Below are 72,089 nucleotides of genomic sequence, written 5' to 3' on the forward strand. Positions count from 1 at the left end.
ATGGATAACGGGTGCTGCCAAAATTCAAATTTCATGATCGGTTACATAAGAGCCTATCACGAAAATCTTTCGACCATATGGAAGCTATTTGATTATTTAGATGGGGGCAACACTATAATATTTGATGATAGTCCATACCAAGTGATGTGGAATATGCAAGGAACTTATATGATTTTTCCGAAGTTTTGGAACCAACCTACTCAATTGCTTCCAAGTTTTTTAAAAGATGAAATTGTTCCATGGTTATGTGGATGGTTGTATGCTAAAGATAAGAGAGACTATACCATAAGAAATTTTGTAATGTTCCATCCTGATCCTGAGACTCACTATGTAATGCAATGTTATATGTCTCAAAGGACTCAAAATCTCAAGAGAAGGAGGCCACCTTAAGTGATTTAGTTAAGTATTCTAAATAGCATCTACCAAGTATTTGACATTGTGTATTTTTCAAATTTTAAACTTGATGGAAAGTTTTGGGATAGCTTGAAAAATCTTTAAACTATATTTTTAATGAAGTGCATCCTATTGTGAGGAGACTTCTCTCATTCAAGTTCTTTGGTTTCATTGTTTGATGCTTCTATGGTATTGTTAACTTTTTCTTCTTAGTTATTGTCTTTATTAAGTGATGCAAACAATCAGAATGTTCTTGACATTTGGTAGTGTTACAAAACGGTGTCTTTTGAACACCCTCAATCTTGGAGATATCATACTCTTTTTAGTTAGTACTTTGTTGTACATGCAATGAAGACCATCATTTTTATGAAACTGTCAAGTTGTTGGTGGTAATCTTTGTGTCTATACTTTATACTATTTTGACATAATCAATGTATACAATTCGTATTATTCACATCAAATGGTGTTTTTAAACACCTCCATTTTTGAGACACCATCTCTAAAACCTTTGAGTGAAGTTTTAAAGCATGTACTTAATGCAATAAATCTTCATCTTAACATAGATTCTTTGGCACAAACTTATATTAAGAGTTTTTATATTGTAGTTTTATGTTAAGAAACAAATTCAAAGTTAGAATTATGATAGTTTATCTAAGTAAGTGCTTTAACTTTGTATAGTTAAATAAAATATCAAATGGAATTATAGGTGCCATAGATGACATCTTATGGTCTTAGGGCCATAGGATACTCTATATTATTGTTTAGATTTTTTAATTGTATGTGAACATAGAGCATAGAGGGTTTTTCTCACTACCATAGAGGATATCCTATGGCTTTGGGGCCACATGGTCTCAATATTGAGCGTAGAGGATTTCTTACTAGCATAGAGGGTACCTTGTGGCCCTAGGTCCATAGGGTGCAAACACAGAGTATAGAGGATTTCTTACTAGCACAGAGGGCACCCTATGGTCTAAGGCCATATGGTGACAACATATAGAATAAAGGGTTTCTAACTAGCATATGAGGCACACCTTGTGCGTCTAGGGACATAGAGTGCCAACATAGAGGATAGAGGGGTTTCTTATTGGCATAAACAACATCTTGTGGCCCTAAGACAACCTACAGCCTTAGCGACATAGCACCGGTGGCACATAAATAAAGTCCCATATGGCTTTCAAGTACTGGATCTCTTTATACGTTGAGACCAACTAATAATCCTAACCCTATGGCCTTGAGTTCATAAAGAGACATATTTTGGATTATCTTAAAGTGATAGATATATCTACAAAGAGCACTATATGGCCTTAAGGTCATAGGTGCAATAGATGGCATCTCATGGTCTTATAGCCATAGGATACTCTATATTAATGTTTTGACTTTTTAAGTGTGAAATTTTAGTTTGAATGTTGTTTAAATTATCGTGTATTTAAAACTTGATAGCATGCTACAAAACCATGACCAAGTATTTTGTTATACATGGATTAAGGTCACCAAATTATGACTAGTATTTGTCTTTACATATTATCTTTTTTAATTGCTGTAATCAATCTATATGTTGCTTTAAAATCATATCAATTGGTTTTTTTGACACCTCATTTTTTGAGAAGCTACCTCTAGAAGCATTTGTTGAATTTTGAAAAGCATTGATGTCATACAAATTCTCTTTCAAAGAACTATATTGGAGGTTTATTCTTAAATTTTATAGTAGAGAAATTAAAATAGACTCATACAATCATGATAATTTATCTAAATTAAAGGCAACTAGAGCTTAGAAATCATAAAATAACACAATCCTAGCATACACGTTTAGAATTTGGGAAACGAGATTTTCCCAAATTATCTAAAATAGTGTTTTTTTGAAAAAAACGTGTGAAGAGGTAGTGAATCCAACAAGGTCCAAGTTATAGCAGAGAACATTAGCCATAGCATAACATCCCATATCCCTACTCACTCTCTCAGTAAAGATGCACAGCCAAAATGCACAGCTATTTCATGCTCATTCAACTTAGGCAGTATTGCAAGGCTAAGCGGGTCTAAAACCTGAGAAGCTACAGTAATTCCAATAAGCTCTATTGTAAAAGTGGACAATGTTATGCAATTGCAACAGATGTAGAGTACTCCTCACAATCAAATTACCAAAAAGTGATGCAAGGCTAACTGAGGGCAACAGAGAACCCTCACCTTTTAGATAGAAGGTTACAGTATCATGTAAGAGGATTCTAGCTGGGATTCATCCTCTCAAGAAACATTGGTTTGTATCATCCACAGGGGAGGCCAGTCGGCACATCAAAGGGTGGGCATCTAAGCCTCTAGCAAGACCTATGTCACTCAGGTACACACAACATGAGCGGAAAAGAATAGTATTACCACAACAGAGAGAGTAGCTCGTCAGTGAATCAAGAGAGAGGATACATTTTTTAGTTCAGACAAACAGTAAAAGGGGGAAAAGAGCGTGCAAAATCGCAAAAAATTCCAGGTAGAGCAGGGAAAGGACCCAGCATCGGGAAGATAAGAGCATTAAAAACTCATCCAAACTCCCACTTAACTCAACCAAGGGAAAGGGTCCCGCTTGGCTTAACTATTCATGAGCCCTGTTAAATTTCTAGGAGGGTAAGTAGCTTCAATAAGCATATCATAAAGAACGGTAGTAGCAACTACAAGGCAAACCACCACAAGGTTATGATAGTCGCACAATATTATATCTATCAACTACATCATGCATCATAGAGCTAGATTCTCCCAACTAGCAAGGTAAAATACCCATGGTAGATATACAAAAGACAATATATCCATTAGCTCTATCAAGCATATTGAAAACCAATTACAAAAGCTACAAGATAGTGGGCAAAAGCAATAACTGATCAACACTGCAATAATGGTCAAAGAAAAGAAGCAATCAAAGCTAAGCTAAAGTGACCAAATGTGTCGTCCGTCCACCAACCATAGTTGATAATTCTTCGTCCATCGATCGGGAACTCCCATTTTCAGCATCGGAGGCCCCCCATCCATGCAAAACCAACCACCACCTCAATTCCACCCTATGGACCCTTTTCGGGTCTGTTAGAAGCTCACCAACAAAGCTCCAACCCAAGCAACCGGATGCCAAAGGACCCACCTCAATGATGGGAATGGGATCGTGCTAGCTAGGGTGGATAAAAGAGAAACATCGTGCACACAAGTGAGTGTGTGTTGGCTAGATTATCACTCAAGCGAATTAGGTTCCAAGATCAATTAACTTGGACTCATAAACATGATCTTGAGTTGTTGCTAATCCATCACAAGCTCACCATAAACAAGAGAGATGTAATGCAAAATAGACTTGTGTTTATTCATTAATGAAATGAGCTTTAAGTAGCTCTACATCCTTGTACCACTGCATGTGGGAAAAATCCACCTTTCCTCTCCTTGACTCATACTCTAGGACAAAGCTCATACCTTACACTCAACTCCATTGAATCTATTTTTGGTTCCGCCCCATTTAAGGCCTACTTCCCAACAGAACTCACCGACCAACCTTGTCCTTGCTCCCTTCCTTTGGTGGCCAAGGTTGAGTTCCCACACTACTACTTGGCCTCATAGCTCTTATGTATTGGTGCCACTAGGCACTAAGCCCTTGTTCTTATAGCAGAGCAACAACAAAGGTCAATCAAGGATAAAACTCACTGAAATTTTAGAGCCTCACAATTAAAATTCAAAGAGTGAAAAGTTTTCCTCCACCAAAGCTCTGATTTTCTTTGTGGACATGGTGGCATACCTCAAATTGTAAATTCTTTTTGTTTTTTACCTCACAATTGTTAGTGATAGAGTTAAACTATCTCGGAATTAAATGTACAATAAATCTCAAACATTGTCTATGGCTTGAGGAGCCAAAAAATACAAAAGGGTGCAGGCCTTTGCCTTTTCATAGCCAATTACATAGCTTCGATTCAAGATTTATTTTGACAGGTAACACTGTCAAAATAACTAATGCTGGGATGTGTTTACTTCTGCCCATTAGAGTCCTTTTTTTTCCAATAAAGATATTCCAATTGCTACTTTCCTATACGATTTCTTCAAATTTGGTTGTCGCAGGGTTTCTTTCGGAAACTCCAAGGTTTCTTGATTTCCAAGTTTTTTTGAGATAGGAAAAGCGGGCTAACTATATGCAAACCAGAATGGCCTGGCTTTAAAAACCTTTCATCCTAGGAATAGAACATTCTTGAAAAAGTTGATCTTCAAAGTCTTTGGCACCCTTATGGCTCAACAATCTTTCAAGAGATGGAGGGGGTCTTCAATTCCCACTTTACATCCTGAACACGTTTCCATCCCTTTTCTAGTGGCTTTTACCTTGATCCCAGTTTGTATGGCCCCCATAGCACCCTTCAAAGGAAGAACTTCAGTATGCTAGGCCATGGAGGATCCCAAATGTTACTTGCAACTACCACCCACTTTCAACCAAGTCACAACAACCTCCGTTATTTATTGATCGAAGAGAACCAATCTACTTTGTAAATAAGCTTGATGTATGTTCCCCTTGTTTGCGGTAGAGTAAAATTCTTGGTTTTGGGTCAATGATAGACTTTCCAATCAAATTTTTCCTCAAAATAAGTGCTAGTAACTTACTTAGACCTTGACCACTGTGTTCACCAGAAGATTTTCATTTCCATTGAGGTTGTATTGGGTAGCCATCTGGTCTGCTTTTTTCTAGCTCAAACTACTTTTGTCCCCCCAGAATTGAGTTAGATGTGTTAATCCTGGTCGAAGAGTAAAGTTAGGAAGAGAAGGTACAAGCGCGCGCGAGAGAGAGAGAGAGAGAGAGAGAGAGAGAGAGAGAGAGAGAGAGAGAGAGAGAGAGAGAGAGAGAGAGAGAGAGAGAGAGAGAGAGAGAGAGAGAGTTGAACCAACCAACCGCGGTAATAAATAGATAATTTGCAATGGGGGCATGGGTGTATTTGTATACTACCCAATAGAAAGCTCCCTACCTAGAATCACTGTCAAAATAAGTAAATGGCTATATCACATTTATGCTTTAACCAATAGCATAAAGCAATGATAGCCACTCGACTCAAAGACGTTAAGATACTCTATGAGCCAAAACCACCGATTAAGCCACCCAAGCTCACCCTCCCATTTATGCAAACCAACATCGACAACCTCGTGATCTCATGGAGGCAATATGCGTGTACATAAAGGTACCAAAGGATTTTGAAATAATTCATACTACTCTTTGATGTATTTCTTCATCCAGTGTTTCATGGTCCATGGTCGTCATTTGAAGGAGAAAATTGGACAAGATGAACAAATCATTCCTTTGGAGGAAATCCCAAGTTTGGAGGATACCACATGTTACATTCCATTGGGTTGTTGATCAATGTGTCAAACAGTCTCAAAAGGCTTAATTAGGTGGAAGCATCAACCTATGTCAAGTGCTACTTGGGCATCGTTACAATCATTGAAGGGTCATTCCCCCACTTTATAACCGAGGATATTGTGAAGGACAGAAATTAAAAGTAAGGCGGGACGTGTTACATCCTTAAACATCAAAATGGGTGCATGGACTATGTTCGGGGCAAAGTATGAACATGACCACCTCTTAAGTGAGTCCTGTAAAATGGACGACACGGGTCTCATTTGTCGCATATCTTGTGTGATCACCACACTTGGACTCTAGACCCTCGCCAGCTCTATCCCTATACTTGCATTGGTGTGGGCTTGGTGGTATGGGACACAAGCCCTTGTAGTAGACGCTAGCTCGTTGGTTGCAAGCTATCATGCTCATGGATGAGCATGTATTGGCTTTATGGCTAGCAAGTGACCATGATGTCTGCTCACTATACTTGTGTACGAGTAAGTTTGGCTTGTGCTGCATGGTGTGTGCAGGATGGCTCTTGACAAGGGACTAACTATCAGCATGTTAGAAACCTACCAAACTAGCTCAAGTGGAGCTCTCCACTTATGGGGTAGAATCAAACCCCTGCAATCTCATAAGCCATTGAGATCCTAGGAGATACATCCATGTGTTGCAAGACATAAGGGAAGACTTCTTCCAGGGTTCAAAGTACAAACTTTAGTGGTAGCAAATAGGACCTTGATTTGATGTTGTGAACAATGACAATTGGGGATAAGGATGACCAAAGGGGGGGGTGTCAAGCCCTAATATGGCTCCTTTCTACTTAAGGTTCTATCGAAACGCTTGTAACATTTGAGAAAAAGGAAACAACACTTGGATTTGTACAAAGATCACTAGTTTTTAAACCACTCTGGTAGTAGAATTTATTTATTTTCTTAAAGACAATCTGAAAATGTACTAAGAGTATTTTAAACTTGAACTTTAAAAAAATTATTTAAACATGCATACATAGATCTAGTAATACATACATAGATAGGAATTGCATAAAATTAAAACAACATAGAATCCAAAGCAAGGAACAGAGGAAACTTTTCATGCACGATGAATCTTGAAAAACCATTTTACACTAAGAAAGCTAGGTACTTTTCATTTAAGAGCTTCATTTGATGATTTTTCAACAATTAAGCAATGTCACATACTAAAGAAACAATACTAATAGCATAGCAAGGTAGCCTATACTGCATATTTAGAGGCAAAGCCTTTTGAGATATAAGACCATGTACTAAATTGATTTGCTACACAATGACGAAGTCAATCCACAACTTTCCAATTATTAAGCTACAAAGCTGACTATGCAAGTCCTCATGCAATTTTTTTTGTAAGGTTAGCCCATTGCATCAAGCATAGATGCAATGTACATGGAAACCATTTGAAGATATTTATGGCGAGAAACCCAATTATCTATATAAATGAAAATGATGCTAGCTTCAGTGTCAATTTTAGACATAGGACTAAAGGAACTTCTATGCCTTGATTGGGAAGCTACTTCCTTTTGGTGGTGCTGAGGTCCATCTTTGTGTGTCTTATATGAAATCTTTTACCATTGAGCTTACCAATTAGTGGTATCTGTGTGCACAAATAATTAATTGTTTCATCACAAAAGCAAGCCCTACCACTTAAAACCTGGTTCTACCATTTCTAGGGAATGAAGAGCCAATCTTCAATCGAATTGCCACAAAAAAAATAATGTCTTTGGAGATGTATGCAAGGTGGACAAAGAGTATGACGGGTGTTTGGAAAATTTTTAAGGGTATTTTGAATATTTGTTAGCATATAATAAGGGCATTTTGGGAATTTCTGAAATTTGAGAAATGGCTGGGAGTTATCACAATTTCTAAGGGCTTGTAGTAATTTTCCCTCATTTTGGGGTTTACTCGAGAAAAAGAATTCCCAACCTCATTACGATAGTCAAAAGAACAAAAATATGCATGAACAAGCCACACTTGATCCTCCCTCTGTCATTCAAAGAGTATGTTGGGGAGTTTGGTAAATTTAGGGGCATTATGATAATTTTTATGGCCATATAATAGGGATAGTTAGGGAATCCCAAATTTGAGAGGTAATTTGGATCCATTTTGGCAACTTTCCCTTGTTTTAAGGTTTAGTCAAGACAAAAAGCTCCCAACCTCACTACACTAGTCAGTAGAACAGAAAATCTACATAACCAACCAACTTTATCCTCCGAACTGTCATTCAAGAGCCCATTGCAGCATTCCAAAGATATATATGGTACAATGCCAATCAAACAATTTTGACACTTTACCACCATTAATCTCAAAAATTCAGCACTGTTCTCAAATCTCCAATCCTTACCATTACTACCAATAAGGTAAAGGAGCCAACTTAAGGACAACTAAATCATAGGAACCAACAGGGGGAAATCCAAATTGAAATGACTTGATCTCTCACTACGAATTATGATTTTGAATGAAAATGATGACAAAATAAAGCTCATGACATAGGCTATCCCCATCATGAAACCCACTTCAAGTTGGCCTTGTTTTGAACCCCCATCTTGATATTGGCTCCTTTACCCTACTCTAGCTTCACCTAGGCTTGTGCACAAACATTTGATTCTTTGGCAGGACAGTACTCTTTGGCACCATTAGCCTGTTTTCTGCCAATTTGGTTTCCTTTCCACAAAAACCGATTCAAAGTGTACATACAACCTTGCTACAAGCGTTTTTCTGGGTGCACTTTACCTATAAACAGCCATTGGAATGAATGCCCCCATTAGGAGCTTAAGTAAATTTCTGGAATGGAGTTTTTTGTGCAAGAATACAGAAGCTTTCAGAGAAGGTGCTCCACCCATTGCTCCAAAATCCCAGCTGAGCCATACCAAGGCCTATCTGGAAGCCTTGCTCCAACAGGAGAATGATACACACCATCCAGGGTGATGTTTTTGGCTCCATCCAGATGCGCTGACATTTGCGGTACCACTCCATCTCCCCAAACATCTGCTTGCCCACACACCTGATCAGTACAAGAACTTGATTAGAAGAAGAGGAGAGAATTTTTGTTCTCATAGGAACATTCCCAAGAGACCTCATCAAGAGAAAGAAGGAACCATTCTAATATCGTCCCCAGCACAAAAAGCCTTATGAGACAAAATAAGTGGAGATCGGTACGCAAAAACTACAAGCACAATCTTGAGACAGTTTGTGACAATCTACAAATGCTATTCAAAGACCAAGAAGGTCAAGAACAAGAGGGTTTCTTTTTTAAACTTAGGATTGGTGGTATTAGGCATTTGACAAATATAGTCGGACAATAATATATTAGAAATTGGTGGCTTGCACAGCGATGGACACTTTGGTGTATATTGTGCCTTCAGATTTAAATATGGTTCTGGCCTGGTTAGGCTTCAACACTCGTGGTAAGTAGTTGGTGTCCCTGGTAAGCACCGCATAGTACTCCCCTTTGCACAGATTAAACAGCAAGAATTTTTCTTGCTTTCATAGGTCTATTAGCAGGCCCACGGCCTCTAGTAGAAACGTTTAGAGCCTGGATTAGAACTAACTGGCTACCTCTAGGGATTGAGGTTCTCAGAATACAATGTTTACTCAAAAATCACTTTTTGTTCGTCTTTAAAGACCCAGGCATGGCCTTCCATGCTCTGAGCATTGGCTCCTGGCTGACAGACAACTCTACCCTTTCACTGTTCAAATGGCACAAGCAATTTTCAGCTGAGCCCTGCTCAGCTATCCAGTCTGGGAGGAATTCCCTGACTTGCCCCTTAAATACAGAGGCCATCCAAAAATGATTGGCTTCTAACTGTGAGAAGTGCCTGGGGGAAGACCCCTAAGGGAGTACAACCCCTCCTTGGCACTTGCACCCCCAGGTTCTCATCAAGATGGGACATATCCATACCGCTCCCTACAGCTATGGATATTTTCTCTGATGATAGAGAGCAGTTTGAACAACCCCTGTTATACAAGTATCTGCCTTCAATGTGCTTCCATTGTATCTTCCACCAGCAGGATAATAGTGATCCAAGGGGGTCGACCTACACTTCAGCCTACTACAAAGCTTACCACCCAGGAGTGGTGCAATGAGAGAGGTGTGTTGGGAGCTCATCTAAGGCCTGACACTCCGATTCATTTGGCGGGCCCGTTGCTTCCACATCTTCGAGGCTCGCCTTGTCCCACCGGAAGAGACTGTTCGTGACTTTTGGCTGGAGTTGATCCATACTCTCAGGGGTCAGTTCGAGAGACTTCAGGGCAGCTCCGACCGCATGCGAGAGACTCTGGCACCCAGGGCCCTTCTTCACCATGGTCCAGGATGTGCCCAGATGGCACCATCGGCCACCTGTGTGGCTCTTTCTTCCTCCCATTTTGTGATTTAGTGTCATTGTACATATTTTGTTTACTCACTCGGAGAGTCTCCCCATGCTTTTGATGTAGCCCTCTCTAGTAGAGGTGGTTCGTAGCCTATGGGCAGTTTTATTAACTAATGGAAGGATCTTTTTCTTGGAAAAAAAAAACCTATTTGAGAAATTGTTTGGAGATACTGTTTGGAATTTGTTTGAAATGGATGGTATCTATTTTAAACCTGTCTTGGTGCCAATTTGAAAATTGCTTGACTTTGGTTTTAATACTCATTTCAATAATTTGTGATTTACTCCCGAGTGGAGTGATGTTTAATAATGTTTGAAACCTTAAAACTGTCACGTGACACATCCCAACCCTATGTGTCCGTGGACAAGCTACACCACAGCAAGGTTCAGTCAATCCGAACAGTTCAGAATAGCAGTGATCTGGCACTTTTGTGAGTCTATTCGTAGACCGTGCATGCTCAGTCACTTAGCATAGATGCATATCCTCCGGTTGCACACAACATGATCATCGGAATTCCCATCAGAATCCATTAGCATCAGTTAGGGGAATTTTCCAGTGCATTTAGCCTATTTTCCTATTTATTGGTTATTTTCACTTATTATTTTTAAGTGACTTTCCAGCAAAAGTAGGTAGGGCAATTTTGCTAAGTTTCTATATAAGCAAACCCAAGTTAGCACTAAATGGCAGAAGAGGCAGCAGGAGCACCTTGCTCAACATGCAACTTCTCAGCAAGACCAACCCCCGTGACTACTCTGGCGTTTTCTCCACAGAAGACCTAGCGTTTTTGCATCAGATCAGCCTTGGCGATTTGTGCACAGCAGATCAGCCCCGGCGTCATCACGACACATCAGATCAGCCTAGCGTTTTTGCATTTGTAGAACCCCGGCGTCAGAAGGACCAATTTCAGCCCCTGGCGTTTTTGAATTTAAGCAGCAAATTAAGACCGGCATTATTCACCTAAAGTGTAGCAGATTCAGCCCGTAAAGACCATCAGTTTTCAGCCCTAAGAAACCTCATTTTTCAGCCAAGAAAACGCAGCCAAAACAGTCATTTTCAGCCACCGAAACAGTCCCGAAATTCAGCGATTAGAAGATCTCAGATTTCAGCCATCGTCGTCGTCGCCGTCGTCGTCGTCGTCGTCGTCATCGTCATCGTCATCGTCGTCGTCGTCGTCACCATCGTCGTCATCGGCATAGACCAAGTTGCATAGTCCATTGCATACGCATTGTACACCTTTGTGCAATCAAAGAATAGACCACTCTCGCCGACGAGAGTGGGGCCTTTGGAGGAGGGTTTCACAACCTCTCGGGTGTCGTATCTCTTCTCTCTCCTTCTCTCAGTCTCATTCATTTGCACGCACAATATCCACTCACTTTGTTCGTGACCACAACACTCTACAAGACGGACAGCTCTCTCTTTCCCTAAGAACTAAAGGGAACCTTGAGCAATAAAGATCACTAATCTTGAGAAAATACAACATTCATTCCGCTGCACCTAACATTGGTATCAGAGCTTTGGAAGTGTTCTGCATTACTCAAGGAAAGAACCACAAGAATTTTTTTGCTTGTTGCGATCGCACGAACCCAAGTTTACTTGGGCGTGGCGATTCTTAATCGTGTTTTGTTGAAGAGTGACAGGAATCCCAAGAAAGAAGGGCTTGTCCAGCCTCCCCTTGTGTCTCTTTTCACTCATTGAGAGCGGACCGTGCACTTAATGGCCGGCCAATCGACGTGAGGTGGGAAAAAGCAACCTTGGTGTGAGCGCAAGGCCGCCAAGGGGTGCACCCGCAGAAAAGAGTAGAACTCGGGTGAAGAGAAGATCCTTCTCCAACGCGATTTGCAAGCGAAAGAAAACCTCAAGAACCCCAAGAACCCAAGACCCTCAAGACTCAAGAACCTCAAGAACCCTAGATTCTCACGAATCAGGGACCTCAAGAACCTCAAGACCCTCAAGACTCAAGAACCTCAAGAACCCTAGATTCTCACGAATCAGGGACCTCAAGAACCTCAAGACCCTCAAGACTCAAGAACCTCAAGAACCCTAGATTCTCACGAATCAAGGACCTCAAGAACCTCAAGAACCAAGTTCCTCGCGAGCTTAAGACCCCAAGATCATAGTGCATGGTCGTCACCCGAAGCGGCATGGATACTTTGCCTTCAGGTGATGAGCATGAGAGAGGCAACGAAGGATTCTCCCCACCAAGAGGTTTTTCTAACCCTCCCCCTTCGCCATCTACGCCAGACCTTATGGAGGCAATGATGAAGCAAATGATGGCCATGATGGATCGACGGGATGACAAGCGCCTTGCTCAGGAGCGTGAGCGCATTGCTCTTGCCGCAAAACAACAAGAAAATCGCCTTGCTTTCGAACGTGAGCGCGATGAACGAGAGGCTCAAAGGGAGATTCGTTATCAAGAGTTTATTTCCCACATCCTAGCCTCGAAGACCGAACCACCCAAAGATCGTGGAAGTTCGTCCAGTGGCGCAAGCCACGACGCGGATTCCAACCATCCAGTTACGGAAAAGTTGACTTTTAGTAAGTATGACGGTAAGATGGATGCTACAGTGATTCATTCTTGGTTGCATCAATTTAATGCTTATTTTGCGACAACTAAGAAGACAGGGAATAGCAAAGTATTGACGACAGCTATGTACCTTGCCGGTGATGCCATCAATTGGTACCACGCATGGCAAGAGGCACAGCTAGCCGCGCACCTAGAGGCAGCCGACGATTTCACGCCCCTCTCTTTTAGTTGGGCTGATTTCCAAGACAAGCTCAAGGCGCGGTTTATGCCACCTCAGTACCTCGCAGGATTGAAAGACGATTGGCGCGCTCTCAAGCAAAATGGTATGCCGGTTATGTCTTTTTCTAATCGTGTTTTGCAGCTAGGTACCCAATTACGCATGTCGGATGATGAACGCAAAGAGGCTTTTCTCTTTGGATTGGACGAGTATATCAAATACGATGTCGAGGTATTCGATCCAATCGATCTCAACAAGGCGGTAGCGATTGCTCTCGCACAGGAGATGAAGCACAACAAGGGAAAGCCTAAGGAGAACAAGACTTCCACAAGTACCTTGCAGACTCCTCAGAACGGTAAGAACGGTAAGAATGATAACTCTTCTAACCACTCTACCAACAGTATCTCATCAAAGAATTCTTCCAATGAATCTAAGGGTAAGGCTAACACAATTGTTAAACCTAAGCTTACTCCAGATGAAAAGGTAGCACAAGGAATTGTAGGAGGTTACATCACTTCGGAAGAACAAAGCACGTATGCTAAGGAAGGTCGTTGTTTTCATTGTTACATTAAGGGTCACATAAAAAGAACATGTCCTAAGCTTGAATCGAATGAATCTAAAGAACCCACAACACCCACTACCTCTGTCAATGCACTGAATGATAACACGATTGTGCCCAAAGTTTCTCAGGACCCTCCCATTGATGATTCTCTCATTAAATGTTATGGTCGTACGTTGGGGCACCGTTTTGTCATATTGTTTGACCCAGGTAGTATGCATGATGTGATCAGCCCCTCTCTTGTTGAGAGAGCCCGCCTTGAAGTTAGTCCGAGATCTCCTATCGAGGTCTCTGCCTTTCGCCCTGGTATGGACGCTCTCATCACGAAGGAGTGCCTTGATGTGTTGTTTGCAATTCAACAGACTGCCTTCACTAGAAGACTTGTTGTTTCTCCTCTCTCAGGATGTGATATGATTTTAGGCATGAAATGGTTTCGTGAAATCAACCCTCTCGTTGATTGGAAGGCTAGCACTTTAACTCTCAATGCCAAAAGTGATTCTTCTACTGTCTTTCCTGGAGTGGATACTTCTCCTTCTCCATCTCTCATTGCTAATATGCAGGACAAGATTGACAAGATTCAGGAGAAGGAGACTCTCTCAGTCTCTTTTTATCCAAAGCATGACCCACAGGATTTACATGATTGTGTGAAGCATGATGATGATTTGATTGACCATGAGTTGCATGGTGATTTGGATGACAAAGATAAGCATGATGATGTTTTGAATGACAATGATAAGCATGATGATTTGGATTCCAATGATTTGCATCATGATTTGGATGATAAAGACAAGCATGATGATTTGCATGATCAAGATGTGATTTCTCACAAGCATAATGAGTTGCATGAAGATGATGTGATTGTTCACAAGGATGATGTGTTAGTGGATGCTTTTTCTAGCAAAGCTAACCTCGTTGTAGATTCGATAGATCCTGAAGAAGCGATCTTGGCTCTCGAGCCTTGGTCCAAAGAACCCTCACAGAAAGTATTATGTGTTCGCATGATTGGTACGCACGCATTGTTCGAATGTTTCATTCGTGAAGGTTTCCTGTATTTTAGTCAGCATCGTTATGTGATCCCTTTTGCTAGGCATGACATATTGTATGTTGAGCACGTTTCTATCATGGATGAGCACGAATGTATGAAGTCCCATTCCATGTCTCTTCCTTGGTATGACACAGTTTCCGAACGAGCACATGATAGTATGCGCACCAAGCATGGGCATTTCCATTGTGATTTGCCACAGTTGATTGATTTTGATCAAACAGAAAAGATTCGAGCGCATTGTTTGGATGTGTTTGATGAACGGGTTGTAACTCCGTTTCTATGTTCATCTACATTGCATACACAGTCTTTAGAGAAGACAAGATTTTTTTCCTTCACTCTACATGGAATGGGTATGTTCATGGTTTTGTGCTGGAGATGGTTTCAAGAATTTTTAGCCATGGAGATTCTTGAAGACAAAGGAAGCAGGACTCTAGACGAAGTTGAAGCAAGAAAGGAGATTCTGAAGACTTTGTCGCTTTCAGCGCGGCCCAAAGAAGCAAGCGTTGCAGACCTTTATGAAGTTCAACTACCGCACGACCCACACATCAGAGTGGGCCGGCGAAGAGTCCCTTCCAGGATTCCGGATGCTGTTGGCGATCTCCCTCGACGCCATACAGTTCGGTACCAGTACCTCACTTTGAAAAGGAGGGGATGTCACGTGACACATCCCAACCCTATGTGTCCGTGGACAAGCTACACCACAGCAAGGTTCAGTCAGTCCGAACAGTTTAGAATAGCAGTGATCTGGCACTTTTGTGAGTCTATTCGTAGACCGTGCATGCTCAGTCACTTAGCATAGATGCATATCCTCCGGTTGCACACAACATGATCATCGGAATTCCCATCAGAATCCATTAGCATCAGTTAGGGGAATTTTCCAGTGCATTTAGCCTATTTTCCTATTTATTGGTTATTTTCACTTATTATCTTTAAGTGACTTTCCAGCAAAAGTAGGTAGGGCAATTTTGCTAAGTTTCTATATAAGCAAACCCAAGTTAGCACTAAATGGCAGAAGAGGCAGCAGGAGCACCTTGCTCAACATGCAACTTCTCAGCAAGACCAACCCCCGCGACTACTCTGGCGTTTTCTCCACAGAAGACCTAGCGTTTTTGCATCAGATCAGCCTTGGCGATTTGTGCACAGCAGATCAGCCCCCGCGTCATCACGACACATCAGATCAGCCTAGCGTTTTTGCATTTGTAGAACCCCGGCGTCAGAAGGACCAATTTCAGCCCCTGGCGTTTTTGAATTTAAGCAGCAAATTAAGACCGGCATTATTCACCTAAAGTGTAGCAGATTCAGCCCGTAAAGACCATCAGTTTTCAGCCCTAAGAAACCTCATTTTTCAGCCAAGAAAACGCAGCCAAAACAGTCATTTTCAGCCACCGAAACAGTCCCGAAATTCAGCGATTAGAAGATCTCAGATTTCAGCCATCGTCGTCGTCGCCGTCGTCGTCATCGTCATCGTCGTCGTCGTCGTCACCATCGTCGTCATCGGCATAGACCAAGTTGCATAGTCCATTGCATACGCATTGTACACCTTTGTGCAATCAAAGAATAGACCACTCTCGCCGACGAGAGTGGGGCCTTCGGAGGAGGGTTTCACAACCTCTCGGGTGTCGTATCTCTTCTCTCTCCTTCTCTCAGTCTCATTCATTTGCACGCACAATATCCACTCACTTTGTTCGTGACCACAACACTCTACAAGACGGAAAGCTCTCTCTTTCCCTAAGAACTAAAGGGAACCTTGAGCAATAAAGATCACTAATCTTGAGAAAATACAACATTCATTCCGCTGCACCTAACAAAAACGGTGCAAACTGGGTGTCTAGGGAGCGTTTTGTTGTATACTGGTGAAAAACCTCAACGACGCAGACCAGGTGTCTAAGGAGCGTTCCGCTGCTTGCTGAAAAACCTCTGAACAACGCAAACTAGGTGTCTGGGGAGTGTTTAGTTGTACGCTTGAAACCTCCAGCGACACAGGCTGCAGTCTGGGAGCGTTTGGTTGCCTCAGGCTGCAGTCTGTGAGCGTTTGGTTGTATCAGGCTATAGTCTGTGAGTGTTTGTAGCTTACAGATCCCTGTCAAATGGGGCCCAAATCAAAAAAAGCAAAGTCACATACACCCCCAAAAGGACCTAGCGTATGTAACTGATGACGTGGCAAGACATTATGACCAACCTGCAATTTACGCCGACACGCAAACGTGACCTCAGTACAGACTTCCGTGATTTACGCATGCTGACGTGGCACTGTACAGATTGCCGCAAATTGTGTTGCTTGTTGACGTGACATGCACACAATTCCTGGATTTGTGTTGGCTGCTTTTGAAGACCACATGCTTTTAGGATCATATGATGTTGATGTAAACTGCTTTTCATGGCTAAGCGGCCCTTAAATATGTGCCAAGGGCTCATTCTCTGACATGCTTCCGTGTGGAGGTGCAGAGCAAAGAGTACTAGCGTTGTACTAAGTTGAAGCAATATAAAGAAATACCAAAAGGGGTGCCATCATTTGCGGCCAATGCTCTCTTGGGGTGGAACTTCGCCACTTAGCGTCTTCTGTCGTGCATTTCTTTTAGTTCAATTGTTATTGAAGTGCTAAAAGTCTGTTCACTCTGTTCTTTTCCGTTGGCACAAGGTGCCCTCCCATTATAGAGGGTCAATCAATTTTCTCGTTCCATATTGGAGCTCTTGATATTTTGGTGTAGCAAAATTAGCCATCACACTCAAACCACGCTGATTTGTAACGGGTGTCTCGATGTACTAAAATTACATACCCGCGCAATCTCACCCAATTAGGAATATTCAATGGTTGGCACATCACAATGCAATACAAATACTTACATATGCATGTTACAAAACACAGAAACATAAAGTCACCGATAAACATCCCCCCCGCAAATAACTATCCAGGTCCGGGCCATGAGTTGTTCAATGACTCCCTCATCACTCCTCCCGCAAATAACATAAAGAGGTCCGGGCCATGAGATATAGAGCCTCTTACAACCGAACGCTCCCCAGAGCGCAGCCTGAGTCGCTTGGACGTGTTGAGAGTAACCACTGCTCAAACTTCAATACTCCCCCCATAAATAACCAATCAGGTCTGGGCCATGAGTAACAACAACACAAACATTCAATACTCCTCCCGTAAATAACCACAAGGGTCCAAGCCATGAGTATGTGCAGGCATTATCAAGCATCAATTCTCTTCAGTACCCCTCCCGAGAGTAAATCACAAATCATTGAAACCACTATCAAAACCAAAGTCAAGTAAAATGCAAAACGTATCGCAATCAAATTGAAAAAGCATTCTCGCTGTCAGTCAAGCTCAAAAAGACGATTGGCTTTCCATCCTAAGACCTACCGAGGCCTTTTTGTGTGTGTGTGTGTGTGTGTGTGTGTGTGTGTGTGTGTGTGTATGTGTGTGTGTGTGCTTATCTTTAGGCCCCGTCGGATGGGGTCCCATAAGTTTGATGGGGTTAGGATTATTAATCCTGACCCAACTTTAATACTTGGGCCACTCGGCGAGGATTTGTAAGTTGGTAAAGACTTTTTCTTCATCTGCTTCTACTAGGGTTTAGGCCCCTCGGCCAGGATTTGCACGCTGGCTAGGGTTAGGCGCATGGAGCCCTAGCCTGCTGCGTCTTAAGTGGCTTGACATGTCAACAGTTTGTGACAACACCTCCTCGAGAAAAGGGATCTTCTAAAACGAAAACACGTCACCTTTTGTACCTTGGAGGCTTCAAATAAAGGACCCTCAAAAAAGCGATGTCAAACAACTGTATGAATGCAAGAGCTTGATGGGCATCCTTGAAGCCTAAAAAAGTGTCAAACTTTACTACTTGATCCCCATCCTTAAACTCTTTAGTCTTTTTTTCCTTCTTCTCCAAATAATACTGAGTTAGTCGCATAAGGTGGTTCTACTTCTTACCATAAATGGTAACAAATGGTGGGTATCACTATCTGAACTATAGAGGACGAGGTCTTCTCCTCTAAACTACTAGATTGCTTCCCACACTTTCTAAACTTTTTCTTGGATTTGCTTTTCTTGTTCTTTCTTCGCTTCTTCCGCTCTTTCTGGTCTCACTCAAACTAGAGGAAGAGAAGCTGATGAAACTCTCTGAAGACGAAGAAGAATCAGGGTCATCCTCAGAATTAGCACGTTTCTTAGATCCACTAGACTCCTCGAAAGTCGATTCCTAGCCTAGATAACCGAGGTAATCCTCTGATTTGCTCGTCTTCCCAGAGTGATTTTTTCTTTTCATGAGCTGACTGATCTTCTGTTCAAGACATGGATACCCCTTTTGTTGTATGCAGATTATATTGTGCTTATTTCCAATTCACCTAAAGGGATGCAACGCCTTATTCACATTTACGCAGGATACTAGTATGTCTCTTAACCTTGTCAAGACCAAGGCTATGGTATTCAATACTACACAATGGGTTAGGCGATTAGCACCCAGTTTTACTTATGGACACGCTGGAGTGGAGTACACAGATATGTACACTTACCTTGGGGTGGTTTTTAGTGGCCCGATTTTCTCCACAAGGAGAGCGGCAGAGACAAGATTGACCTCAGCATACGCCGATTTGGGAGGTTTGGAGAGGATGTGTTCACAGGTTTAGTTCCAAGAGGCTCGCACCAAGCTATGGCTTTTTGATAGTCTGGTTGCCTCAGCTATGCTATATGGAGTGCAGATATGGGGACCGTCAATAGATCATCATAGTGGACGTACAGATGGGTGGCGAGACATCGAGAGACCACTTTCTCCATGATCAAGGCTAAGGCCTCGGTTCCCCATGCGATCATCTGAGCAGAGCTGGCTGCCCCTCCTTTGGTGGTTGAGGCTCCTACAAGATAAGTGGCATTCATATACAACTTATGGGAGCTCCCACGAGATTGTTATGCTCGGCTGGCCCTGGAATCCTTCCGGCACTTGACAGCACAAGGAGATACATCATGTTGGTATGCACAGATGGCACCGTGGTTTGAGCTACATGGTTTCTCTATGGTGCTCCCCCCTTTCAGTATTCTCTAGATGGACCCTCTCTCTCTCTAACACGGAGGGAGGTCAATAGATTTATACGACAGGATTTGTCTCAGTTGGATACACAGAGGACATGGATACAGCCTATATAAGAGTTGGGCACAAAGATGACTACATATAGAGAGCATTTTCTCCAGCTCATAGAGGATGGGTTCTTATCTAGGCCTGCCTACATGGACACTCACATGTCCCATGGATTACGATGCGCTATTAGACAAATTCGAACATCATCACATGAATTGGAGATTGAGACTAGCCAATATCGAAAAATTTCAACTGAGGCCAAGTTGTGCCAGCTGTGTCAGAGAAAGCCAGAGATAGAGCTTCACTATATATGCCACTGTACAGCATATTATGAGATACTTGGCCGCTTTCACTGCCTCTTTAAAAAGGGTTTTGGGCCTATCTAGAGTTATGAGATATTAGGATCAGAGATATCTTGGCCTCTATCTATTGAAGAATCAACTATATCAAACATGGTTATTAAGAGAGAGAAACTCACACACCGGGAGACACACCTAGAAACAGATCACAATGTTCTTCCATCCAAAGATTGAGCAGAGACGAGACCAACCAAAGAGCAGGTATACAGGGCACATCATTAGCAGAGGTATACTGAGTGATTGAGCATCAGAGTTGGGGAGATCCAGGAGGCCCAGGATGAAGGGATGCTCCCATCGATGGAGGAGCTTGCAACAGAGGATCAGATCTATATTGGTGAGACATGGGAGACGCCCTAAGCACACTCTCACCATGGAGGACATCGATACGATCATGCAGTGACCGATGCGAGCCATCTCCAGATTCTGATACACATATCCACCACTTTGTGTACCTATTCTCTAAGATACACATCCACTTTTTGTATATGTACCTCTCACGCTCTTGATACCCACCTATTGCAAGCTACAGCTCTAGTAGTGTTTCTGTTTAGTTGGTCTCTTTCTTTCTTTCAATCTAGATCTCGTATCATATCCCGATCAAGGTGAACACACAGAAGATCAGGTAGCAAATGCTCTAAGATTGCAGAAGGGGGGAAGCCGATGAGAGACCGGCCAGTTGCCCACCACTAGCATATTTACTAGCAGATCCACTTCCTTCTCGGATCTCAAGCAGAAGGAGATAGAGCAGGCACTTCGACTCTATCATCAACACTTCCACTTCACAGCAAAGAGACCACGAAGATACACTGTTCCAAACCATACAGTGGCTTCTACATTTACACAAGCATCCAAGAAAGAGGGAGCCACCGAAGTAGACCACGCCCACTACATCCATACCACCCTCACACATGTAAAGAAACCATAGAGCATCACCTTTTTGGGAGCGGAGCTCATGAAGTGCTTACAAGGATAGCCTATCATGCTATCGGCCAGGTAGAGCTTTCACAAGCGTTTCTTGCTGTTTTAGAGTCTCTCTCTCTCTCTCTCTCTCTCTCTCTCTCTCTCTCTCTCTCTCTCTCTCTCTCTCTCTCTCTCTCTCTCTCTCTCTCTCTCTCTGTGTGTGTGTGTGGAAGCATCGGACAAGTGCCAACGGCTTCCCCCACGTATAAGAAGGCGCATCCCTCGCCGGCCACTCACAAAGCCTCTTTCATGCAGACAGGAAAGAAAATGTCGGCAATAGAAAAGGAAATGAGAGAATGTAGAAACGAAGTGAAAGAGCGGAGGGAGGAGAGGAGCACTATTCTTCAAAGATGGACCGAAGAGAGAGATGGCATGCGTAGGAGGATCGCTTCGCTCGAGGAGAGAGTGGTCATCCAAGATTCCATCATTTGAAATCTACAAGGTGAGCTTCTTGAAGTCAAAAGTAGGCAACTTGAAGAAGGGGAATTTCAGCCTTTCAATACAATCAAAGAACAAGTGCAACACAGGCCGATTTTTATACATTGCCATATGCTACTTTCCCCCCCGTACATCAGTCTATGTTGGGCCTAGAGGTCAGTCACCTTTCTCAATCCTAGACAATGACCATAGTTGACACGTACGGTCACGTACGACGGGTACACGTACGAAGACGTGCGGTACTAATCGAACTAAAAAAAATTAGACGTACGGTGACGTAACGTACAATGCAAAAAAAAATCATGCGTCTTACACATGATAGATCATATGAGTCATGACATCGACCTTAGTACTTAGTACCAGGGCTAGAAACAAACATTTTTCCTAACCGATCAAAATAAGGGAAAACTTGAGTTTTCAGGTCAAAATTTGAAGCTTTTGCCGGTAATTACACTAAAACTTGTGTAAATTTGCCGGTTTTCTTAGAGGCAAGCTCAAAATCTAACCGGGATTTTATAATTTCAACCGGTTAAAATACACTAGACCCCGGCTCTTTTCTAACACTGCTTAGTACTAAATACTTGTAACTTAAGTCTTACAAGTTAGAACATGAAAGATCTGTCCATGGACATTGGAAACGGCAATGTCCGAAGAAAGAAGAATCATGATCTCCAAAGTGGTGGCAGCCATAGTAGATCCGCTACCCAAGCCTCGTCGCACATAGGTTATGGTGGTTTAAGCCAATGCAGCCATTGGGCTCTTGTTCAAATGCAGTCGAGATGCAAAACATTCCCACACCAAAATCGCCATGGAAAAAAAAAAAAAAAAATCATGTACGGAACGTACGAGTCGTACGGTACGGTACGTAACGTACGGAACGTCCCGTACGTCGAACGTGGACAACCCTGACAATGACATATGGGAGTTTTCCAAGGATGGTGGCGTCATCCTCCTAGGGGACTTCAATGCCCAGACGGGCAATGCTCAGACAGTCTTCTATGACACTTCAGAGGAGATGCTTAGAGAACTGGATGTAGGAGATTTGGGGTTTGATAGACATTCACAAGATAGAGAGCAGACAGAGTATGGGAGACATCTCACGGAGATGGCGACTACACATGGTCTGGCAATACTTAATGGCCTACAACGTTTTCCTAGAGCGGCTGGTTTCACATGCTTTCCACATAGGCATAGGGCCAGCACAGTGGACTATGTCATGGCACATCCGAGCTTCATTCCCTGCATTCATGATTTCACAATAGGACCAAGACCAGTGGGTGTAGCAGTCGATCATGCTCTCTTGACACTTTCCGTCTCGTTTCAGTACAGTAAAGCCCAGGTGTCAAGAGGGAGGACACATACCCGCTATACACTTACACCAGAGACTGATTGTGTTTATAGAGAGATCTATAGTCGTCTATGTAAAACAGCCAGGCCAGGACTCTCAGTGGAGGAGATCACTACTTATTGACTGAGACATTGCATGATGCAGCAACAGAGGCATACCCAGACACTCAACCTAATCAGAGACGCCGTCTTGAAACCGTGCCTCAGAACAGTTGATATGACGAGAAGTGTAGAGAGACCAAAGCACAGCTTCAGAGAGATCTTCTCCTAGGGGTCATCAATCACAGATAGTCTCGGATAGCCTTCAGGCGCCTTGTGCGACGGAAGAAGCGAGCATTCCTAGCTCAAATGGAACGAGACTTATACCAGTTGTTCTTGAGTAAAGACTCAAGAGAGGCATGGCATTTCTTTCATGAGCACTCCCTCCCTCAATGATTACTTCTTCTGATGTGTGGGGTCAGTATGCAACATCCTTATATACGGTCCTTGGACAAACACCCCTTCCAAATCCTCCTGAGCCATGCCCATCTACGAGTACCTTCTTTACCACTGAGATGGTAAAGACGGCCATTGACAGGATGAGGACCACAAGAGGGCATATGATCATGATGGTCTAGCAGCAATGCACTTTATACATGCTAAAGATATGCTAGCAGAGGTTATTGCAGTTCTGTTCAGTCGTGTCATGTGTGAGGGTCTACCTGAGACTTGGAGACTGTCTACTATTGTGCCTATCTGCAAGGCAAGTGATCCTACAGAGCCTGGAAACTACCGTACTATTAAGATTGGACATGCATCTATCCTTGAGTAGCAATTGAGCAGATGGGCAGAGAGTGAAGGCATACGAGCAACAAGACAGGCCGGTTTTAGGAGAGGCTTCTCCACTCTTGACCATATTCTGACACTCAGAGCCATCATTGAGGAGGGTAGGGCACATGGGAGACGGATTTATTGTAGCTTTGTGGATTTCTGCAAAGCATTTGACATGGTGCCCAGAGCCAGATTGATGCGCAGACTACAGGAGATGGGAGTGCCCATTGAGTTGATTTGGGGGATCATGACTCTATACAGATCAGCGGTGGGACATGTACGCACTCTAGAGGGGATATCTAATTTAGTTCACTCCACTATTGGAGTGAAACAAGGCTTTCCATTGTCTCCTACTCTATTTGGTATGTATATAGATGAGGTTTCTGATTAGATTGACAGAGGGTGACAAAGGTGCCTAGCTTGCAGAGACATGGATTCCATTGTTGTTATATGTTGATGATGTTGTGATGATCTCTGACTCACCGGAGGGTATGCAGGGACACCTGGATGCATTGCATAGCTTTGTAGAGGATAGTGGATTGTGTGTAAAACCAAGGTTATGGTGTTTAACACCACACCACAATGGATCAGGAGATCAGCACCTACATTCACTTATGGTCAAGAGACTGTGGAGTACACAAATGCATACACTTATCTTGGGGTAGTCTTCACTAGGCCAAAGTTTTCTTTGAAGAGAGCAGATGACCAAAGCGTATGCGGCCTTGGGAGGATTGGAGAGGATGTGTTCACAGGTTCAATTCCAGGAACCCCGAACAAAGCTCTAGCTATTTGATACCTTGGTAGCTTCAGCTATGCTCTATAGGGTTCAGGTTTGGGGACCCTCTGTGGGTCAGGATGGGTGGAGAGGTATGGAGAGGCCCTTGGTATCTAAGATCTCTCCGCTGATTAGAGCCAAGGCCTCCAAGCCACACGAGATCATTAGAGCGGAGTTAGCGCCCCCCCCCCTATGGAGATAGAGGCGCTTACCAAATCAGTCTCCTTTATGCACAGCATATGCGATACTACCAAAGACAGATATGCCATATTGGCCCTTTAGTCCTCTAGAAAATTAGCTTTACAGGGCGATACATCATGTTGGTATGCACAAATGTCATCATGGTTCCAGATACATGGCGTCATGTCACAAGACGGGCACCATGTGCCAATAGAAAAGAACAAACTGAACAGTTTTAAGCACTTCAATAACAACTGAACTAAAAGAGAGAGACGACACGCGACACGGAGTGGCGGAATTCCACCTCAGAGAGTATTGGCCCCAAACCTTGACGCCCCTTTCGGTATTTCTTTATATTGCATCAACACAATACAAGCCGGTACTCGAGACATTGCACCTTCTCCAGGAAACATGCCAGAGAATGAGCCCATGGCCTCATATTTAAAGGCCCTAGGCCTCAAAAGCAGTTTTACATGAACAGCCTTCAAACTCAAAAGCTTCTGGTCCAAAAGCAATGCCAAAAAGCTGCCAGCATAAATCACGGAATTCCGTACAACTGCCACGTCAACAGTCAACTCAAAACGCGGAAATCCGTACAGTTTTCCATGTCATCAGCCAACGGAAAATCCGGAGCGTCCGTACGGCAGCCACGTCATCAACTGTTGCGTAAGTGTGTGTGGGTCCTGCTTTATTTTAATCTTTTATGTCACTTGGGCCCCATCGAACGGGGTCCCATAAGTTGGTAGGACTTCTTCTTCTGTTGCTTTTTGCTCTTCTTAGGGTTTAGGCCCCTCGGCCGACATCTGCAAGTTGGCTCCCTTCTTCAGGGCTTTGACACGCCAGCAGTTTGTGACATCTCCCCTTCTTGAAAGAGAGTAATCGTCCGCGATTACAGCATATCTGTAAAACAACTCAAGTTAGCTCAAAAATTTCCGAGGAGTTAGCTTTTTGTTAAGGAGTTAGCTTCTCCTTTCGGCTCTTTTGATCAAGGAGTTGGCTTCTCCTTTCGTCCAGATCGGAACTCTTGGTATTCCAACGTAATAAAATTAGCCATCACACCTAGACCGCACTGGTCTTCCACGGGTGTCTTGATGCACTAAAATTACATACACAGGCAATCTCATCCAATTAGGAATATTCAGTGGTTGGCACATCACAATGCAACACAAATGCTCACATATGCATGTTACAAGACATAGAAACATAAAGCCGCCGATGAACACTCCCCCCGCAAATAACCATCCAAGTTCGGGCCACGAGCTGTTCAACGACTCCCTCATCACTCCTCCCGCAAATAACCTAAAAAGGTCCGGGCCATGAGATATAGAGGCCTTTTACAACCAAACGCCCCCCAGACCACAGCTTGCGTCGTTTGCAGGTGCTGAGAGTAACCACTGCTCAGACTTCTTAATACTCCCCCCGTAAATAACCATGCAGATCCATGCCATGAGTAACAACAGCAATACTCCCTCAATAAATAACCACAAGGGCCTGGGCCATGAGTAAAAACAACACTTTTCAATCATTCATCAATACTCCCCCCGCATCATTGAAACCAGTATTAAAACCAGAGTCAAACATTTCAAATCGGGACCAAGAGAGGTTCAAAACAAATACCATCCATTTCAAACAAAGTTTCAAACAATACTTTCTCAAACAAAGTTCAAAAGTATCTAAATATAAAACAACTAGAGAGTTCATTCAGGGTTTTGTTCGAACAACCAAACTTTGAGGACGACTGGCTTGCCCTTCTGCATCACGATGATGGTTCGGTTTCGAACCTGGAGAGTCGCATCATTCTTGTCATGCCAAGGCATGCCTAATAGAACGTCACAATTGCCCAACTTCATAATGTGGAAATCGGCTTTTCCATGATAATCTTGGATAGTCACTGGAAAAGCACCAATGAGTGGTACCACTTTCTGAGTTTGTCATGTGGCTAGCTCAGCTTCAATTTCTCCACCCTCTGCATCATAATCAAAGTCCATCTGCTTCAAGAATTGTGGATGGATGAAGTTCTCTGTAGCTCCTGGGTCAAAGAAAATTAGGGCTTTCAAACCGTTGACTTTGCCATATGCTCGACACAATTCATTTGTACTCTCAAGGTGTATGCCATAGATGTCATGTACTAATCCAATGACCGATTTAGCTCGTTTGGCTAGAGATGGTCCTGTGTTAGGTGCAGCGGAATGAATGTTGAACTTTGCTCAAGATGAGTGCTCCAAACTGTGCAAGGTTCCTTTTGTTCTTATGGAAGGAAGAGCCTTCCGTTCTTAATGAGAGAGTGCAATGGACAACGTGTACTATAAGACAGTGGCAAAATGTGCAGCTACCATTTTGTCATTGGAAAGTTAGTGACTCAAAGCAATGGCAGAGTGCGAAGCTACCACTATGTCATTGGGACAGGGTTCACACGCAGACAATACATGAGTCGACCAGGTGTTGAATACACCAGGGTTGACAATGAGCATGTATGTGTCGTATATGTGTCGACAGGTGTTGAATACATCAGTGTTGACAGTAAGCATGTACGACATAGATGCAAACGAGGACGTTTGAGATTTCAAGAGGGGGGTATGTCACCAGCGTGTGACTACTATCTATCCTTTTTGTTGATTTCTTTCTTATTATCTATTTACTTTCACTTTTTGGAAACACCCCTCGGGAAATCTAACTGCCCTGCATTGCATAGCTAGTGTGGAACTGTCCAAAGGGAGTCCAGGCCTGAGGGCAAGAGAGCACTAAGGTTGGACAAGGACTATGGTTAGCCAAGTGGGATCATTGACTAGCCAAAGTGGAATCCTTTGCTACAGAGGCTACATTTCAGTTCTGGATGTGGCCGCAGTGTACAAAGAGGGTCGGATGACCTAGAAAGATACAATGGCAACATCTCCTAAAATTTAGGGAACTGCTATTTTGGGACCTGAAAATGTGTTGACGTCATTACCTCCGGAACGACAAGGGGAACATTTTCTTACTCTGCCGTGAAGTCAACTGGGCAACCGGTTGGGAGATTTTTAGGCGGCAACCCCAAAACGGGAAAATGCTTGTAAATGTGCCAAGTGGCACATTCTGGTGCACTTGCCTCATGCAACAAGAAGTGGCGCTGAATTTAGGAGGGGGAGAGCCTCATTTTCAGTTTTGTCATAGGTTAAGAGCTAGGGAGTGCTTGCTTTCCCTCCTATGTACAGTGCGGTGCCAGGAGTGATGCCCTGCACGCTACGCACTGTCCTCTCTCTCCCCTTTGGCAGTATGTTATGCCCCTCTAGTGGGCTCTTCATTTGACCAATGTACAGTTGTGTGGGTTCATGCGCGATTGCCGAGGCAAGAGCCTCTTGCACAGGTACTGGATTAGCTAGCGGCTAATCCCCCGCAGGTACAGATGAATTCGGAGAGGTTTCACGCCAGAAATCTCGTCCGGTTCAAAGGGCAAGTAGCCCTACATGTGCGGGAGCTCGAGGACTTGCTAAGGATGCGACCGGCACGCGAAACGGAGCCCGAAACAGTGAATTACAGCCTGCTGTGTATTTTTGCAGGTTTAGGGTTTTGGCCCTAAACGGACCCTAATACCCCCAGGAGGTTCGGGGACGCAAGGGGACCGCTGTACAGGCGATTTGGCGCATTTTCAGGGCTGAAAACAGAGAATTCAGCGTGCTGCAGATTCTCGCCAGGTTTTGCAAAGTGCCCGTATGCGTCGGGAAAGTCAGTCAATGCGTGGGAATACTGACTGTGAAGGGTCCTAGTACAGTTATGCTGCCGAAATCAGGCCGGAACAGTTGAAATTCAGCCAAATTTGTGCGGGGCAGCTGGTAGGGATCCACAGCATTTATTCCCTCTTTTAAAGAATAAAGAAATACCGAAAGGGGCGCCTAAGTTAGGGGCCAATCTGGTGTCGGTCTTCTCATACAGGTGCATTCTAGCATCTGTATCCCATTCCCCTCTTTTGTGTCACTATAGCGCAAGTAAAATAGACGACTAATAATGGGTGAAAGCTAAATCAAGGTTTGAAGTAAAGTCTACCGCCCTTTTTGGATTGAACAGGCCGGTTTCACTCTCTATGGCGAGAGCGGTCTACTTATGATTGCACAAATCTCTACAATGCTTTGGACTTGCCGACGATGTCGACGACGATGAGGACGACGACGAGACGGGCTGAAATCTGAAAATGCTAAGGCTGAAATCTGCAAATCTTTATCTGCTGAATTCTGACTCTATGTCTGCTGAAATCTGCGTTTTCCGGGCTGAATCTGTAAACCTTGCGGAATTTGACTGTGCGGCGAGGATCTGCTGCAGGAAGGTGAGATCTGCGAGGTTCGGGGTTCTTCTGCGAGTGCTAAAGGCTGAAAACTGAACCGCTGATCCTATGGCTGATTTTGTCGCGATGATCTGCAAAAACGTTGGGGTTGTTCTGCAAACCGAAAACGCTAGGGCTGAAAATGGTCTTGTTGTTGCCGGTTGTCCTGCAAATGCAAAACGCTAGGCTTCTTGATGGATCTTGCTACTACTGAGGCTGATCTGCTGTGCAACAAATGCCGGGCTGCCTGTAGGTGAAAACCCTAGGTCCTTGCACATGCAAAAACGCTAGCCTTGCTGAGATGGATTGTCTTGCTGAGAAGTTGCCTGTTGAGCAAGGTGCTCCTGCTGCCTCTTCTGCCAGAAAGTGCTAGCGCTAGGTTTTTATTTATACAAACTTAGGAAAATTCCCTATCTACTTTCCAACAAAAGTCACTTAAAAATAATAAGTGAAAAATGTCAAAAATAGGGAAAATAGGTCTATGCACTGTAAAAATGCTACTAATGGGATCTGACTGGAATCTGATGGTCATGCTATGTGCAACCAGAGGATATGCATCTAATCTAAGTGTCTGGACATGTACGATCTGCGAACAAACTCACAAAAAGTGCCAGATCACTTCCTATTCTAGACTAACTTGACTGAACTCAACCCTGATCATGTTGTAGCTTGTCCACGGACACATAGGGTTGGATGTGTCACGTGACATCCCCTCCTTTTCAAAGTGAGGTACTGGTACCGAACTGTATGGCGTCAAGGGAGATCGCCAATAGCATCCGGAATCCTAGAAAAGACTCTTCGTCGGCCCACTCTAAGGTGTGGGTCGTGCAATACTTAAACTTCATAAAGATTTGTAACGCTTGCTTCTTTGGGCCGCACCGAAAGCGACACAAAGTCTTCTATGGATCCTTCGATGCTTCAACTTCATCTTTAGTCATGCGGCTATCTTCTTCACGAATCTCCGAGGTTGAAAATTCCTGAAACCACTTCCAACACAAAAACATGAACATACCCATTCCCATGTAAAGTGAATGCAAAAAATCTCGTCTTCCTCAAAGAGTGTGCATGCAATGTAGATGAACAAATAGACGGAGTGCCAAACCGTTCACCACACACACGCAAACAATGAGATCGAATCTTGTCCTACTAATCTAAGTCAATCAACTGTGGCAATTCACAACGGAAGTGCCCATGCTTGGTACTCATACTTTCTTGTGCTCTTTCTACAATTGTGTCGTGCCAAGGAAGAGACATGGAATGTGAATTCCTTGAATGCAAACATTTCATCTTTTCATAAATAATCCGCATACATGCGTGCTCATCCATGAGTGAATCGTGTTCAACATACAATAAGTCATGCCTAGAAAAAGGGATCACATAAAGACGCTGACTAAAATACAGGAAACGATCACGAATAAAACACTCAAACAATGCGTGTTGACTAATCATTCGAACACATAATACTTCTTGTGAGTGTTCTCTGGACCTAGGCTCAAGAGCCACGATCGGTGCTTCATGTTTGATCGAATCTTCGTGTTCTGTGGACCTCGACTCGAAAGCCAAGATCGGTTCTTCGTGATTGATCGAATCTGCAATGAGGTTAGCTTCACTAGAAAAAGTATCAACTAAACCATCATCCTTGTGAACAATCACATCCTGATCTTGCAAATCATCATGCTTGTGAAAAATCACATCTTGATCATGCAAATAATCATGCTCGTGAGAAATCACATCTTGATCATCATGCAAATCATCATGCTTGTCATTGCTTATCATTGTCATTCAAACCATCATGCTCATCATTATCATGCTTATCATCATCATGCTCATAATCATGCAAATCATGTGTATTATGCTTGGGAGAAGAAGAGACTGAGAGAGTCTCCTTTTCCCGAATCTCTTCCATCTATGCCTGCACTTGAGAAAAGAGTCGCAACAACTCTTGCATGTGTCGCGATTGCTCATGCTCACGCTCTATGGCTGCCTTTCTTTTTGCTTCTCTTTCTGCTTTTCTTTCTGCGAGTTTGCGATCCATTTCTACTTTTCTTTCTTTGCATTCAAGATCAAATTCTGCCATTCTTTCTACTCTTCTTGCTTCGCGTTATAACTTCTTATCCATAAACAACTGCTCCAACTCCTCCATAGGAGTTACTGCAATCCTTGGCGTAGATGGGGAAGGGGGAGGGTCGGAAAAACCTCCTGGTGGGAAAATTCTTCTTCGCCTCTCTCATGCTCATTACTTTCAAGCCAAGTATCCATTCCGCTTCAAGTGATGACCATCCACTGAAGTCGCGGGTTCTTGTGGGTTCTTGTGATCTTGGGTTCTTAAGTTCACGAGGAACTTGGGTTCTTGGGGGTCTTGGGTTCTTGAGGTTCTTGAGGGTCTTGAGGTTCTTGAGGTTCTTTTGTTGCTTGCAATCTCTGTTAGAGAAGGATCTTCTCTTCACCCGAGTTCTGCTCTTTTCCGCGGGCGCACCCCTTGGCGGCCTTGCGCTCACACCAAGGTTGCTTTTTCCCACCTCACATCGATTGGCCGGCCACTAAGTGCACGGTCCGCTCTCAATGAGTGAAAAGAGGCACAAGGGGAGGCTGGACAAGCCCTTCTTTCTTGGGATTCATGTCACTCTTCAAAAACGCGATTAGGAATCGACACGCCCAAGTGAACTTGGGTTCGTGCGACCGCAACAAGCAAAAAAAATTATTGTGATTCTTGTGGGTCTTTCCTTGAGTGATACAGAACACCATCAAAGCTCTGATACCAATGTTAGGTGCAGTGAAATGAATGTTGAACTTTGCTCAAGATGAGTGCTCCGAACTGTGCTCAAGGTTCCTTTTGTTCTTATGGAAGGGAGAGCCTTCCGTTCTTAATGAGAGAGTGCAATGGACACAAACAAAGTGGTGAACACTGTGAATGAAGGTGCTGAGACTGAGAGATAGAGAGAGAAGAGAATACGACACCAGAATGTTGTAAAACCCTCCTCCGAAGGCCCCACTCTCTATCGCGAGAGCGGTCTACTTATGATTGCACAAATCTCTACAATGCTTTGGACTTGCCGACGATGAGGACGACGACGAGACGGGCTGAAATCTGAAAATGCTAAGGCTGAAAATGCTAAGGCTGAAATCTGTAAACCTTGCGGAATCTGACCGTGCGGCGAGGATATGCTGCGGGAAGGTGAGATCTGTGAGGTTCGGGGGTTCTTTTGCGAGTGCTAAAGGCTGAAAACTGAAACGTTGGTCCAATGGCTGATTTTGTCGCGATGATCTGCAAAAACGCTAGGGTTGTTCTGCAAACCAAAAACGTAGGGCTGAAAATGGCCCTGCTGCTGCCGGTTGTCCTGCAAATGCAAAACGCTAGGCTTCTTGATGGATCTTGCTGCTGCCGGGGCTGATCTGTTGTGCAACAAACGTCGGGCTGCCTAGTTGAAAACGCTAGGTCCTTGCAGATGCAAAAACGCTAGCCTTGCTGAGATGGGGTGTCTTGCTGAGAAGTTGCCTATTGAGCAAGGTGCTCCTGCTACCTCTTCTGCCAGAAAGTGCTAGCGCTAGGTTTTTATTTATACAAACTTAGCAAAATTGCCCTACCTACTTTCCAACAAAAGTCACTTAAAAATAATAAGTGAAAAATGTCAAAAATAGGGAAAATAGGTCTATACACTGTAAAAATGCTATTGATGGAATCTCACTGGAATCTGATGGTCATGATGTGTGCAACCAGAGGATATACATCTAATCTAAGTGTCTGGACATGCACGGTCTGCGAACAGACTCATAAAAAGTGCAAGATCACTTTCTATTCTAGACTGACTTGACTGAACTGAACCCTGATCATGCTGTAGCTTGTCCACGGACACATAGGGTTAGATGTGTCACGTGACATCCTGGGTTTCTGTCGACCGTCAACGCGGGAGTCGGCTCCGCGGGTCTGTCAGTGCATTGGGGACAACCAAAATAGCTATGTCCTATTTGAAAGCATCCAAAACATCGCCCTTCTTGTAGTAAAGTGTCTCGTTGTTGAGGAGTCAAACGAAGCCTTTGTAGTTGTGTAACAAACTTGGACACTCCAAGTCAAGAATCAACCGCGACAGCACCAAATAACCACTTCAAAACAATTCACAGATCACAATAGATTTGCACTGGCCCGGCGGAGTTCCGTGCCTAGAGATATTGGCCCCAAAGACTGGCGCCCCTTTCGGTATTTCTTTTTGTATTAATCAATCATCAAAGTACAAGAGAGCGGTTAGGGTTTCACTCTCAGACTCTGCGTCCAGATGCTCTGAGAAGTGAGGCCCTCACCACTAATTTAAAGGTTACAAGGGATGCCCAAAAGCAGAGCCCCAAAAGCTTTTAAAATCAAAAGCATCAGTTCTCTCTCTCTCTTAGAGAGTCTTTTCTCTTTTTTTTTATAAAAAAAAAAAAGCAAAAGCAAAATTCGCGTCGCTCATCATTTTCCAAAAAAAAAAAAAAAAAATTTTTTTTTTTTAATAATCCGCCTCCGCGATTTCCGGAATTCAAGGTTTTTGGCAAAAATTAGGGTTTGCAGGAATTTTAGGGTTTCTGGCAGAAATTAGGGTTTCTGCTGTCCGCCACGTCATCACTTTGTGACATACCCCCCTCTTGAAAGCATTGTAATCGACCGCGATTACGCCTGCAAAACCGACAAAAGCCATAAACCGTCTTAGCAGACACTGACTGTTAGTACCTACGTACTAGGAACACACATCTAGCACATGTACAAAATCGACAGTCACATCACAGGACATCACCAGACATCACAGGACATCACATGACATTCAACATTCATTCGGATCTTAGACCATGATTTATCGGCAATGTAGCTAGCAATCACATCTAGGTCCAATCGGGACCTCATCGATGTCCGATTGACTAACCCCTATTGCAACCATGTCTATTCGAGATCAATCAGACCAAAATGCTGCAGTCATTTCGGCTATCAGTTCCTGCACTCACAAGAAGTCAAGAACAAATCAGTATCATAATCAGGAATTCCATTTCATAAAGTCATCCAGCAGAATACTGTCAGCTCTCAGTATCCCTGAAGCTCAAAGAGACATCAGTGACTTTAGTATCAAAATCGAGGCATCTGTTGACAAAGGAGTGGAGTAACTCCCCTCTTGTGCATCCCACTGCACCAGATCTTCGGCCAAGCTGAATTCTGGGTTCCATTTGGAGTAGACTATGCTAAACCAAAAGCATCGAGGTAAAGTTTCACAATCTGAGGAGTATCTGCTAGGTCCTCCTCCTCCATCCACTTCGCATCAAGTGCAGGATAATTCTTGAACTTAACCAAGAACCGCCTTCGAACTTTACCCTTATTCTTCGTATCCTTATGTGCCAAAATCTGTTCAGGAACAAGGATCTCCTCGTTTTCTTCCACTTCGGGTTGCTCATCAGGCTCCCCATCATCAGGCACATCACCTTTAAAAGGTTTCAAGAGATTCACATGAAATGCATTGTGAATCCTCCAAGTATCTGGCAGTTTCAATCGGAAGGAGACTTCATTTATCTTTTCAGTAATCTGGAAAGGGCCGTAGTATCGCATACTAAGCTTTGGAAAAAGCCTCTCCTTTCCCTTGTTCTTTCGTAGGCGTGCCTTCTCAAAACGTAAGAGCACCCAATCATCCTCCTTCAATTTCATGTCGCGACGACGGCGATCCGCTGCCTTTTTCTGTCGTTCTTGAGACTTCTGCAAAGTCTCGCGAACCTTGGCAAAAGCCGTATCCAGATCTCGCGTATATTTATCCGCTTCAAAGATCTTATCTTTCGTGCTCAGGAAGGGTGGAACCTTCGCAGCAGTTTCAACAATCTCTCATGGCGTCTTCCCCGTCGAAGAGTGTATCGTGTTATTGTAGGCAAATTCCACCAAAGGTAAGTTCTTTTCCCATTGAGTCTTCTGATGCGAGATACAAGACTTCAATAAATCTAAAATCACTGAATTGGCAATCTCAGATTGCCCGTCAGTCTGCAAGTGGAACGATGACGAGAACTGCAACCGCGTGCCAATGTTCTCCCAAATTGCCTTCCAAAACAAACTCATAAATCTAGGGTCTCTGTCGGAGACAATTGTCTCAGGCGTGCCATGTAATCGGAAAATCATCGTGATCATTCTGTATTCTCGGGAGATCAAAAAAAATGAAATCCATTTCAATACTTTCCCAGGGGCGGGTGGGTATGGGTAAAGGCTGTAACAATCCCTGTGCTTTATGCCTGTCAAACTTGACCTTCTGGCATACCAAGCAACTGCGCACAAACTCTTCCACATCCTTCTTCAGTCTCCACCAAAAGAAATCTCTCTCTACCCCTTTCATGGTGGTAGCAATGCCGCGGTGACCCGTAAAAGGTGGACAGTGGCAATCAGTCATAACCTTTTCCCTCAACGGCTGTGTAACGCACAACATAGTCTTTTTCATCAAGTAGCCTTCCCGAAGGGTGTATCCAGCTACTGTCTCCCCATCCCGTATCCGTGTGAAAATATCTGCAAAACCTGTATCTGTGGCATACTGATCGACCATATCCTCGAAGCTCCTATGATGTATCGCGGAAATAGCCAGAACCAACGGTTTCCGAGACAAAGCATCTGCCACCACATTCTTCTGACCCTGCACATGGACAATCTGGAAGTGAAACTGTGACAAGATGTTCGCCCACCGCATCTGCTTTTCCGAAAGTTGCTTCTGTGACAAGAAGTAGCGCAAACTCTGATGGTCTGTAAAGACAATGAAATCCGCTCCGAGTAGGTAATGCCGCCACTGAGTAAGAGCGTGGATAACCGCCAAAAGCTCTTTCCCATAGATCTGTGCTATCATCTCCGGCCTAGAGAACAAACGGCTCTCGTAAGCTATGACATGGCCTTCTTGCATCAAGACCGTACCCAGACTACGACCACAAGCATCACAATATACTTCGAATGACTTCTGCAAGTCCGGCAAAGTCAAAATAGGTCCCGTAGTCAATTTCTCTTTCAATGTCTGAAAGGCAGTCACCTCTGTGGGTCCCCACGAAAAAGGTACTCCTTTCTGTGTCAAGATATGCAAAGGGGAAGCAACCTCTGCAAACTTTCGTATGAACCGCCTGAACACAATCCCAAGAAGCTTCTAACTTCATGGACATTCCTCAAATCGGGCCAATCACGGATAGTCTCTATCTTGGCCGGGTCCATTTGCACTCCTGTTGTGCTGCTGACACAATGTGTCCCAAAAAGTGTATCCATGGTAGGAAAAAATTCACTTTTCTTTGCATTAATCACTAGCGTGTGATCTCGTAATGCCTAAAAGACTTGAAGCAGATGATCTCTGTGTTCTACCTCATTCTTCGAGAAAACAATGATGTCGTCAAAGAAAGTGCCAACAAATAGCCTGTACTCTCGAAAAATCATGTCCATCATCCGGTTAAATGTCGCAGGAGCATTGGTTAAGCCAAAAGGCATCACCAAAAACTCAAATAACCCAAAAGTCGTCCGAAAAGCTGTCTTGTAGACATCTCCTGGCGCTATCCTGATCTGATGATATCCACTCTTCCAGTCAATCCTGCTAAAGCACGAGGATCCCTGTAACCTGTCGAGTATATCATCGATCCTAGGAATCGGAAATCTGTTCTTGATGGTGATTTCGTTGAGAGTGCTATAATCGATGCACATTCTCCAAGATCTGTCTTTCTTCAAAATCAACAACACTGGAGAGCAATACGGTGAAGTACTAAGCTGGACAAGACCCTTTTCCAAGAGGTCTTTCACTGAGTTCATAATCTTTTCATTCTGTACTCGGCTCACACAATAAGGTGGCCGATTCGGTGGTGTGCTTCCAGATATCAGATCAATGGTATGATCTTCAGGCCCTCTCAAAAGCAATCGGCATGAGCGTGGAGAAAAAAATCTTGGCGTTCTTTTCTTCAGGTCAAAACATATTCAACTTTTATCCATGGTTCAGTTCTCCCAAAAGAATGAGTAAGAAAACTGAAGTTCATCCTATACAATCTCTAAGCCCTTCATTTATCAAAGTCGCTTTCTCGGCCCGGTAGTCAACCACGGCGTAGTTCTTGTGGTACCAAGGGATCCCGAGTAGAACGTCACTCACGTGCCCTGAACACCCCTGTCATTGCAAACGAAGTTTGCCAATGCTCGGTGTAATGGCAACATCCCATCCGGGTGCCAGTCGAACTACCTCCGCCAATGGCGTCAGTCTGTCGGGCGCAGTTCCAAATCGAGCCGCCAATTCCAAGTGAAAAGAAGTTGGCCTTGGCTCCTTCAAAAGAGCTTCTTGATCCTTCACTTTGCCCCAAAAAAAAACGGCAAAGTTTGTACTTTCATTCATTAGATTCGGTGCAGGTCCCACGCCATGTGGTACCAGTTCTGCTTTTCTATCTGCCTTTTCTGCCACATTCCTCAGCTGCTCTCGAACTCTCAGACCTGTCGTCGTCTTTATCATTTTGTTCTTTCTGTGCCTTATCAGGGCACTTTGCGGAAATATGTCCATGTTCCCCGCATCCAAAGCACTTCCCCTCTCTGATGAAGCGAGCTGTCTCCTCAGGAGTAAGCTTGGGTCGTGCATCCTTTTTTTTTCTCTGGGTTGCTCTTTTTCATTCTACTTTCATTCCCAGAAGTCTGTTCGGCTCGTTGTGTCATGGCCTCATCTGTGGGGTAGGTCAGACTGCCAGAGTGAATGGCAAAGCCCCGCTTCGCATGACTCATCAACTCCTGAATAGAAGCTGACTTCTGTTCCAAGCAGTGATCTCGGATCTCTGTAGGTAGACCCAAGGTAAACCGCTCAATCTGTTCTCTGAACGAGATCTTCTTGAATGAAGAGGCGGGTAGAAAAGAGCTCCAGAATCTTTCACAATAAGAATTCACTGTATCGCTCTTGGTCATCCGGAGATGGTTCCAAGCAGCTCGTATATCTCGCTCAAACTCTTGAGTCAACCAAGAAGAAATAAAAAGCCTCTTGAATTTCAGCCATGTAACTGGCACAGTCTTGCTTAATAGAAGCGTGGACCACCAAGTACGAGCATTCCCCTCAGAGTAAGAGGCAGCTCTCCGAATCTTGGAGTGCTCTGAATAGCGTCCTCCCGCGAAAGCGATGTCAAACTGCTGTATAAAAGACAAAGCCTTCGAAGCATCTGAGTATCCTGAAAAGTATCAAACTTGATCGAGTAGCCACCTTCCTTAAACTCTCGGACTTTCTTGCTGTTATCTTCGAGAAAGTCATACTGGTTGGCTTTGTAAAAATTCTTCTTGTTCGCATAAAACTTTCCGTCATCGGAATCTGAGCTGTCTGTAGACGAGTCCTGAGTAGAACTGTCAGTCTCTGGGCGAGATGTAGCCTTCTTTGCCTTTTTCTTGCCCGTTCCGAAGCTTTGTGTCTTGCTTCGCTTTTTGCTTTTTTTTCTGTCTTCTTCGCTCTAATCCGAGGAGCTAGAAGAACTGTCAGAAGAAGAAGAAGAAGAACTGGGTACTCCTTCAAATCGAACACGCTTCTTCCGTTTCTTTGCTTTGTCGAATGTCGACTGACGACCCAAATATCCCGGGAAGTCAGTACCTTTGTTCTGCTTTTTGCCGTGCTTTTGCACGTCGAAAAGCACGTCGAAAAGCTGAGCAATCCGTGCATCAACCACGTTCTCCAGTTCCTTCTCCGTATATTTCTTGGAGGCAGAAGGTTTCTTGAGAGCGGGTTTCGGGAGTGGTGTTGTGGTTCTCTGCCACTCCATCTATACCTCTTTCAAAGAGGTCTGGTTCATATATTTTACCATCTTCGGGTCCTTGGCAAAATTGAGCATCATCTTTGTTGCATCGCCAATCAATTGACGAGGCTCCATCTCTGTTTGCTCCGCCTGAGTAGGCCGAGGCGGGCCATACTCTCTGTCTGAATCTTCGTTGTGATCCCAGCCCGCATCTCCAGATGCAGAGGGAGTCGACTGATCATTGCCTGAAGCCATAGGTGCCGCGGAAAAAAAATTCGGGGATCGGATTTCCCGTAGAAGAAAAATCGGCCGTGCTCTGATACCACTGTAACAAACTTGGACACTCCAAGTCAAGAATCAACCGCGACAGCACCAAATAACCACTTCAAAACAATTCACAGATCACAATAGATTTGCACTGGCCCGGCGGAGTTCCGTGCCTAGAGATATTGGCCCCAAAGACTGGCGCCCCTTTCGGTATTTCTTTTTGTATTAATCAATCATCAAAGTACAAGAGAGCGGTTAGGGTTTCACTCTCAGACTCTGCGTCCAGATGCTCTGAGAAGTGAGGCCCTCACCACTAATTTAAAGGTTACAAGGGATGCCCAAAAGCAGAGCCCCAAAAGCTTTTAAAATCAAAAGCATCAGTTCTCTCTCTCTCTTAGAGAGTCTTTTCTCTTTTTTTTTATAAAAAAAAAAAGCAAAAGCAAAATTCGCGTCGCTCATCATTTTCCAAAAAAAATATATATATATATTTTTTTTTTAATAATCCGCCTCCGCGATTTCCGGAATTCAGGGTTTTTGGCAAAAATTAGGGTTTGCAGGAATTTTAGGGTTTCTGCTGTCCGCCACGTCATCACTTTGTGACAAGTTGACTTTCACGAGACTCTCGAGAATTTGTTCTTTGTTGGCGAGAGTTGTGGTTAGTGGCCGGAGGTTCTTCTGTGGTAAACTCTAGCTTTCCCTTCATCAGTTTGTAGCCGACCGCGGCATGGTCCATAAGCTCTTGCATGGTAGAGACTTGCTTGGAGAGAGAATAATCCTGCAATGGTGATGGTAGTCCAATGGTGTAGCGCTCGCACTGGTTCTCCAAGGAAATGAACTTAAAGAAGAACACCGGAAGGTACACGTCGAGAAACCTTTGGTTATGGTCGTCCATGGTTTCGGTGGCAAGCACTTTCAAGTTGCCCCACTCTACCAAAATCCGGACTTCAAACATAGAAGTCATGTAACTGCGTGAAAAAACTGTCTTGAAAGCTTGCCAGGTCCTTGGAGCATGCGGTTGTGTCACGATTGAACTCCACCATTGCATAGCATTATCTTTAAGAAATCCCGCTGCTCGAGACATCTTGGATTCTTCTGTATAGTTGCCAAAAGCATAGATGTTGTCGAATTGCTGTAGGAATTGTAATGCTTTCTTCCAATCTTTCACCCCAGAAAAAGTGAAAAATTTGACTGTCGTGCCGCCATCCTTGAAATTTTTGGGTTGGTTAGGCGCATATCCCGGGTATGGATAATAAGGATATCCATATGGGCTCCAACCACTGTAGCCTGGTGGCGGTGGTGGTGGTGGAGGTGGGAGCAACGGCGATGGCAAAGGCGGTTGCACTGGATCGGGGTCAGATGGCTGCACCATATTCATGAAGACTCCCCCGATCGGAACAGATGGCTGGGAAGGTTGCCAATTGGAAGCTCTCGTACTTTCTGGTACTGGAGGAGGAAGTACCACCTGAGACATCAGGGGGGGTAACATGTAATTCAAAAATTGTTGAAAATTTTGCAACATCGGAAGATTCTGCTGAGGATGTCCCAAAAGAACGTCTTGAAGCTCGTTGAGCAGAAACTGCAAATATTCTGTTGAATCCATGAATTCCATTTCTTGGGTTCTTTATGGCTTATGCCCTGCAAGACAGAGCGATGAAGACGAGAGCGCATCCGATGCACGATACAGTAAGGGTGGGAGTGGCTAATATCGCGGCCCAAAGATACTTCAAGTAAAATTCCAATAGCTCTGTCTGCTCTTTTGTGGGACCGATATGCTTTCAGAAAAGCACACGCCTGATGCTCTGATACCACTGTCACAAGACGGGTACCACGTGCCAATAGAAAAGAACAGACTGAACAGTTTTTTAGCACTTCAATAACAACTGAACTGAAAGAGTGAGACGACACAGGACACGGAGTGGCGGAATTCCACCCCAGAGAGTATTGGCCCTAAACCTTGGCGCCCCTTTAGATATTTCTTTATATTGCATCAACACAGTACAAGCCGGTACTCGAGACTCTGCACCTTCTCCAGGAAGCATGCCAGACAATGAGCCCATGGCCTCATATTTAAAGACCCTAGGCCTCAAAAGCAGTTTTGTTAGGTGCAGCGGAATGAATGTTTGAACTTTGCTCAAGATGAGTGCTCCAAACTGTGCTCAAGGTTCCTTTTGTTCTTATGGAAGGGAGAGCCTTTGGTTCTTAATCAGAGAGTGCAATGATCACAAACAAAGTGAATGGACACTGTGCATGCAAGTGTATGAGACTGAGAGATAGAGAGAGAAGAGAATACGACACCAGAGACGTTGCAAAACCCTCCTCCGAAGGCCCTACTCTCGTCGACGAGAGTGGTCTACTATTGATTTCACAAACTGGTACAAAGTGGATGCATGTGACTGATGCAAGTCTAGGCTAGATCGATGACGACGACGGGGATGGCGAGACCGACCTAAGGGCTGAAAATGAGGCTTTCTATCTGCTGTCCAAAAACGCTAATGGCTGAATTCTGCCGCTCATTCGTTGCTGTCCCAAAAACGATGATGACTGAAATGTTTTGGCACCAAAAACGCTGATATGGGCTGGTCCTTGCGGGCTGAAAACTTCTGGTCTTTAGGGCTTCAAAGGTTGAAAACCTGCTCGTGCTTATCTGCTGAAAATCGCCATGCAAAGGGAGGGCGATGTGGGTTCTGAAAACGCTAGGGCTGCAAAGCCATCCTGGATGAAAGACACTAGCAGACTGGGATGGTCTGGCGAGGTTCTGTGATGCAAAACACTAGTGCTAAGGTCTTCTTGGCGATGGGTATCTGCTGAGGAAAACGCCCAGGCTGATGTTGATGAAAAACGCTAGGGTTAGGGGAGTCTTTCTGATTGGAGGGAAAATGCCACCAAGGGAGGTTCTTGCTGAGAAGTTGCCTGTTGAGCACTGGTGATCCTGCTGCCTCTTCTGCCAATTAATGCTAGTCTAGGTTTGCTTATATACAAACTTACTCAATTTGCCCTACCTACTTTCCAACAAAAGTCACTTAAAAATAATAAGTGAAAAATGTCAAAAATAGGGAAAATAGGCTAAATGCACTGTAAAAATGCTACTGATGGGATCTAACTGGAATTTGATGGTCATGCTGTGTGCAACCAGAGGATATGCATCTAATCTAAGTGTCTGGACATGCACGATCTGCGAACAGACTCACAAAAGTGCCAGATCCCTTCCTATTCTAGACTGACTTAACTGAACTGAACCCTAGTCATGTTGTAGCTTGTCCACGGACACATAAGGTTGGATGTGTCACGTGACATCCCCTCCTTTTCAAAGTAAGGTACCGGTACCGAACTGTATGGCGTCGAGGGAGATCGCCAATAGCATCCAGAATCCTGGAAGGGACTCTGCGCCGGCCAACTCTGATGTGTGGGTCGTGCGGTACTTGAACTTCATAAAGGTCTGCAATGCCTTCTTCTTTGGGCCGCGCCGAAAGCAACACAAAGTCTTCTGAGTTTCCTTCGATGCTTCAACTTCGTTGAGAGTCGTGCTTCTTTCTTCTTCAAGAATCTCCATGGCTGAAAATTCCTAAAACCACTTCCAACACAAAACCATGAACATACCTATTCCATGTAAAGTGAGTGGAAAAAATCTTGTCGTCCTAGCAGACTATGCATGCAATGTAGATGAACAAAGAGACAGAGTGCCAAACCGTTCACCACACACACGCAAACAATGAGATCGAATCTTTCTCTTTTGATCTAAAGCAATCAACTGCGGCAATTCACAACGGAAATGCCCATGCTTGGTGCTCATACTTTCATGTGCTCTTTCTACAATTGTGTCGTGCCAAGGAAGAGACATGGAATGTGACTTCCTTGAATGCATACTTTTCAGCTTTTCATGAAAAATCCGCATACATTCGTGCTCATTCATGAGTGAAACGTGCTCAACGTACAATATTTCATGCCTAGGAAAAGGGATCACATAAAGACGCTGACTAAAATACAAGAAACGATCAAGAATGAAACACTCGAACAATGCGTGCATACTAATCATGCGAACACATAATACTTCCTATGAGGGTTCTTTGGACCGAGGCTCGAGAGCCAAGATCGGTTCTTCCTAAGGGGGTTATTTGGACCTAGGCTCAAGAGCCAAGATCGGGTCTTTGTGATTGATCGTCTCTGCAATGAGGTTAGCTTCACTAGAGAAAGTATCAACTAACACATCATCCTTCTTGTGAACAATCACATCTTCTTCATGCAACTCATCATGCTTGTGAGAAATCACATCTTGATCATGCAAATCATCATGCTCATCATTATCATTCAAATCATCATGCAAATCTTGTATGTCATTCTTGGGAGAAGAAGGGACTGAGAGAGTCTCCGTCTCCTGAATCTCTTGCATCTGTGCCTGCACTTGAGAAAAGAGTCGCAAGAACTCTTTCATGTGTTGGTCGTTGTCACAAAGTGATGACGTGGCTACCGACAGTAGAAACCCTAAATTCTGCCAGAAATCCTAAAATTCCTGCAAACCCTAATTTCTGCCAGAAACCCTAATTTCTGGAAACCCTAACCCTAACTGCTGACTAGAAACCCTAATCAGGCGGGGAATGCCATGTGGCAGCAGGTACGGAATTCCAAGATTTGCGGAAGCAAAAAGCAGCTACAAGGGCGACGCAATTCTTGCTTTATTTTTCTACGCAAGGAATTGGAGAGAGAAAAAGAGTTGACTTGCTTTTATTTTAATTGCTCTCTTGAGAGAGAGGGAGATTGCTTTTTGAACTGAAAGCTTTTTGGGGCTCTGCTTTTGGGCATCCCTTGTAACCTTTTTATATGCGGTGAGGGCCTCACTTCTCAGGACATCTGGACGCAGAGTCTGAGAGTGAAACCCTAACCGCTCTTTGTACTTTGACATTGATTTAATACATAAAGAAATACCGAAAGGGGCGCCAGTCTTTGGGGCCAATATCTCTAGGCACGGAAGTCCGCCGGGCCAGTGCAAATCTATTGTGATCTGTGAATTGTTTTGAAGTGGTTATTTGGTGCTGTGGTGATTGATTCTTGACTTGGAGTGTCCAAGTCTGTTACAGTGGTATCAGTGCACAGCCGATTTCTCTTCTACGGGAAATCCGATCCCCAATTTTTTTTCTGCGGCACCTATGGCTTCACGCAAGGATCAGTCGACTCCCTCTACATCTGGAGATGCGGGCAAGGATCACAACAAAGATTCAGACAGAGAGTATGGCCTCGGCCTACTTAGGCGGAGCAACGAGAGATGAAGCATCGTCAATTGATCGGCGATGCAACAAAGATGATGCTCCGCCTAAGAGAGATGAAGCGTCGTCAATTGATCGACGATGCAACAAAGATGATGCTCAGTTTTGCAAAGGATCCGAAATTGGTAAAATATATGAGCAAGACTTCTTTTCAGGAAGTGCATGCGCAGTGGCAAAAAACCACTACACCACCCCTGAAACCCGCTCTCAAGAAACCTTCTGATCACAAACAGTACTCAGAGAAGGAATTACAAGAGGTGGTTGATGCACGGATTGCTCAGCTTTTTGACGTGCAAAAGAAATCCAAAAAGCACGGCAAAAAGCAGAAGAAAAGCACTAACTTCCCAGGATATTTGGGTCATCAATCGACTTTTGACAAGGCAAAGAAATAGAAGAAGCGTGTTCGATTTGAAGGAGTACCCAGTTCTTCTTCTTCTTCTTCTGACAGTCCTTCTAGCTCTTCAGATTCGAGAAAAGAAGACAGAAAAGGTAAAAAGAGAAGCAAGAAACAAAGCTTCGGAAGGGCAAGAAAAAGGCAAAGAAGGCTAAATCTCGCCCAGAGACTGACAGTTCTACTGAGGACTCGTCTACAGACAGCTCAGATTCTGACGATGGAAACTTTTATGCGAACAAGAAGAATTTTTACAAAGCCAACCAGTATGACTTTCTCGAAGATAAAAGCAAGAAAGTCCGAGAGTTTAAGAAAGGTGGCCACTCGATCAAGTTTGATACTTTTTCAGGATACTCAGATGCTTCGAAGCTTTGTCTTTTATACAACAGTTTGGCATCGCTTTCGCGGGAGGACGCTATCCAAAGCACTCCAAGATTCGGAGAGCTACCTCTTACTTAAAGGGGAATGCTCGTACTTGGTGGTCCACGCTTCTTTTAAACAAGACTGCGCAAGTTAAATGGCTGAAATTTAGGAAGCTTTTTATTTCTTCTTGGTTGACGCAAGAATATGAACGAGATATACGAGCTGCTTGGAACCATCTTCGGATGACCAAGAAAGATACAATCAATGCTTATTGTGAAAGATTCTCGAGCTCTTTTCTACCCGCCTCTTCATTCAAGAAGATCTCGTTCAGAGAACAGATTGAGCGGTTCACCTTGGGTCTACCTACAGAGATCCGAGATCACTGCTTGGAGCAGAAGTCAGCTTCTATTCAGGAGTTGATGAGTCATGCGCAGCGGGGCTTTGCCATTCACTCTGGCAATCTGACCTACCCTAGAAATGAGAACATGACACAAAGAGCCGAACAGACTTCTGGGAATGAAAGTAGAAAGAAAAAGAGCAACCCACAGAAAAAGGATGCACGACCCAAGCTTACTCCTCAGGAGCGAGCTCGATTCATCAAGGAGGGGAAGTGCTTTGGATGCGGGTAACAAGGACACATCTCTGCGAAGTGCCCTAAAAAGGCACAGAAAGAACAGAATGATAAGGACGACGACAGGCCTGAGAGTTCGAGAGCAGCTGAGGAACGTGGACGAAAAGGCAAGATGAAAACAGGACTGGTTCCAGATTGTGTGGGTACCGATCCCGACACCATGGATGAGAGTACAGAACTTTGCCGAGCTTGGGGCAAAGTGAAAGATCAAGAGGCCCTTATTTTCTTTGATGGAGAAGCCAAGGCCAACTTCATTTCACCGGAATTGGCGGCGCGGCTCGAGATTACTCACAATCGGATGGGACCACTTGCGGAGGCAGTTCTAGCGGCACCCGGTAAGGATGTAGCCATTACACCTGTCATTGGCAAACTTCGGTTGCATTGTCAGGGGTATTTGGGGCATGAGGACTTCTTCATAATTCCTTTGAAGGGTTGTGATGTTCTCTTAGGGATTCCTTGGTACCACAAGAACAACGCCGTGGTCGATTATCGGGCGAGAAAAGCGACTTTGACTACAGAAAAGGGCAGAACAATTGTACTTGATATTAAACTGAAGGGCGAGTCTGTCCCTATTGTGTTGGCTTCGGCCATTTCAAAATTAATGAAATCCAGTCTGTTTCTTTACTCAATCTTTATGAAAGAATTGAGCGATAAGGATAGGACAAATATGTCTAAACTTGATAAAGAACGCCAAGATTTTCTCCACTCTCACGCCGATTGCTTCTCAGAGGGCCTACCAGGAGAGTTACCACCTGCTCGTCCTGAAGATCATACCATTGATCTGATACCTGGAAGCACACCACCGAACTGGCCACCTTACCGTGTGAGCCGAGCACAGAACGAAGAGATTATGAACCAAGTGAAAGACCTCTTGGAAAAGGGTCTTGTCCAGCCTAGTACTTCACCGTATTGCTCTCCAGTGTTGGTTTTGAAGAAAGACGGATCTTGGAGGATGTGCATCGATTATAGAGCTCTCAAAAAAATCACCATCAAGAACAGATTTCCAATTCCTAGGATCGATGATATACTCGACAGGTTACAGGGATCCTCGTGGTTTAGCAGGATTGACCTGAAGAGTGGATATCATCAAATCCGAATCGCACCGGGAGACGTCTACAAGACAGCCTTTCGGACTACTTTTGGGTTATTTGAGTTTTTGGTGATGCTTTTGGCTTAACCAATGCTCCTGCGACATTTAACCAGATGATGGACAAGATTTTTTGAGAGTACAGACTATTTGTTGACACGTTCTTTGACGACATCATTGTTTTCTCCAAGAATGAGGCAGAACACAGAGATCATCTACTTCAGGTCTTTCAGGCATTACGAGATCACAAGTTAATGATTAATGCAAAGAAAAGTGATTTTTTCCTACCAGACATACACTTTTTGGGACACTATCTCAGTAGCTGGAGTGCAAATGGACCCGGCCAAGATAGAGACTATCCGTGATTGGCCCAATTTGAAGAATGTCCATGAAGTTAGAAGCTTCTTGGGACTGTGTTCGCACTACAGGTGGTTCATACGAAAGTTTGTAGAGGTTGCTTCCCCTTTGCATGTCTTGACACAGAAAGGAGTCCCTTTCTCGTGCTGATCCACAGAGGTGACTGCCTTTCGGACATTGAAAGAGAAATTGACTACGGGACCAGTTTTGACTTTGCCGGACTTGCAGAAGTCATTTGAAGTATTTTGTGATGCTTGTGATCGTAGTTTGGGTGCGGTCTTGATGCAAGAAGGCCATGTCATTGCTTACGAGAGCCGATTGTTCTCTAGGCCGGAGATGACTGTACAGATATATGAGAGAGAGTTTTTGGCAGTTATCCACGCTCTTCCTCAGTGGCGGCATTACCTACTCGGAGCCGATTTTACTGTCTTCACAGACCATCAGAGTTTGCGCTACTTCTTGTCACAGAAGCAGCTTTCGGAAAAGCAGATGCGGTGGGCGAACATCTTGTCATAGTTTCACTTCCAAATTGTCCATGTGCAGGGACAGAAGAATGTGGTGGCAGATGCTTTGTCTCGGAAGCCGTTGGTTCTGGCTGTTTCCGCGATACACCATGGGAGCTTCGAGGATAAGGTCGATTAGTATGCCACAGACACAGATTTTGCAGATATTTTCACACGGATACGGGACGGGGAGACAGTAGCTGGATACTCCTTTCGAGAAGGCTACTTGATGAGAAAGACTATGTTGTGCGTTACACAGCCGTTGAGGGAAAAGGTTATGATTGAATGCCACTGTCCACCTTTTACGGGTCACCGCGGCATTGCTACCACCATGAAGGGGGTAGAGAGATACTTCTATTGGCCAAGACTCAAAAAGGATGTGGAAGAGTTTGTGCGCAGTTGCTTAATATGCCAGAAGGTCAAGTTTACAAGCATAAGGCATAGGGATTGTTACAGCCTTTACCCATACCCACCCGCCCCTAGGAAAGTATTGCGATGGATTTCATTTTTGATCTCCCGAGAACACAGAGTGGTCACAATGGTATCTGGACTGTTATTTACAAATTTAGCAAACAGGCTCATTTTATTCTAGTGAAGAAAACAGTCAAGCCGGATCACTTAGCGAGACTGTTTGTGGCCCAGATCTTCAGATTACATGGCATGCCTGAGACAATTGTCTCCGACAGAGACCCCAGATTCACGAGTTTGTTTTGGAAGGCAATTTGGGAGAACAGTGACACGCGGTTGCAGTTCTCGTCATCGTTCCACCCAAAGACTGATGGGCAATCTGAGATTGCAAATTCAGTGGTTCTAGATTTATTGGAGTCTTATCTCTCTGATCAGAAGACTCAATGGGAATAGTACTTACCTTTGGTGGAATTTGCCTACAATAACACGATACACTCTTCGACAGGGAAGGCGCCATTTGAGATTGTTGAAGGTGCTGCGAAGGTTCCACCCTTCCTAAGCACGAAAGATAAGATCTTTGAAGCGGATGAATATATGCGCGATTTGGATACGGCTTTTGCCAAGGTTCGCGAGACTTTGCATAAGTCTCAAGAACGACAGAAAAAGGCAACGGATCGCCATCGTCACGACTTGAAATTTAAAGAGGATGATTGGGTGCTCTTACGTTTTGAGAAGGCACGCCTACGAAAGAGAGGGAAAGGGGAGGCTTTTTCCAAAGCTTAGTATGCGATACTACGGACCTTTCCAGATCACTGAAAAGATAATGATGTCTCCTTCCGATTGAAACTGCCAGATACTTGGAGGATTCACTATGCATTTCATATGAGTCTCTTGAAACCTTTTAAGGGTGATGTGCTTGATGATGGGGAGCCTGATGAGCAACCCGCGAAGTGGAAGAAAATGAAGAGATCCTTGTTCCTGAACAGATTTTGGCACATAAGGATACGAAGAATAAAGGTAAAGTCCGAAGGCGGTTCTTGGTTAAGTTCAAGAACTATCCTGCATTTGATGCGAAGTGGATGGAGGAGGAGGACCTAGCAGATACTCCTCGGATTGTGAAACTTTACCTCGATGCTTTTGGTTTAGCATAGTCTACTCCAAACGGAACCCAAAATTCAGCTTGGCCGGAGATCTAGTGCAGTGGGATGCACAAGAGGGGAGTCACTCCGCTCCTTTGTCAACAGATGCCTTGATTTTGATACTAAAGTCACTGATGTCTCTCTGAGCTTCAGGGATACTGAGAGCTAACAGTATTCTGTTGGATGACTTTATGAAATGGAATTCCTGATTATGATACTGATTTGTTCTTGACTTCTCTTAAGTGCAAGAACTGATAAACGAAATGACTGCAGCATTTTGGTATGATTGATCTCGAATAGACATGGTTGCAATAGGGGTTAGTCAATCGGACGTCGATGAGGTCCCGATTGGACCTAGATGTGATTGTAGCTACATTGACGATAAATCATGCTCTAAGATCCGAATGAATGTTGAATGTCATGTGATGTCTAGTGATGTCCTGTGATGTGGTACATGTGCTAGATGTGTGTTCCTAGTATGTAGGTACTAACAGTCAGTGTCTGCTAAGACGGTTTATGGCTTTTGTCGGTTTTGCAGGAGTAATCGGGGTCGATTACAATGCTTTCAAGAGGGGGATATGTCACAAAGTGATGACGTGGCTACCGACAACAGAAACCCTAAATTCTGCCAGAAATCCTAAAATTCCTGCAAACCCTAATTTCTGCCAGAAACCCTAATTTCTGGAAACCCTAACCCTAACCCTAACTGCTGACTGGAAACCCTAATCAGGCGGGGAATGCCACGTGGCAACAGGTAGGATTTCCGGGATTTGCGGAAGCAAAAAGCAGTTGCAAGGGCGACGTAGTTCTTACTTTATTTTTCTACGCAAGGAATTGGAGAGAGAAAAAGAGTTGGCTTGCTTTTATTTTAATTGCTCTCTTGAGAGAGAGGGAGATTGCTTTTTGAACTGAAATCTTTTTGGGGCTATGCTTTTGGGCATCCCTTGTAACCTTTTTATATGCGGTGAGGGCCTCACTTCTCATGGCCTCTAGACGCAGAGTCTGAGAGTGAAACCCTAACCGCTCTTTGTACTTTAACATTGATTTAATACATAAAGAAATACCGAAAGGGACGCCAATCTTTGGGGCCAATATCTCTAGGCACGGAAGTCTGCCGGACCAGTGCAAATCTATTGTGATATGTGAATGGTTTTGAAGTGGTTATTTGGTGCTGTGGTGATTGATTCTTGACTTGGAGTGTCCAAGTCTGTTACAGTCGCTCTTTTCTTTTATGGCTTTGTTCTCGTGATCAAATTTGGCTTGACTTTCTTTGTTCTCGCGATCCAATTTGGCTTGTCTTTCTTTGTCTTCCAAGTCGTACTTACGCTCTATGGCTGCCATGCTTTCTTCGTATTCACGATCTTTGTCTACCATTTCTTCTTCGTAGGCCTTTCTTTCTGCTTCGCGTTCGAACTTCTTGTCCATAAACAACTGCGTCAACTCCTTCATAGGAGTTAGTGCAATCCTTGGCGTAGATGGGGAAGGGGGAGGGTCGGAAAAACCTCCTGGTGGGGAAAATTCTTCTTCGCCTCTCTCATGCTCATCCGCTCCAAGCGAAGTATCCATTCCGCTTCGAGTGATGACCATCCACTATGATCTTTGGTTCTTAAGTTCACGAGGAACGTGGGTTCTTGCGGGTCTTGGGTTCTTGAGGTGCTTGAGGTCTTGAAATTCTTGAGGTTCTTACGGTTCTTCTTTCGCTTGCAATCTGTGTTAGAGAAGGATCTTCTCTTCACCCGAGTTCTGCTCTTTTCCGCGGGCGCACCCCTTGGCGGCCTTGCGCTCACACCAAGGTTGCTTTTTCCCACCTCACGTCGAGTGGCCAGCCGCTAAGTGCACGGTCCGCTCTCAATGAGTGAAAAGAGACACAAGGGGAGGCTGGACAAGCCCTTCTTTCCTGGGATTCCTGTCACTCTTCAAAAACACGATTAGGAATCGACACGCCCAAGCGAACTTGGCTTCATGCGACCACAACGTGAGTGCTCCGAACTGCTGTGCTCAAGGTTCCTTTTGTTCTTATGGCAGGGAGAGCCTTCCGTTCTTAATGAGAGAGTGCAATGATCACAAACAAAGTGAATGGACACTGTGCGTGCAAGTGTATGAGACTGAGAGATAGAGAGAGAAGAGAATACAACACTAGAGACGTAAAACCCTCCTCCAAAGGCCCCACTCGTTGGTGAGAGTGGTCTACTATTGATTGCACAAACTAGTACAAAGTGGATGCATGTGACTTTGCCAATTAGTGCTAGTCTAGGTTTGCTTATGTACAAACTTACTCAATTTACCCTACCTACTTTCCAACAAAAGTCACTTAAAAATAATAAGTGAAAAATGTCAAAAATAGGGAAAATAGGCTAAATGCACTGTAAAAATGCTACTGATGGGATCTGACTGGAATTTGATGGTCATGATGTGTGCAACCAGAGGATATGAATCTAATCTAAGTGTCTGGACATGCACGGTCTGCGAACAGACTCACAAAAGTGCCAGATCACTTCTTGTTCTAGACTGACTTGACTGAACTGAACCCTGGTCATGCTGTAGCTTGTCCACGAACACATAGGGTTGGATGTGTCACGTGACAAGTTTTACATGAAAGGCCTTCAAACTCAAAAGCTTCTGGTCCAAAAGCAATGCCAAAAAGCTGCCAACGTAAATCATGGAATTCCGTACAACTGCCACATCAGCAATCAATGCAAAACACGGAAATCCATACGGTCTACCACGTCATCAGCTAGTGTCATCCGGAGCATCCGTACGGCAGCCACATCACCAGTTGTTGTGCAAGTGTGTGTGGGTCCTACGTTATTTTAATCCTTTATGTCACTTGGGCCCCATCGGACGGGGTCCCATAAGTCGGTAGGACTTCTTCTTCTGTTGCTTGTTTGCTCTTCTTAGGGTTTAGGCCCCTCGGCCGACATCTGCAAGTTGGCTCCCTTCTTCAGGGCTTTGACACGTCTTCAGCGTGGACAGCTTGCCTCCCTTCCTATACTCCCTTGATGCACCATCGATGTCTCTTACACGGGTGCAGATTACTAGACTCATTCGCAAGGACCTGACCCAAGAGGACATGGATAGAGCCAACAGGAGTTGGGAACGAAGATGGCTTTCTATAGAGAACATCTTCTCCAACTCACAGGGGATGGGTCTGTGATTCGTCCCAGAGACGGATTATTGATTTCTTCACACCAAACACTAGACAGATAGAGGAGCAACCACCACTGCAAAGCTCAGCTCATACTCACACCCGTGGAGCACCCGCTGTACTCTCATTGACCGAGCATTGGAACTAGGGAGATTGAGACGCCCACAATTGCGGAGAGAAGCTTCACAAAATCAACAGAGACTACAACAGAGGATCCGAGCCATACTATCTCGACATCCAGAGTACAGATGAGGATGGATCCATCACCCATTGTATCTTTCTCTTGTATTTGGCACCCATTGTATCAAGGATCGCACATACCCCACACAGTTCGAGCTAGCAGCACTTCTAGATTTATTTTAGTATTTCTTTTTTGTAATCAGATGGTACCAGATTCACAAGTTTTTAACGAATTGGTCTCATAGGTCATTTTGGCCTTTTGAAGACATTAATATACGAACTCCGATTTAGGTGATCTATAGCCTCAATCAAAGAGCACGAAGCCCTCTACGCATTGATGTAAAGACAGAATTTTTCTGTGTAATGGAAGGCTTTGCTGTAACAGCATCTCAGAACTGAAAAAACTGTCAAAACTTTGCGTTTTTGTTGCCGACTTGAAGGCAATGTCAGACAAAACTCGCAAGGGTGGAAAAGCCACACTCGCCATGGAGAATGATGCAAAATCTCCAAGGAATTTGGATGCTAATCCAACCACATCATCTACAACAACGGAAGCAATGATCATGGCTTACTTGATCTCGTTACAAGAAACCGTCAACAAACAAGGTGAAGAGTTGCACTCACTTGCAATGGAGAATGGTACTTTAAGAGTTCTCGTGGTGGAGAATGAGCACCTCAAGAAGGTTCTTGAAATACAAACAACACGCTTGATGCATCTTGAGAATGAAGTTCAAGAATGTAAATGCTCTCTTGTTGACATGAATGTATTGAAAGAGCGCTTAAGCAAAGTTGAGAGTGATCATGTATTGAAAGAGGAAACAATAGATACAATACGACATGATGTATGTGAGATGAGAAATGCATCCAAATCATGGGCTGATATATGTAAGGATAATGTGGTTTCTACATCTCCTATCACACAAGCCGTTGTCCAAGCAAAGAATGTAGAGAATGTGGACACTCAAGAATTGCACGAACGACAAAAACGCTCAAAGAACATCGTCATTCGTGGAATCAAGGAGAAAAGCATGGAAACACCCCAATCTCTTGCAGTTGCTATTGAAGAGTTTTTTGCTACACACTTTGGCATGTCAGGAATCATGGCTTATGGTGCACATCGAGTTGGAAAACAAGGAGTCCCTCGCTCGGGAGAAAGACCTATTGTATGTACCATGGCTGATGAGGTAAAGAGAAAGATCATCCTTGACAATGGTTGGATCTACCTCAAAGGAACGGGTTGTAATGTATATGAGGATCGCACTATTATGCAACAAAATGTACGTCGCAAAGCATATGAGGAAAGAAGCAAGAAGGTTAAGGTATCACCTCAAGAAGAAAAGCCACTTAAGGAGGATGCAAGTCCACCCAACAAATAGGGACACATGATCTATGAGACCAACTCACGCTTGCGAATAAGCTTTTGGAATTGTAACGGGTATCCATGGAATGCGGGAATTGGCATTGATGAGCTTACCAATGACTCCGATGTGATACTTCTTGTCGAAACATGGGAGCATGATGCGCAACAAATTCTTGGATTTGACAAATACGATGTGCATTCTTTGATGTGGGCCAAAAATGCAAAGCAACGAAGAGGACAAGGAGACGTAGCATGTATGACCAAAAAGGGTTTGAAAGATGTTTCCATTGTCAAAGAAGATAAGTATAAACGCTACTTATGGCTGAAAATCAGCCCACCAAATGGTCAAGTCATGTTTGTGGCCGGTTGCTACATTCCTCACTATGACTCCAACTTTTATGCTTGCTTGAATATGGATAGAGATCAGCCCTTTGTTGAACTAGAGGAAGACATTGCTCATTACAAGGATCAAGGTGAAGTCATTGTTTTTGGAGACATGAATGCTCGCACAAATATGCTACAACACGACACACAACAAGTAGACATGCCGCATGTCTCAAGAAGAATGGATGACTCATACATGTATAATCGAAGTTCTAATGATGCAAAAGAAGTGGATCACTATGGAAAGTCACTTCTACATATATGCAATAGTACCGGAATGCTCATTGCAAATGGTGTATCTCTATGGCAAGGCACCAATGACTTTACATGTAGAAAGCACAACGGTGCTAGCGTGATTGACTATATGTTGTTCTCGGAAGCCACTCTAGAATGCATACAAAGCTTTACACTTGGTGAATGGAATCCGGAATCGGATCATAGGCTGTTATGTATTGACCTCAAGTGTGGTAAACGGCCCGAGCATGTAGCCTCCAATCATGATGTGAATCATTTGTACCTACGTCTAGACTTCAAACAAGCACTTATATATGCTGATATGGTGGACCAAATGTTAAGCATGATAGAGCATCAAGAGAGCCCAACATTAGAATGCAAGTGGAAAGTTTTCAAAGAAGTAATTTTCTCTTGTGCGAAGGAATGCTTTTCGGTGAAACACATGTCTTGCAAAAGGTCTAAGAAGGGTAGCACCAAGAAGAAATGGTTTGACATGGAATGTAGTCAAGCCCGAAAACGCATGCTAAGATTGAATGTAATCAAAGACAAGGAAGTTTACTTGGAATGTTCACACACATACAAAGCACTTGTTCAAAAGAAGAGGAGAAGGTGGGAAGTCGAAAAAAAACTTCTTTTAGTACAAGAGAAAGCACATGCATGTGGCAAGTTTTGGCAAAATATAAAAGGCAAGCGCGTTGAGAGCTTTGGTGACTTGACTCTTGAGGATATGTATATGCATTGTAAGAATCTCTATGAGCAACCCAATGTTGATAAGATGGAGTGTTGTAGCTTCCTTCCGTTTATGTCTCCCTTCTTTACCATTGAAGATGTATGCCGCGCGCTTGAGAAACTTGCTACTCGTAAGGCAGGTGACCTTCAAGGTGTCAAGGCTGAAATGATTAAATGGACAAGCAAGAAAACACGATATTGGATATGCGATATGTTTAACCTTGAACTTCAGTATGGCATGCCTCATGATTGGAGTGCAAATTGGATCAAACCTTTGCACAAAGGAGGAGATGTAAACAATGTGAACAACTATCACACTATAATGGTTGGTTCTTTAATGGCAAAGTTATTTGGATGTATCATGGAGATGAAGATAAGTGAATGGACTGAAAAGAATGGCAAACGTGCACTTGGCCAAGCAGGTTTTCGAAAGCATCATAGCACTATTGATCACCTTGTCACTCTTCGAGTTCTTATGGAAGCGTCTCGATTGAAAGGAAAAAAGTTGTATTGTTGCTTTGTGGATTTCAAGAAAGCTTTTGACATGGCACCGCGAGGAAATCTTTGGAGACGTATGCAAAGCCTTCAAGTGCCGAGAGAATTTATGCATGCAGTCTTTCGCATCTACCAAAAAGTGATATATCGATTACGTATGGGAGATGGAATTTCAGAATTTTTTGCAAGCACTATTGGTGTCAAACAAGGATGCCCACTTTCCCCAACCCTCTTTGGGCTACTCATTGATGAATTGGAATGCATGGTTCTTGACTTTATGCAGCAAGAAGACATAGAAGAGGTTAAGATTGGAAATGCGGTGATCATGCTTTTGCTTTATGCCGATGATGTAGTGCTCTTGGCACATACCTTAGAAGATGCACAAAAGCTTATGAGTGTTTTGGAACGCTTTTGCCTACATAGCGGGCTGATCGTGAATGGATCCAAAACCAAGGTCATGCTTGTAAAGACCCTCAATGATGAAAATCCATGCATTGTATATAACAATGAGAAACTTGAAGTGGTAGATCACTTCAAGTACCTTGGCCTTGAGGTTCCATCCGATCATAAATGGAAGGATTGTGCAATGCGTCGCTTGGAAGCCGGAAAGAGGGCCTATTATGCATTTGAGAACATGTGCAATGCAGGAGAGATCAAGTGTTGGGCTCTCAAAAAGTACCTCTTTGACACATTGGTGACATCGGTGCTTCTTTATGGAGTGGAGGTGTGGGGTGGAAGCATCGGGAAGTCTACTTGGAAAGAGTTTGAGAATGTCCAAAAGCGTTTTCTCACCAACTTTCTCCAAGTCAAGACACAAACACCCTACATGCTCTTACTTCTTGAGTCCGGATTGCTTCCCATTGAGGTCTTGGGCATGCAAAGGGTTGTGGAGTACATGCGTAAGACACAACGTAGCCCTTTGCATCGACTTCCTAGAATCGCATATGAAGCAAGTCAAATGGTTCAAAAGACATGCAAGAGCAAAATACTAAGTTCGGGGTGGATGCTTGATATCAAGAAATGGTTTGGAAGATGGGATGCATGTCACTTGGTCAAGGATGCGTCGATCGACTCCCAAGTTAATGAGGCCTTCTTACAACGCCAATGTATCACGGCTTGGGAGAAATCCGGAGGTTCTCGCTTCAACCATTACACCACACACGTTGCCCCAAACTACAAATCTCTCTTCTTCTCGGAACAAGGTAACCGAACCCATTCCTACATCCTTGAGCCCATCCCGTTGAGTGCGATCCGCACCATTGCCTCCATTCGTCTTAGCTCCCATTCTCTACGCTGCGAGACAGGACGTTGGGGCACTGGCGAGGAGTGTCATCGACTTTGCACCTTATACCCTCGTCAAGTGCGAGAGTGAGTACCACACACTACTTGAGTGCTCAGCTTTTGACCACATTAGGTCCTCTTTTCCCCATATATTCAACCACGATCTCTCCCTACATACCTTCCTCTCCCAACCACGATGTGGACTCTCTATTGCGACGCTCATTTCAGCCATTTTTGAGCATCGAGAGTCACTTATGAACTCCACTCACACCACGTGACATGTTCATTTGGTCCCATATGTCATATTTGACCTCCCAGGACGATAATAGAACTCTCTCTCTCTCTCTCTCTCTCTCTCTCTCTCTCTCTCTCTCTCCGCACATGGTATCAGAGCCATGGCTTGACAATGCCAACCTTGCAATCAGGAGCGTTCCGGAACTAATATAACAAACCGGAAACCCTAATCAAATGGACTTGTCCCGACATGCAAGCCCTTCGATAGGCTCACAAAATTGCCGGCACCAAATCCCTAGGCTCTAAGACACTGCTATGTACAAGATTGGCTATGAAAGTCATGTAACATGTCCACATGGCACACAAAACCCATGTGCACATGGCATCCCCTCCTACTTAAGGTGAGATACAGGTATGTAGGTCCTACAAACAGGCTCAAAAGATGTGAGTACTAAATCCCCTAGGCTCTAAGACATTGCTATGTGCATGCCATAAGGGGCATTGGATACCAGCCTAGCAGCTTTAGAGTACTACTCATCAAGTGCAATGGCCATCAAGAAATCCTTCTTGAAGCTCAACAAACTTCATCAACTTAAGTGATAAAGCTAAATTGTGTTTATTGAGGATATTCTTGACAATGAATGAATGTTTGAACATAATAGATCATCTGAAGGTGGTCATCAAAAGACAAACAGAAAATTTTACTTTGAAGAGCACTTGGTGAAAGAGTGAAAAAACACACCTGTTTATAGCCTTGCCCCACTATACGAGATTGAAAGGTAATAGCGCTTTGCTTCTGGTCTTTACTGTTGTTCTCCAAGCTTGTTGATTCAGAAACTGAGCTGACCTGCTCCTTATCTGTAGCCACCAGAGTTCCTAATCCTGTTGTCGCAACTACAGGCATTTTTGCAGGGAAAAAGCGCTCACCTTTCAAGAACCTGTTAAAAAAGATCAGCTAAGCACTTGCTAGATAAAGCTCCAACATTGCAGCAACTACCTGGAAAAAAATACCTGCCTGCTACACAGATGTAATCAACATCAGGTGCAAAGCAATTTCCTGGACAAACTTCGTTAACATAATCAAGTAGCCCTCTTGTTTGATCTATGACACCTGGTATTCCTTTGGGAGGTGGCCTGTACATCTTCAGAAAACTTAGCCATGGATCACATTTCTTGCAGCACGCTTCTGGACTATTTAGAGAATCAAACAGGAATCTGGCTCTTACAGATGCGGAGTTCCAAGGGATAAAAGCATGGCAATATCACCCACACCAAATTCTGACATATACACTCGAGCAAGCCAACCCCCAGCAGAATGGCCAACCAATGACACTTTGGTATCACCTGTAGACAATGGTTTATTCAGTCTTTGTATGTGAATTGTGCACCACAACCATGCATGCAATTTAGACACCTCTTTGCTCTTTTGCTGCAGCAATTGCCACCTTAATTCGCTCAAAATACCTGCAACAACCCATGGGAGCTGAGGTTAGCAAACCTTAAAAAGAGATGAGAACCTTTTCCAAGCATGCCACAATACTTTACGATACCATTGTAACTATGTACCAGTCCAAAACAGGTCTGGGGGTGAGTTTTCCGCTCCAATAATTTCCATCTAGCAAGCCAAGAGCATTTCTAAGCCAGTCTGGTCGTGATACCTGAGCCACCGTTACGGGAAGGCCCTTGTCTTCAAGAGACATTTTTAATTCATTGTAATCGTTTGAATTGTTGCCTAGGCCCTGCAACACACAGAATGAATAAAGATTGCCTACAACTACGATTGATGTAGCAAAATCAAGCAGCTCCACACAGAATGAATAAGGACTTGGCTACAACTTTAGATAGATGTCGAAAAAGCAAGCAGCTCTACAGCTTTCAGTTTAAGGATCCAAAGCATATTATTAGACAGAGATGAAAACTTACTGGAAGAATGACAACTGGGCGAGTATTGGCGGCGGCTGGATCGCCGCTGCTGCTGCATGAGATAAAGTGAGGACGCCTCTTGGAGTGAAAGCAGCCATGGAAGTATTTGGTTTGAAGTGAGATGGGCCTGCGGCCAAGGTGGTGATGGCAGTGGCGGCGGTGGTGGTGGTGGTCGTGTTGGAGGGGTAGCGCGACGGCCGAACTCATGGCCGCAACGTGCTTCCCTCCTCCACTCAACGTACAACTCGCTGTGCCACAAAAATTCGATTTCCGCTACGTGAGATTGAACGAGTGACATCCTGGCCACTGGCAACTGGTCTTGCGTCCCACGCTTCACTGCAAAGGGCAATGCGGCCATAATAAAACTAGAGTGCTTCGTCAGTCTGTATACAGGTACAAGCCTTCAAGGCGATTGCAATTAGAGAGAGAGAGAGAGAGAGAGAGAGAGAGCACGTATTATTTGTTTTGCACAAATCTTCTTACGCCAAGTGAGTGTAAGTGACTAAAACGATTTGATGAAAGTAGTGGGCCAAAAAGTTGAGGAATTAAAGAAGATTGTCGAAATGAAAGGAGAGAGAGAGAGAGAGAGAGCACGTATTATTTGTTTTGCACAAATCTTCTTACGCCAAGTGAGTGTAAGTGACTGAAACGATTTGATGAAAGTAGTATGCCAAAAAGTTGAGGAATTATGAACGGAACATTGTATGTAGCATGCAATGATTTCTTTACAATGAAATGGACAAATCTTCTGTGGAGAAGAGGAGGAGGACTATATCGGTAAGATGCTCTTCAGAGTTGCGCGTGTGGGAAACTGGTCGAGAGAAAAATAGCGTGAAACGAATTGTTTAGCTAACTGAATGTGGCTGGGGACCACGTTAGAGTAATTTAATTCTATAGTCTCGAGTAGGCCGAGCACGTCTGCAATTTGCACGAACAACATACAATGGTGTTTTGTGAAGCAAGTAGCCAGCAAGGCGATGTCGATGGTGATTTGTCGACTGAGCGTATCCCAGGTGATGTAATGTGGATGCCATGGGGTAGGTGGTTGAACTGGCCATGGAATGAACTCGCTCCATTTATGCATGTAGTGTTTGAGGACCCGCTCTTGCAAATGTGGGTGAAGACAGTATTGGAACTTGTACATTGCAGTCTCAAATTCTGGCTGCTGCTCAATCAGATCAGCTGGAATTGGCCTACCCATTCTAAACTAAAAAGAAAAGGCATTTAAATCAAAACAGTTGATAAGTTGTCATGTCTGCCATAGTTTGAATGGAAACAAAAAGACATTGTTGTAGGCAATGATCAAAGTTATGTGACAAAGACAGTGAACAAAACAATGAAATGAAGACGACAGAAGTTCACAGCTATACCTTCTTGTTTTTTTTCAAAAAATAATATTTTCTCAAGCTTGGTGGATGTCCAAAACAAATGTTATAACCTAAAGCAGTTGTTGTCTTGTGTTGTTTAATATAGAAATATTCTAAGTTTCTAACTTTATGAATATTGGTACTGGTTGCTAAAGTGGTAATTTCAAAATTGTCCTCGAAAGGAATGTGTGTCTGCATGTCCGCTCGCATTCTCTTCGGAGGGTTGCGCTTGTGCTGGCCAATGCGTTTATGGATGTTATTCGTAGCTCCCATATATCTCCTATCGTTCTTCGTGTAGCGTATACTGTAGACTATGTATTCTTCCCGCGACGCTGCTTTTTCTGGGGTGGAAGGCCGATGCTTGTCTCTGGTTGTTGACGAGTGTCTAAATCTGCAGTACATCCAGATTAGTTCGGTCAATAAAAAAATGGCATTGCTACGGAGAAGTGAATGGAAGCTAGTGATACTTGTTATCCATACTTGCCTTGGTCTGTTGCAACTGGCTCGTATGGGGAGGCTGGTTGTCCATAATTTATTGCCTTGTGTTCGATATAGTGCCATGCTACCTTCTGGATTGTGATAGGTGGATTATTTGCGTCGTGCGTGTGGTTTGCCGAAGTCATGAAATTTGTCAAGATAGCGGCACATTTTTCCTGAGTAGCTTTTGAAAGTTCAGCCAAGTCAATGTTGTAACCAAACCGCAGCTGCTCCATCGCGTACAATGTAATTCCTTCAGTTTTTGTGTCGAGGAGTTGTTGTGCTTCAACATTACGCCACATACTCTCATCATCCTCGTACTGAATATCAAGCTCTTCAAGTATTTGCTTCATGAGACCTACGGGATGTAGGAGCAAGCTTGTTAGCACGACAGATAGAAGGCATTATATTTTCCTTTTCTAATAGTACTTGTTGTCATCCTTTCTGTGTTTGGTGTGGCCATCGTTTGGTCTAGAGCTTTATATCTTGCGTCGCACTTATTCATGAAGTTGCGACGTTCTTGAAAAGTATGGAACCCCTCAATATACGCATGGGGTTTCTCGCCTGCTGAGTTTGCCAATCTCATTTGCTTAGTCGTGAGGTAAAATCTCTTAGGTTGTATCGCTGGTTGCGTTTCCTTTGCGTTGTTCATGTATTGCTTGAAGAGCTGTACAGCAAAACGAGTGATTGATTTGCATGTGTATACAAAGGCAGATGCAAGATCAAAGAAGCATGCAAAATGTGCCGTGTTGTGATCCATTCCTTGATTCAGTTTCCTGCACGTTAAAAAAAATTATTATGATGACATCTTGCAGTATTTCTGAAGCATAAGATCTGACAAACGTTTAAGCACAAATGAATGAAGTGAAAAAGGGAAGAGCAATAAATTTACAGAAGGTGGATCAGAGTGAGCAGGGATGATAGGGAAGGTGTCTCAGCAGTGCAACATATTGAACATGAGAAGTCCACAGAAGAGAAGACAAGCAGTCGAACAAAACTTCCTGATTTATATAGAAGGCAGTTACAAGGCGATTTCATCTGTTTAATAGAAACAGGAATTGATATTGAAGAGGGCGTAGGAAACATTCCAGGCTAGAAGTTCAAAAATCTAGATGGTGTGAACATATCTGGCGTAGGTAGCTCTAGTGAATGTAGCCGGGTTCGCTCAGTGACGTGTGATAGCATCACATATAGAAGGCCAGGGGCGAAAACTTCTTTTACAATGAGCAAGACGTTGGAGTTGATTGTTGCGCCTTGGGACTTGTGTCCAGTCATAGCGTAGGCGAGAGCTAGTGGGAATGTGGATTTATGGTACCAGTGCCCATTAAACGTCCGTCTGCTATGCTTGGACCGTCGAAGCGTAAGTTCCTGTTTGGATGTGTCGAGTGTGACTTTGATTGCTTTGACGCCTCCTTCTTCATCTTGGAGGATTTCGTCTACGCGACATAGTGATCCATTGGCTGCTCCAATTGTTAAGTCTATGTTCTCTGTTATCAGCGCCTTTGCTCTTTTTGCTATTCTGTCAATTGCGTGGAAGTTGGGATCTTCAAGCCATGCTTGGAGCTCAGGGACATTGTGTGCATTTGTCTTGAGGCTGATTTGGATGATGTGAATATGCGGATGGAAGCGTTCGAAGAGAAGGTTATTATAATATCGAGCGTCACTCTTGTGTGTGCAAATGATTGTCATATTCCTATCCATGTGTTGCTCTAGTTGATCCCGCGTTATGATGCGGTCATCGAGCGCATCGTGGATCTCTTTCTTTGTGGGGAGCCTGACTCTTATTGTATTGAGGAACTCTATGAAAGAGATATCTTTTGCATGGCGCACTGAGCAAGACATAATGTACGTAGTAGCAATGGACCAATAAGTGGAGCTTGTGATGTGGCATGAGTAGCAATGATCACTTTGATGCCTGCATACCGGAGGCAATTGTGCCAAATCACCAAACAAGAAGAGATTTTTATCTTTGAATGGGTCTAGCAGTGTGCCACTCGTGACATTCACAATTTGTCGTACTATGAGGTCAAAAGTTTGCTTTGTCAACATAGAAATCTCGTCTATGATAACCGTGTCTGCTTCTTTGATACTGACGTATCTGTCATCAGTTTCGGAGATTGATAGGGGATACTGCTGTGCGCGCACCGGTATCTTGAATTGGTAATGGACAGTTGTTGTGATGCTGCTTAACCTCGTGGCCGCTGCACCATTCGAAGCAGCGAGTGTGACAGTTTTCCCTTGCATTATGAGTTGTCTTGTGATATATCTTATGAGGAAGCTTTTGCCACTGCCAGGAGTGCCTGTGATCACATGCAGACCACCCTTTGCTGCTGTGAGCTTCTTGTAGATCTTTGCTTGTTCAGATGTTAGTGACGCGTTCTGGACGTTTTGAAGCTCGTTTAGAAGGGCAGAGATACGAGAAGTCGTGTCCTGTTGCTCGTAGTCTGTTTGCACATCTGGAGATTGAAATGAGGTAGCCTTTGTTGAGGATGTCTTCTGTAGTATCATATTCTGAAATTGGTGTGTTTGATCTGTCGTGAGCATATTTTGTTGTGTATACTCTGTGATGTACATCTCAAGGTCCTCATATGTCAGTATCAAATTTCTAAGTTTGCACTCAAGATAGTATGACCTGGACGTGTTCTCCGGTGAGAGCAGCTGGGATTCGTTTCTGAAGGTGATCCTCTTTAGCAGCACGTTGTAAAATAAAGCCTCCGGATGATGCCCTGGGTGGAAGTCTGTGAAAAGGACCAGTCGGTGTTGCCGCTCCAGAGATTGGTCGTAGGTGTTCGCCTCTAAAATACTTTTTTTCCCTTTTTTCCCCTTCGTCACTATGTAATTCTTGTGGAAGTCGTAGAACATAAGATTCTCCAGACTTTGTGGCCGTGTGCAGTACAGATCGACAGGGTGCATCACGACATCATTGTTGTGAGAAATGATTCGTTGTCGTAGTGCCAGGGGTGATGAGTCGACGTATTGGACAGTGTCACTCTTTGAAATGACTGGGATTTGCAAACAATTTAATGCCACTTCTGTTGCTGAGATAGGCTTCGACAGTAAAGAGGCTAAGATCAGCTTCAATTTCACAGTGTCAAGGCCACCTAGGCCTAAGCGCTTTGCATCTTCTGAGCGGATGTTGAGATGGCCCATTGGTTCAGTTTTGAGTGCATACTTCAGGAGGTAATAGGACAATGATGAATTGGTGACCCGCTGTATATTCATATGTGCACCCCATAGCAGAAGCAGTGTAGGGTGGTACGGTACGACATTTTTGTCTTCATGCCGGGGCCTGAAGTATTGCCATCTGTGATTTTGTTCATTGAAGACTGGGTTTGGATTTGGCTGCGCATGAAATGGAAAACCGTGTTTACATACTCCATCTCTTTGACCGTGGTAACAACTTGTAAGACACTTGTGAAGTTGTTTCCTGAGCACGAGTTGTGGGAGGCGGCTCACTCCTGGCAAAACCACAGTGCTGGTTTCTTGCGGGATGTATGCAGTTATCTCAGCAGATAGCTCTTTGTCTTCTTCATGCATCCACAGTATGACATGAGCATGCAGTGATCCTCTATTTTGGACCTCATATCTAACCAAGTGGTGTTGCACACGGCTCAATACACCTTTCGCAAGTATATTTTGGACATAAGCATTTGGAATTTAGTGTGGAAGGTGAGGGCGCATTCGACCGGGCAGTCTGTCCAAGTGAAGGAGGCGTTCAAATGACGTGCAATTAGCTCGATCGTGTCAATCTCAGGCCATCTTGTGTCTGTGACCTCATCGGCAGTGAAAGTCAAGAAGAAATCAGGCATTCCCATTTGTCCACCATTGCTATCAAGTCCTTTAGGTTCTTGCGGTGCCACGAGCAGGAGCCTGGCATGCTGGAAGGGGTGCTGTACCAAAGCACATGTCTCACAGTGTCCTCGTCAGTTGCTGTACGATTGGCCTTCTTGTAGTTGTCAATGTCCTTTGCAACAAGCTCGTGTGTGTATTGTTAGCCAACATAAGAGCCTGCTTTACTTGGTACATTATGAGCAGGTATGGCTTGTACAGGGTGTAAACGGAGAACAAAGTCGATGCGCGTATCTTTACATTATACTGAAGTTGATTGTACCACCATATTGGCCTTTCCCGAAAGGAAACAGGAATGGAAACGCTGCGTCTCTATTGTGATGTCGTTCACGGAGCTTGATGCGGCAGGCATGCCGTTGGGCTTGAAAGTAACTGTTCTCTCAAGCAATTGTTGACGGCCACGGAGCTGCAGAGAAGCAAATTCGTAAGTATCGCTAGCGGTGAATGCTCTTCTCCTGGCTGGTTCAACGATGTTTTCGATGATACCAACATCAAACTCGTGTCAAGCTGCGCCATCAGTGCAAACGCGTGCGTTGTCTTGTTGGTGCTGAATGATCTTGCTCAAAGTATCTTGACTTAGTATGCAGAGGCCAAGCTTCTTATTCGGTCGTTCAACATCGACATGTACTTTTGTAGTACGAAGTTGTTCTCAAGATTGAATGCAAGTATGTCTGCCACTTGTGATGTAGCTAGGTCTTGCTCTGTGAAGGTTGTTCTATGCTCTTTACTCCATGACAGCACACGGTTATCTAATATTGAACGTCTGTCTAGTGTACCACGTGCAATTGTTGTCACTGTTGAGATGGCGTTGATAGATATGTCAATGACGCTCAGTAGCTGTATGTGAAGCTGATTTCCGTTCGGTATTCTTCTTGTGTAGTCTGGAAGTAACGGCACACAATATCTGCGACGTGCACTTGAGTTCTCACAAGCGGGAGCACTGCACCCATTGTGTTTCTATTTGTGTAGCCTCTAAGCTGGATATCAATAGACTGTTAGCGAACATTGCAACCGATGTCTCATCTAGAGCTTGAGTACAATGAAAGAGGCACTTCTTGGATGAAACTACACCACAAACAAAGCATATGCTTAAAGGTCTGAATGTCGTTGCTATTTTTGATCTCCATCGGTGTATTAAAATGACGATATCAATCCATGATTGTGAGCATGGTAGAAATCTAGCCTTCTTCTTGATTGAAGTGCGATGTCTCGCTTTCGATCTGCTGAGGTGTATCCTACGCTTTCGGTGATGGTCCATTGAAGGCTTCAGTCGGATCAATCTTAATGGTTCAATGAGATCAGAACCTTGCGATGATTTAGTTACTAGTCACGGCTAAGCAACGAATAGTTCAAGGTTTGAAACAACTATGTACCTGGTGCTGGATTGCGTTGTTGTGGGGTTTCAGACTGAGAAGAGGCAAGCGGTTGCTGATTTCTTGAATGTCCTTGCAAAGAATAAGTAAGAAGCGTTAGAAAAGTATAGCACAATGTTTAAGGTTCTGAGAGTAATCTCATTATTTGTATGTGTTCTTTATCTCTTATGTTATAGAAAAAAAAGAAAATGTGTTGGTGTCCCTGCAAGGGGGATTTGCACAGTCCTCCCCAATTTTTATAATACGAGGGAACGTGCCATTCCCACGGCAACATGCAATTTTCGGTGTGTTCCTTTTTACTGTGTCCTCAGCGTTCAAGATTAAAATGTGGCACTTGGTACTCACCGCACGCTGGAATATGTCGCTGTTGCAAATGTAGAGGAGCTGCGTCCAAGTTTCTCTTGATCTTTCTGCAATGAAACACGGTAGAGTTAGGCCATAAGTACTTGCGCCTGCAGAAATGAGTTGAGTAAGGTAGTTGAAGGTGGACATACACACGTAGCTGCTATAATTGCTAGTGAGACCCCTTTATCCTCAGCATGGTCACCCCTACCCATGCATAATAACTCTCCCCTCCTAGACGTTGCAGAAGGTGGACATGGTCTCAAAACATCAAATTAGTTATCCATGCAAGATGCACTAGCAAGTAATGAAGATGTACAGGACAATTGGCAGCATTGTGAAACGAGTAATCACCAACCAAAAAATTAGAGTTGATAAGAGGGGATTTGCTAGTAGTGTTGTGCGATGTGACTAGCCTTGGCCTGCTAACGCCATCTGTGTTCTCCATGGCCCTCAATGTCCTCCAACTACTCTTACCGACAACATGCAGTAGATCGTATTGCCCAACGCTACTACCACAACCTGCATCATCGCCCAAACCTTGGAGCATTGAGGTTTAGGCAGCACGACTCTGTCTAGTGGGTATAGTGGGTCAAGGTGGCTCGACAAAGAGACGCTCTTGGCTCACATTTCAGAAGAGATGCAACAATCGCAATGTGCATTCAAATCATGTGGCACATGTGGAATTTGTGAATGAAAGCCTTGATAGTATGGGGATCAGAGAGACGCAATCATCCCTGTGGTGGAAATTAGGAGGTCAAGCCATATACTTCCAAAGTGTGCTGGCGGAAAGGAAAATTCAAGCATCTGTATGCATCGCCACGACAATGTCTGGAGAGCACAAGACTTGGAAGATCTGTTTCCTGCAAGATTTTCAACTCTTCTGCCATCACTCCATATTTGCATCATGATCACATAATGAGCGACGAGTAAGTGGACATACTGAGTTCTCACTGAGGGAAATTTCTCAGGTTCTGACGTTCAAGCACCATATCTGCAGAGCCACGTGCACTCAAAAAGAGGCGATTCCCTCTGACTGCATCGTATCAATAGAGGAATTTTCCATTATACGTGGCAACGAGATCAGCAAACATCTTGGATTTGATATATGATGATTGCTTAGATAAACAAATTACCCATAGCTTCTGAGAAAATCGATCTCGCAAATACATAGCAGTGGTGTGACTTAACATCTCGCATAAGTGAAGTGGGTGTGACTTAACTTTCCACATTTGAGCAACAGAGACCATCATTAAATCTCAGAAAAGCAACACACATAATACTTTGGAACTTGCATATATATACATTATTGTATGCACAAAGACTCACAAGCATCCAGCCATATCCAAACTGTCAACAATGACGACGTCTCGTGATGAATCAGATGTATCCAATGCAAAATTGCTCAAGAGATTTTACAACAGAGTTGTAGGCAGTCAATTTCGCTGCTAGACTTAAACTCATACACATAGCCCCAAAAGCGTAGGAAAGAACCAGGCTAAAGGCTTTTTCTCCTCCTTGTGATCCTTGCATCTGAAGTGATGCTTCTCACATTGTCAGGCATCTGCCTTTCTTGTTAGCATGTGATGGGTATTCTAAGCAATCCTTTTAGGAATTAGACATGGTGCACACACTTTGTACTATCATAGAGCATATAATTTTAAGTCATCGATAGCAAAATCGTTGGGCCTACTCTATCAGTGTCTCTTAATGGGATAAATCACCGAAGGCGAAGTAACCCAATACTTCTTCAAGTAATGTCTAGGTTCTAGCAGGCTTGTTTGGCATACATGTCAACAAATGGCAATGCTAAGTACGACATCTCTTTTCAACAGCCTCTGAATAATTTTTTGTGCCCTTATCAACATCTTGCATAGAGGCACAAGCCTGCCAAGATGCACACGTAGGTACATGCCTCTCTTTTTTTTTTTGTCGGTAAGAATCGACCATGTGTTTTTGACTAAATAGAAAGGCAATTACAAGGTTCAGCAGCATCTTAAATTTGACAAGCACCATACTATCATCCCTACAAAATTTGCTATCGGGCACAAAAGCAAGCATACTTATCAAAGTAGGCGCATAAGAGAGAGTAAAAGCAGGGGCATCCGGATACAAGGGAAGTTCTTGACTTGAAGCTCCTCCAGCAGACACGGCTGCACCGACTACAAGGGGAAGCTTTTCCAGCAGACACGGTTGCACCCGCAACAGCAACAGGACAGTGCGCTTTTCCAATAACTTAGCAAAGTGTGCAGGCCAATATGCCTCTACTTGCACGTCTGCTGCTGCACGCATGAAAGATGGAAGGCAAGTATAGAGAGAGAGAGAGAGAGAGAGGAGGAGAGAGAAGAGAGAGAGAGGAGAGATGAGTAGAGAGAGGAGAGAGCCTTAGGCCTTTTGAACCGATTGAAAGAGAGAGAGAGAGAGAGAGAGAGAGAGAGAGAGAACCTGAAGCTGAGAGAGAACGTGAGCAGCCACGTGAGCCTGGCCTGGTCGTTAATCCTGCACGTCGTCAATCTGTGGAGAGCGTAGTCGATGTAGGTGTTTTTATTTATACGTCGTTAGCTTTTGACGGCGCAGCTTTTTTTTTAGCGCTGTAAATAGGTGCCACGTGGGTGAATGGGAGGCCATGGATTGGAAATTGCCCACTATGCTAACGAAGTAACAAGATTTAGGGGGGAGCGCATTCCATTGCATGTCTCTTATCCATGGTGATAGAGCCCACAAATCTTTGCCAAAGCGAGAAACTAGTATAGGCTACCCACGCCTTTTAGACCAGGCCGATTCTCTATGAAATTTTGACACGGTCGATTCTTCTCTACTTGGACACATGTGTGTCAGCAAGCTAGCGTACATGTTTGCTATGAGCATTCAATATCAATTATATCTCATCTTACTGATAGACTTCTAGGATGTAAGGCTTCGCTCTACGACATACTACATAGCAGTTTCCGAAGTTCGGAATATGCTATCAGCATACGAATTCGCGAGTCTTTGCAGCATGTCTGCAAGTTTTCTCAATAGAGATCACACCACACCAAGTCAAGACGGCATCTGCAGGACATCCCACAACTCTCAAGTTATTTGCCTATATGGCTATGAGCCGGATTCGCGCGAACTCTGAGAAACCTAGCCACACGTGGGCGACAAGGTTAGTCAATTTTCAAGTTATGTTTGTTCTTGTCTATGTTTTACTTTTCATTTTGGAAAAGATCACTCTGCTGTGAAAAGTAAAGTTCTTGGGGAGACTACATAAGAAACTATTGTACAAAGCAAAGGAAGCACGGCTTCTCTTCTATACCACGATATTATCAATTGATTTGAGATCAATGATAATGGCACACATCTTTGGCACTATGTGCATATAAGCTCATAGTACGTAACGGTGCACTGTGATGTATCCATGCCAGTGTAATCGTGCAAGGAACATATACAGTGACTCACATGGTTGAGATTGTTATTGTAGCCAAGGGCTTATCCTTTCTTTCTTTTTTTGATCTGTATGCATGGCATACTAGTATGATGGCCATCCAAAGCCACTGAATATTACATTCAGTCCCCGCATCTTGCACAACACTTTGTTTCCCAATGCATTGTCTCAAACATGAGGATAGGGCCACATTACACGGCTGTGCATAGACACAGATTTCAAAACCCATGCACATGCACACAACCTTCGTCCGAGACGACTCAGTTTAGGAAGGGGGGAGTAACTGCTGAATCGAGTAGCAGTCAGGACCATTGAGGGGTCCAACGTGTATATATGTACATAATGCGTGTGTTTGTTGTTTTTTTTCATTTTTTGGAGTTCAATTTTGAGCAAATTTGATCAAAATCTGGCATTTTTTAGCGTTTTTATCATCCAACCATCATAATAATGAGATGTAATGACAAAATCTAGAGCATTGGGATGCTTCTAGTGAAAATATATGCTTAGGAGAGAGTATAATATCTTTTGGCTAATTTTTGCCAGTTAATAAGTATTTTCAATTTATTTTGTTTGATTTTCGTTAATAATCTTCCAAAAATTAAAAAATATCGCCCACAGTGTCGGTATCAAGTTTTGGAAGCAAACGCCGAAGTATCATGATAGGGTTATCAAGCATGGAAGATATGAATCTAATTTGAGATGTTGAATTTCAGCCTTAATGATCATGACCACATTTCACAAGAATCGCATCAAATGGTCATACGACGCCAGAATGACGAACGGTTCGACCCACAGATGGTATGCAGATTATATCGGGATCAAAGGTAATGAAAATGATACCTATGTCACGAAAACCTCGGGAAGATATGGGTCAGGTAGGCCAAATTCTAGCTCATTGTTCATTTTCACATTTTGAGAGAGAAGAAGAGAGCTTCTTGACCTAGAACGAGCTGCCACATTTCTACCCCATACGGACGATCGGAGCCAGCATTTCATACCAGATTTCACAGGTATGTTTCTTATCAAGTAAAGATCAAGTCTATTACGCATGCAAGCGCGAATCATTGCACAAACGGGCGAATTGATCAAATCAAAGTCGGATTGAGTCAAATAGGTCAAGGGCCCTTAGAAGCATCATGACAAAACTTTTTCAAGCACAAAACACATCAATGTGTTCCCCACAATGTCAGGAACCAGGCCATGTGGTCAGATATCAGTTTGGTGGTGGTACAACGATCGCAATCTAGGAACCCCATTGACCAAACTTGGCAGAAAAATTGCGAAAGGCCTCCCCTCAGCTTCACCAACAATCTGCAGGTGTCAAAAATTAAAATGGGATTTATGGTACGATCGCGATTGGTGCCCCCAGATGCAGGTTTTAGAAATTTTGACTTGGCCCAGGCTTAGAACTCAGTGAGGGATACACTCTTTTGAATTTTCATGAAAAATGCACAAATTTTGCTCATAGAATGGGCCAAATTTGTCAAACACACCCGAATCGGGAAATTTGACCTACAAACACCAAAATTCGACTGAAATTTATGACGGGTGGTTTAACAGGCATACCTGTCCGACTAGGAGTCAACACAGTAGTAGAAAACCCTGAATGGAGCTCAGAATCTCCTACAAGGATGGAGATGACCATTTCAATCTCGAGTGATCACACAAGGGAAGAATTTGGCCGAACTAATGTCAAAGACTAAAAGGCGACTTAGAGAGGCCCAATTATCCCATTGGTATCCAAAAAATGCCTGAAAAATGCACAAGTTTGGAAAATCTCCCAAGACGGGGTAAAAAGTGCCTGATCAAGTCAAAATCAGATAGCGGAGTAGGCTGATGGTAGCAGCACATCATGGAAGCAGTAAAAGCTCAAAAAATAACATCAACTAACTCCAGGCTCCAACCAGAATTCATAAGGAAAACCTACTATGGTTAGACTTAGTAAAATAAGGTCAAACAGTGAAAAATTGCTCTAATTTGTTCATTTTAAGTCCAAACTTGAAAATAAATCATCAATGGGCTAGGCAGGCATAGGGTACCAAAGCCATCCAGTTTTCACCCAAAAAAGCCCAGGTACTACGATCGCGATCGGTGTACCTCAGCATCATAATTTGACTAAAACCTAACAGATCTCTTGTACACATCTTGTTCAAGTCACCCATCAAGTTTCAAGCCAATTGGACATCAAGAACCCATGAAAAATCAAAGTCTAGTCCAAAACTCCCTTGTAACCCAAAATTGGGACTTATAAACTCAAAAGTGGTTCAAATAAAAGACAGAGTGGACCAAAATGACCCTCTAGCCATCAGCAAACCACTCATGTGATCAAATCTCATTTTGGCCTCTGTACTACGATCGCGATCGGTGTACCTCAGGCCTAGATTTGGCTCATATTTCAATCAGTCATAGATCTAGTCTTCCTAGTCCCACTGGTGAAATATGGACAAGAATGGATGAGATTTGTTCAAGTTATGATCAGTTTTAACTTTTGAA

General features: G+C 43.8%; 1 protein-coding gene across 2 annotated transcripts; it reads right to left on the reverse strand.

Moving 5' to 3' along the window:
* Positions 1-8,163: 8,163 nt before the first annotated feature.
* On the reverse strand, positions 8,164-59,119 carry LOC147437213 (alpha/beta-Hydrolases superfamily protein). 2 transcript variants are annotated; one of them, XM_086486808.1, is made up of 8 exons: positions 59,004-59,119; positions 58,762-58,813; positions 58,405-58,577; positions 58,253-58,302; positions 58,065-58,182; positions 57,850-57,972; positions 57,581-57,776; positions 8,164-8,755 (listed from the first exon to the last, which is right to left on the reverse strand). In XM_086486808.1, the coding sequence occupies exons 1-8, from the start codon at positions 59,117-59,119 to the stop codon at positions 8,573-8,575; spliced, it is 1,011 nt and encodes a 336-aa protein (XP_086342934.1). In that variant the 3' UTR covers positions 8,164-8,572. The 2 variants fall into 2 exon arrangements, with proteins under 2 accessions (XP_086342934.1, XP_086342933.1); XM_086486807.1 differs by having other exon boundaries at positions 58,762-59,036.
* Positions 59,120-72,089: the final 12,970 nt, after the last annotated feature.

The sequence above is a fragment of the Adiantum capillus-veneris genome, chromosome 17, assembly GCF_014529385.1.
Source record: "Adiantum capillus-veneris isolate H3 chromosome 17, ASM1452938v2, whole genome shotgun sequence".
Lineage (NCBI taxonomy): Eukaryota > Viridiplantae > Streptophyta > Polypodiopsida > Polypodiales > Pteridaceae > Adiantum > Adiantum capillus-veneris.

What these genes read in the sequence shown, in the direction of transcription:
- LOC147437213 (XM_086486807.1), bottom strand. Translation starts at nt 58,968, where the DNA reads ATGAGTTCGGCCGTCGCGCTACCCCTCCAACACGACCACCACCACCAC. An exon ending in GCCCAGTTGTCATTCTTCCA is followed by an intron (nt 58,578 to 58,761) that starts GTAAGTTTTCAT and finishes TGTGTGTTGCAG; the next exon opens with GGCCTAGGCAACAATTCAAA. An exon ending in TCCCTTGGAACTCCGCATCT is followed by an intron (nt 57,973 to 58,064) that starts GTAAGAGCCAGA and finishes GAAGATGTACAG; the next exon opens with GCCACCTCCCAAAGGAATAC.